We start from the raw sequence: 63832 nt of genomic DNA on the forward strand, positions 1-63832 counted from the left end.
AGTAAGCACCGAACAGATTATTTCCGCCATATTTTCTACGTAATTCCGCAGTGTCTTGAATCTTATTATAACGATCCGCATAGTATCTAATTTTTCAAGAATGTACCTATTTGTATACAAAGACAATTTAACATGCAGAAACGAGATATTGTTATAAACAAATTGCCTTTATTTTTTCATTTACTCCAGTACACGTAAGGTTAGGGTAGAGAGGTGACAGAGAACAAAGCAAAGACACAAAAAAAATAATGAAACTATATTATTGCACGTATATTGAACAGATACGTATATACATATGAAACAAAGATATGTATATATATGTATATAAAACAAAATAATATATATGTATGTATACAGGGTGTTTCGTAATGTTGGTGACGCTCAAAACGAAGGAGGATTAACAAATCGATGGATAATGAGGAAAATATAACGAAATTCCAGATACGATGATTATATATGTACTATCGAGAAAAAAAAACAAAATAAGAAATTGTATTAATATACATGTACATTGTGAGGGATATATACATTGTGTAAATTCTATGTATATGTATATGATGCGTGTGTAATTAATAAAGTGTTGATATATATGGTTGACGATACGCCGCCGCGTCTTTCCCTTCCTTTAGATCGCAATTATAAATTAAAACCTACCCTCTAGTCTCTCCTTTTTTCATCATTCTCTTTTTTGGTAAACGATCGTTCTTATACATAAATACTATTACTTAATTAAGTCTAATAAAAATGGTATTCCCTTGACATGCTACTTCAACATTCTCACCCGTTTTGTTTGGCTTGTTTTTTATTATTCTTGTTACGGTTTTCGAATGTCTTCGACACGAGACATTAGTCCGACTTCTAAAAACGATCTCTTTGGGCAACCACCGAGGACGGAATGATTCAACTTTAAGTATTAAATTGTATATTATTATTTACCTGTATGAAAAATATAGATTTCAAAATATATTCGTTTCTTCGAGCTCTTGGAAGGTTTCAGAAATGGTAATAGAGCGTTACCATTAAGGTGATTTTTATTCTGGCAGAGAAACGTCGGATTACGATATCATCGATAAATCGATATCTGATCGTACGTGACACGATAGCATGAAGTGTCTCTGAAGGAGGCTACACACAGTGATGTTTATCTAGAGGCCTGGCCTCATGAGATCGTCTTACGATCGTCTTACGATCGTCTCTCGAAGTTTCCTTGTAATCTGTAGCGGGATGGTAGGGACTTAGGGATTCTTACAAATCTGGAGTAAGATTTTGTAAAGTAATACTTCTAATAATACGAGTATTACTTTCGTATCATTAGTTATTACTTGAGTATCCCTAGTTATTACTTCAGTATCACTAGTTGTTACTTCGATATCACTAGGTCTTATTTCTGTGTCACATGTTGATACCTTAGTATCGCTAGTTGTTACCGTAGTATTACTAGTTCTTACTTTAGTATCACTAGTCTTAGTTCGGTATCAGTAGTTATCACTAGTTTTTACTTCGTTATCACTACTTATCACTTACTTTTACTTCGTTATCACTAGTCTTACTTGTTATCACTAGTTTTCACTTCGTTACCACTAGGTATCACTAGTTTTTATTTCTTATCACTGGTCTTACTTTGTTGTCACTAGTTGTTTATTAAGCCTATCACTACGACTATCTCATATTTGCCCATAAATGTCCCATAAATTCTCAAATTTTTCCGGCGCTTTTCTGAATCCAAGATGGCGGAAATTGGAACTAATTCCAGAACTTCTTCCAATACTTAAAAGTTTTAGAATTAATTATTTTGTTATTATTTATTATTTATTATTACTTTTTTGGTTAATGAATAACGCATATGTATGGTTTGACTGTATTTTTATTGAAAAATCGTAAGAAAATATACAATTTACAATGGTATTTGTATAAATTTAATAACAATTGCTTTAAATACTATTTATACGTAATACTACTTAATATAAAGGCACCATTTTCGCGTGACCGACACAAGATCAGGTTGCTTGTATCTGTTTTGAATAAAAAGAAACATAAATGATTATTAATCTATACGAGTGATACGCTAGTTTAGATTCAAATATGCGAGAAGGGCCAAGGAATCCCAATACGCAAATATATCGTTACGTTTCCTGCCTCGTGTCGCCTTCACAGGAGCCCACAGCTGCCCGCCACTTGCCCGAGCTGACTCGGTTGCCCATCACTGGTATAGAGGGTGAATCTTTCGCTGCTAGGATCGAGAGGCAAGCCAACTGTTTGGTCATTTAAGAGTCGCTAGCTACTCCTCCCGAGCAGTCTATGTGTGTGGCGGAGACAGATTGTCGGTTTTCGCTCTGTCTCTATCACACACATAGGCTGCTCAGCAGGGGTAAGCTACCGTTGACACCTTTATGGTCACGGCAGGTAAACTACAAAGCAGGTGGCTTGCCTCTCGACCCTAACAACGAGTGATTCACCCTGTATACAGTATTGCTGTCGCTCGATTTTTCGCACTCCGCACCTTTCACCCTTTCTGACTCTTAACGTCCCTTCGAGAACCTTCGCCCGTGCGTTTGCCACGGCTCCTACTATTCCGTTACAGATTACAAGGTGATTTCGAGAGACCCAGCTTCCCCAACGTTAGACGATCTCATGAGGCCAGGCCTCGAGGTAAACCTCACCGTGTATGGCCTGCTTGACGGAAATGCACAAGTTGTCAATGTCGTAAAAGACTTACGCAGACTTGATTAATCAGTACTTATCACTTTAATCGATAATCGAATCTAAAACATAATAGATTTATCGATCACCGATCGAACGATAACTAAGCTTCTGAACACAATGACGATCTCAAAGGTGATCCCTGAATAAGGTTCAACTATAAAACATCTTTCTTAATTCTTGACTTTTTCGGGGACTGCAGAACTATCCTATAAATCCATTCATTTCGTTTTCTATATCGAAATGAGAATTCCGTAACTCCTTATCGAAGCGATTATGAAAATACTTTTAGTTTGAGTATCTGTTAATTAAATTTTTCCTTTACAGTGGCTCATTCGAACAGTAAAAAGAAATGAAAAGGTTCACAAAAAAAACCATGCGTGATGAAAAAATAAACAACAATCTAAATTTTAAATTTCCAATAAAAATTATCAAACCCAGTCTCGATTCGATCAGAAGGCATTATCTGCAAATTTCGGTTACCGTTATATAAAATTTGAACGAAGCTATACGTAGATATTTCCTTCCAGCAGCCCTTCAAAGGTGTCAGACAATCCCATCAAGGGACCTCCTTTTATATGCACTCCAAAAATTTATTCGTTTCAGAATCGATCGTTAATAATTAAACGATCGATTACGTAGTGGTGGGAGGAGGTCCGAAGATGACTTTGCTCCTGGATACAGCTCCCAGGATCGGTTTCAGCAGTATGAAGAAGCCAGCGATGAAAAGGGACGCGAACACGAGGCTCCTTCCGGTTTCGCCGCCTGACCACCATCCGGTATAGGTACCAGTGATGATAGATGCAAGCAATAGTATCGTGACGGCGATACCAGCGAACGCGTGCATGATCTTCAAGAGGACTGGCCTGAACCTAGGGTACAGCCATTTTGGGTTGTTGGTGACGATCCCGAAAGCTGCCGTCAGAACGGCCATTATGATACTGATCAGGCCGAGGATCGAGTGGGGTGTGGCGAAGTGGGCTCTGTTGCCGTTGATTTTATTAGTTACGATGATAATCAGGCCGATCAGAACGAGGAGAAGACCTGCTGTGTGCAGTATCCAGTGCATTGTCACTCGGTTCGATCTGGAGATCTTCGAGCCGATGTACGCCTCCCCGGAAACGCTGAACACTGCCTCTGTTATTAGGAGGCCCACCTGCGAGGAAACGAATGGTTTCATTCTTTGATTGTGGGGTGGGCTCGTGGACTGTAATTAAAAGATCTCCTAAACTAGTGGTTTCTCGGTATAAACAGGTTAATAATTTTTTACAGGGCATAGCGAGCTGTATCGATCAATGCATTAAAACATATATGGTTCCATTTAAAAAAATACAGTTAACCTTTATATGTCCTCTATGCCTCCACCTACAGAAAAATTATTCACATCAAATTATATTCCCCTAGATACCATTCAACTTTTGTTTGAAACATATTCTGGTATCACAAGTAATTTCAGAGATATTCGAGGATATCGATTTAAATGGGACACCCTGTATAATGAATGTGTATAGACCGAAGATGTAAGTCGAGATGAGGTCTTTGTCTGTTACATTTTTCGATTGTAATGTCATGGTTGGACAGAAATTTTGTTAATACGTTAACGATCATTTGACGATATTCTATCCAAGTGGGGGATATATTTTTCAAGCAATAGAAAGTCTTCCTCGGCATTGCAACGCGAATCATTTTTTCTCCAGAAGTGGACGAACGTTTGCCAGTGCAAACACGTTTCATAACACGTGGATGCAATAGATTCTTCTTGTATGCATTCGACGAGTCGTCTGGTTACGTAAATTTTTGTTTCGATACGAAAGCCCTCTGAAATGGAAACCGAGAAACGTACATAATCGCGGAATGTATGAGAATTTCTTCAGTTTCTTAGAGAGAAACCGTACTGCGTGGGTTAATTGTTCGAGTATTTAGGCTACTTTAATGAGTAGGTAATCATGAGTTTGACGAACAATGAAGTCACCGCGTTAGACGTACTTCTGCGAATTCGATCATGAAATATTGAACACGGGATCCGTATGATTCACGAGATCATTATTAAGTATATCTTGAGCGTCTAGTTAAGTTCGACAATGAAAATGATCCTGAGGGTAATAATATTTAATTACCCTTCAATTACATTTTAACCAAGATGTGATTATCAGTGTGACATATTTTTTCTTTATCCTAAACTTATTATTAATGAAAAACCTGTTCACCATGGAAGACAACTTAATTGGTTATTTATACAGGTCCCTTACTATTAGTATACTCTACTATAATTTTTCATTTTACTACTTGTACGGTAATACTTGGATTAATATAAATAATGTTCATACTATAATACTAATTTAGTTTGCAATTGCATTCGTGACAAAAGGATTCCTACGCAAACAGACTGATCGTATAAAATAATCGAATTAATATTTTTCTAATTGATAACGCGATATTAATGGATTAATAATCTACTAGTTGTGTAAATTACTTACCCCGATACTCATGCAAATGGGATGCCATGAGAAGAAGCTGTACTTCGCGAAGGCAAGAACCAAGATGTATATTACTGGGGCTAGTAAAAGAACGTGCGTCAGGCCCGAGAATGCCATCGTGACGTGGCTTGGTGAACCCTTGCCTGATGTAGACTCGGTCATTTTCGTTTGAGCTTTAACTGGATAACTGAAAAGGGAATATTAAATTTAATACTTGTCCTGAAAACACCAAGAATGCATTTTGGTGAATGCTTTACAAAATATTATACAAAAGAAAATTATGAATCTTATGTTTGTTAATATATGTATGATTTATGTCTATATCAGTTTTAAACTTTAATAGTCTTCCCCATAGCGAAAAAGCCTTCGAGTGCAAAAGGTTAATAGATTACGAAAATTTCCATTTAATAATATACGGGAATTATTAAAATTAAAGTAAAATAATTTCGAAATAAACAATAGTTTCGACTTTACAAAGATATACCCTCGTACTCCTCATTTCTTTCATGGAACCGTATGTATATTTTAATTATTCCACACGTGAAATTTAACAAAAATTCTGGAACTACGAATGAAAATTGTAGGAGAAATCGCGCCTAATGCCACGAAGACTCCCGTTCTTCGATTCACAAGTTGGAACAGAGGGAATTCTTTTGACGCAACTGCTCCTACGATCGTTTAAGATGCGCGACGTGTGATTCATTGCTAATTGCGCGGCGGCACGATTCCACGTTTCTTTCAGCATCCACACGACCGAACCTACAGAATCGCCGTCGTCTTTTCGGATTGCACAACCTCGAACTTAATAAACGGAGCCACTGATCAAGGAGAGGCTCATTCAGATCGAACAGCCTTAGAGTTATTTCCGCCTATTTTTATGCGGGATAATTATATTTTAATTGTCCGTGTTATATTTAATTACTTAATATGCAGGGAGTAGTAATTATAGTGTTACGTGTAACTTTCAGTCGTCGACTCGTTATAGCTGTGGTAAGTGTAACAAAGACATTTATTTCAAAGATATTTTATTATTAATTGTGAATTTTTTTTACTGTACTTCATTGGACCATGAATTGACTTCTATTTAACATTTTCCACTTCACACACAGGAATGTTTACGTGTGACTGAACGCACGTTTACGAGGCACAAATACTACGTTACTTGGTAATAAAAGATTTTTTCCTCTTAATCATTAGTCATCGCTGGACTCCGGATGTTTATGCAAATTTACACTTTTATAGACTGGTTTACAGTAGCTGAGATGAAGCAGAGGTACGTCTTTTTTTATTAAGAGACTTCTTTTTTCACAAAATTTCATTGCGTTTGCATAAATTGCTGAAATAAAGTTTGAATAATTGCTGAACAAAATATTGATATCTTTCTTTCTACCTTTTTTACTTCTTACTCGCTAAATAGAAGTCATTGAACACTTGTTTATGTACTTACAATTTAAGAAAAAGCACAGTAAGTTAACACGTTACACTCTGTGGCCAATAGAATATTAAACGCCTTTACTACGAATATTATCACCTTACCCGAAACCTTGCTGTACTAAGATTAATACTTAATTGAATCGAACGACACTTATCGCGCTCCCTGAAGTATCGTAATTGACAGTGGTGATTATTAAACCAACGGTGCACTATATTATCGCCGCTTAAGTGTACAGATATAATCGACACATTTATGTTGCAACCACTGACCCACTGTTGTACGCATTATCTGGTCTAGTTAACGTTATCTCGTTCATTGGTCTATGGAGCCCCCCCCCCCCTAAAGATCTTTTCTATCCGTGTCGCGGAGTATGACGGCGTAATTGTTCCAAACAGCAGCAGGTTCAAGTGTTAACGACTGCAAATTCCAGGCGGGCAGTTTCCTTAAATTGAATGAACGGGGACGGTTGACGATGGGCGGGGAAGGTTTCGGATGACTGGCACTTGTGAGGACGTTCATTAGAAAGCAGAATGCAACTTCCTCGATTTCCCACGTTCCATTTAAATTTGAAAATGCTTCGCGATAGAAATCGGGAATATCGTTGGTCGAGAAATGTCACCTAGACGATTCGATTAGTATTTATTACGAGACACACCGAGGACACTTATTTACTGGGCTTGCGATAGATTGAAGGGGAGATGTGTGTCAAATTTCGAAATCTGAAAGTCAACATCTTGAAGAAATGAAAGATAAACTGTGGATGCTTATGGGAATGCAGGTTTTTATAGGTTTTATAGAAATTCGGATACAATTATACTTTGGTCAGTCTATTAAAATCTTTCTGCTCCTATGATCCCATTTGGAATCATTAACTTATTATCAAAACTAAGAAAAATTAATCACGGAAGAAGGATTCTATCGGTCTTCAAATGGCACAAAAATTCTTATGTAGAAATGTAGTCTAATAGAATTACATATAATTTGTAATTTAATTCTAATTTCTTTATTTCCCAGTTAAAAATGATTTATTATTTATTATTATTGCGAGTAACAAGGATCTCGTAATTCTTAATAAATAATTTTACGTCAGAATTATTTCTGAAATTATTTTCATCACCGATGTCTGCTGAATATACCAAATCATGGAACTCTGAAGCAAAGATATTAAAAAATCTATAAAATTGCGATCTTGGCAGTGGAAACACCAGTGACGTTGATGACTAATCAGGAAAACAGTTGGGGAAGTACCAGGAAGACAGAAACTTAATGTACGCCAGATAAGAAATTTAAAAACGAAAAGAAATTAATAATTCCGATTAGAGATTAATTATTGCAATTCATGCGATATCAGAATATCCAGAATGTATTTCAACCGTGAAGTCGATAGTTAAATGAAGCAGAAACGCAGTTGATAATACGTGGTTATCAGTACCAGCTAAACATACAAGAACTTTGTTTTTTATGTGCATCGGTAAGCTTTCTTTCCGATGAAAAACACAGAGATGCTTAATACTGAGAAAACAGTATTAAATACACAATATATACATGCAGTCGACAGAATTTCTATAGCGATCCTTGATGAACATTACAAGGATTCGAGGTGACATATGAAATGTAAACATGAGGTAATGTTTAAAAACATTGTTACGTTACGACCACCGCGGGCATGGCTGAATATAAAACTGAGAATAAGATTGTGGGACATACGATGGTTTCGTTGGAAGATAAACATCGAATAGAAACGAATTCGGGCGAATGACTCGCATGTGCGCAGATATGAAAAAGAAACAATACCTGTTTATCTTACCTGGTTGCAACAGGCTGTGAGAAAAACGTTGTCTTTGAGAACCACAGAATAATTTGTGGGATTTCAACAAAATCGAAATTGCTTAACCAAATACAAAACTGAAAATCATAAACCAACGATAAAAATCATTGAATTACTTTCGATTTGGACGATCATTGTTGGTCGTAATATAACAATGAGGAACAAAAAAGAATTATTTTCATATTGTCAGGGATTTAATTAGCCTTTCCCTGAATTAGCTGCGATTTTCAAAATAATCGAAACTGTTGAAATTTAATAATTGTGTCGATTCCCAACCTCTCCTCAAAAGCCTCTTGTGAAATTTGTGAAATAAAATAACCGATTTTATATTTACTCTATAATTATCCTGTCCTTTCTTACAGCATTTAATAAACAAAATTAATTCAGTATCATAGAAATTGCTAAATATTTAAGACATAAGTACATTTCAAAATCTACAGCCAATCAAGAAAGAATATGGCATATTCAGGATCAGGAGCACAAAATTACTCAAAATCACCTGTTAAATCCCTGGCAACAGATTGTTCCACTCTGTAATTTATGATTGATTTGCAGAAAAGAAACCACAACGATGGCGTTTGGCAAATTGGCGGGAAACGATCTTCGCCTTGGATCCTCGATAAATTATCCTGGCAGCGCGGGGGCCAGCGTGATGCGATTACACTTATCATAATATAATCACGCCTGCAGCGTAACGATTCGATTCCGTGACCCGACGCGCGGCATACTTTCAGATGCGATCCGCTTTCACGGTCCGAAGGGAAAACATGGCTGCTGTTAACCGCGCGAAATCTCGCTGTTCAGACGGTTTGCGTGCGCGCGATCACGGTTATGAAGAAAAAAAAAAAAATAAAACGGAGCACGTTCACGGTTTCATGGAAACGAGATAAAAGTATCGTCCTCTGAAAATCATGGTTCGATCCTCCCCTGGTTACATAAATGTCGATGTAAAAATAGTCGGGGAGTCTTGAATCCCCTTGAGAAAACAATCTCACGGGTCATCGACTTCCGTTCGCCGGTCCCATTATCTACAATCTACTGGACAATTTTCAGAAGGATTTTCTGAGTGAATTAGAAGAAAGTAAATTTTCAGGATGAAGAGTATTGGAAGAAGAAAAATGAAAATATGGAATTGTTATTGAAACAAATGGGATTTATGAGTTGTACAGATTTTTGATTTTTGTATTTAGTTTCGATTATGTGAGCCGTTCAGAGGCCAGAGTGGCTGACTCCACTTTCTTGATTTTCTCGAAATTTAGTGCTGAAACAATTGATTGGTGCTTAACTTTGTGTATTTAACATAAACTCTGATAATTTTCGTGGATTTAAACACCTTGGCAAATAAACGACTCAGGTGTAATGTATATATTTTGATGTTTCAAGCGATGTTTGGGTGGATTAGGTTGAGGAGATTAAATTCATTATAACAACTGTGCAGAGATCGACAGAGGAATAACACTCTGGAGGAATTCTTGAATTTTTTTACTACATTTCTATTATTTGCTTAGGCTGTACAATTGATCATACAGATTTATGGTAAATTTCAGTATACATAATAATTTAAAATGTATCTTCACAATGTATTGTTTCACAATAAACTGAGTAGGCTGATGACAAACAACAGCGGTTGTCATTCAAATACAATGAATATTCCAAATAACATTGTAGACGACATTACCAACAATTCTACCGAACGAAATACTGAATTATATTCAATTCACCGACAATTCAATACACCATATCCGATCAACGATATGTACTGAAAAGGCTTCGAACACTCATCGAAGATTCACCGAACATCATGATCTAATTATCCACACGAACTCGCCAAAGAACAGACAACCAAAGAAATAAAACAAATTCAAATTCCCCAGCGTTATTCCAGTAAACAATCTATAAAATCTTCACAAAAGAGTTTGATCTAAAGAAAATTCAGATTCCTCCAATGTTCTTCCAGCAAACATTCCCAACAAGAATTTCACTCGATCGATTGCTCCATCTAGAGAATCGTAGTTCTTAGGAAGAAGATCGACGAACTCACCTCGAATGGTTTGCGATCGGTCGTTCCTCCCAGAGAGATGACACAACCGTGAAGAAACGATTTTTCCTGATTTTCCGAAAGCAGACACGTCGTGCGTTTTCGTGATCACGCGCGCGCGACACAATAGAGAAAGAGCACGGAACGAGGCCTGCGGCTCGACTGATCCACACGGCGAACCGCGCTCCTCGCAATGATCTATCGTCGCTGCGTTGCCGATATGTATGTACCTACTTCTTACAAACGTCGTTGCTGGAAAATCGTCGAGTAAACGCGGCCTTGGGCTGCGCGTGGCTGATCACCGCGATTTTCTACGGTCTGTATAAAACGCTGATCTCTATACAGGGTGTTAATTTTAACTCGAGCATCGAAATTATTTCCGGTACTATTTAACATCAGAACTACCAACGATAAACGCATATTTTATTCGATCATATAAATTAATTAATTTCTTTAATGTCGTATCGTAATAAAAGTTACAAAAGATCTGAGAAAATGTATTGCTATAACATTTTAATCATCGTTGTAAGAGTGTATTGGCAAGCCATTTTGATTTGCTTGGTAGTTCTAGTGTTAAAATAAGAAAAAATGACTAACTAGGATGTAGATGGTTTTAAGGTGTGCATGTGATGGTGATAAAATGGTTTTTACTTTTTATTACGCTTATTTAATTCTGCATTCTTCAAATTGAAGCTGATTTCTTCGCCTTGAAGGTCATTTCAAGGTCACGGTCTGTAGGTCGTTGAACTTATCTTGACGCCGACTACCACATCGCGTTATAAAAAATACATGTTAATATGCAAAAGATACGATGACCTTGAAAAAACAGTTAAAATGACCCTCACAAGATTTTTTTTATCACCATCAGATGCACGTCTTAAAAACTGGGTACATCCTATTTAGTCATTTTTTCTTACTTTCAATAGTAGTTGAAATAATTTAGGGGCTCCAGTTAAAATTAACACCTTGTATATTTGTTTGTTACACAAGTGATACCACGTGGATCCTACAAACTCTACTCTCGAGTCCTTTCGAACTTATTTTCCCCCAAAGATACTTTCTTCTCTCGTTTCACCTTCGAGCATCGGTTTCGAATTTCAGTTATACACGGAAAACCGTTAACAAGACGTATGAATTATTCGTTCACGCTTTGATTAATCAAATTATCAACATTTACATTTCGAGTCGATCAATATGGTGGAACAGGTGACAATTAATAACTCATGAATTTCCAGCGAGTACCCACCTGTTATGCAAATTGTTATTATGCAATTGTAACGACAGATTTATAGTGATTCCATTGCCACGAGAGGAAGAACGTTGCCGATACAACAATATTCGATTGTTCGGTCAAGACTGGAATTTGCCGGTGTAATTTAACCCACGCCGCCATGTTTGAAGCCGACGGTCGAGTTTTCAGTAAAATCAGCTCCTATAACAAATTTCTTCCTAATTCACAGAGACAGCATTTTCATCAATGTTTATCAAAAAACTGCAGTTTCTATGCTATTTTTCGTTACTTAAAATTTTCTATTTTCCATTCCTTACATTGTGATTCTATAACTTCGAAGTAGTGAATTACTAACTTTGGAAGTAAAAACAGGAAAGAGAGACACATTGTTCGTTTAATTCTTCTTTTCTAACTCATTAATGACCGAGACAATTATTCCCGTTTCACTAAAATTGCATTTGTATGCTTAGAAATTCCAGATCAATCACCTTCCCAAGTGATCCCATCGAAAGAATCTTCAGTTCAAATGGTAAGTTTCCGTTAATTCATTAAAACATCTTAAAAATTAAAAAAAAAAACAAATTGTAAATTAACCAGAGGATTAATAGAAAAAAGCATTAAATTCACCGTCTGTTTTTTCAGTCTACCTCGAGCCCAATATTCGGGAGACTCTATGAATGGCAAGTCGGCTTGTTTCGGTGGATTTAAGCGATGCATTAATAACACGGGAGCGGTTTATGGCGGTACTGAAGCACTCGTGGCTGCTGATTACATGACCACGTGGCCGTCTGATTACGCGCGATCGTCAGCAAGAGTGTCGTGTTTTTTTTGCTCTCGTTTCTCCGCCCACGTAACGAAGGTCTTTTTTCGGTGAATCGAACGATCCCTCGACGGAGAGCCAGCACGATAAAAAGAACGGCTCTGATGTTTCGGGCGCCTCTGCATTGAGAAACGTGTCTTCCTTCGTGGAATTCGGAACGACCACTGATTTCCCATCGGATACGATGCTTTTCGCTGTTGCGTTTGTTGACGGTTCTGTGCTCGTTCGCGAAGAGGACCACGAAATCCTGTGATAGAAGCGACGACAGGGAAAAACGAAACGTATGTTTCTTCGTTTTTTCTTTTTCTGACTGTCATCGACTCGATGTATGAACATTCTTTCATAAATACCACGGGAGTTTGTTTTGCTATTCCCTTTCTTTAACCTGTTGAGGGATATTAGCACCAGACCTGGGAAAATTTTATTCGATATGGAAATAAGAAATAATTTATTCTGGAACTTTATTTTCAGTACTGTTATTTGAAAATAAAAATATTGTCGATTCATTTGAAATAATATGGAACCAAGAGGTTTTATTTTAGGATATCTTTAGAGCAATTTGGTTTAAGCAGCTCTTCAAAAAGTTCATCCGTGAGAGATTTTTGCTTGGGTCCAACTAATATCGTCGCGAATGAAAATAATCGTTCCACTGGTGTGGAAGATGGAAAAGGGGTGTTACTAATTAGAAAAATCTCAATAAACCAAACTCGGACCTAGTCATCTGATATAATTTCAAAGAACAATTTTACAATTATTTCTAAGATTTACTATTCCATCAAACATAAACTCTGGTTCTATACTTTTTTCCGCTAGAGTATCTATACATGTACTAATTTTCTAAATCTGTTACCTTGGCTATTAATACTATAACCACAGATGCCTTATTAACCCTTTACTATCCACCTTTATCTCGACTTATATTGTATCGCAAAAGGGTTAATATAGTATTCCAACACTGGTTAAAGAACAGAAAAAGATCAGCCATTAACGCTTAAAATTCCGATATCTGCAGTTCGATAAATTATACTATAATACATTCCTATTATTTCCGCATTCGAACGTTCATTCCCGACGAATTACTTCATCCATCGTGGTGCACGAAGCAAAGATAATAAGATGATAATGGTGTGTGTTTGTGTCGGTTGGTATACGTTGTCGAACACAGGCTGTAAAATTAATCGTTCTCCGCGAGAACAATGCTGTTACACGGTAAATTGCAGCTCGTCTGATAACACAATATTTCTTCATTGATCGATAGTCACGTTAGTTGTAATTCTAACGAGCGATCGTCTTCGTTGATCGCACAGGCCATTTGTTCGAGCGGAAGTGTGCATGGACAGTTCATACAGTATGCACGCGAGCGCATAAATCGGCCTCGACGTACGTCGGAATGTACTCCGATTGCTTATTCGAGGCGTGGATGCCAACTATACCCTGATTATGCAAATATTCGGCGGTAATAACATTAACAATGCCGGCAACTTCATGCATGCGTGAATCCTTATCGTGTCTCTATTTAAAAACCACGGGACAGTGTTCCGGAGACCGAGTTTAGAAGCTTAATTCGGGTGTAAAAATGGGAATTTCGGAACCAATCTTGGTAAGTATATATTTAATATTCATATTTATTAAAAACATACAAAATTAATAAGTAATGCTTTTTAATAATAATTGTTTTATAAACAAAATAACAAAATTTTTCTTTACGGAGTTATTATTGTCAATTTATAAGTTCACTTAAGAAAATTATTATTAAAATATATTACTTAATAATTTTATATTTTTTGAATAAATGTGAACATCAAATACATGCTTACCAAGTTTGGTTTTGAAATTCCCATTTTTACACCCAAATTAAATAACGTTCTGAACTCCTAAATAAGCCTTCTGTACCACTGTCCGCCGCCATTCATAAGCGCAAATGTAGCGAAAAAACCTAATCCAGTACCTTATAAGATGTGCTCCTTGATGCCACTTAAGTTCCACGCTTCAACAATTTGATACAGTGTACCGTTAAGTCATTATTCGAGATGATCAAGTTAGCTGAGACACCCTTATATATTTTCTAGCTTCGAAGATGAGAAATCGATATCAGTCGATATACACTCGATTAATTATTATCGTTCAAGTTACGTATTATCCAATTAAAAGCAAGGAGCATCTCGTAAGCTGTAAATATATCTGTGTACATCAATTGAAATATTAAACTTTCTTTTAAATAAGACAGTAAAGGGATTTATTGTCTCCGATAAATTAGTGGAAATCTCCGTATAAAGAATACGAGTGTTTACCAAGCGATGTTTCCTTTCCCTTTCTTCCAGTATTCTTCTGTAAATATATCGTCGGGTAAAGACTTCGCCGACCTTTCTCCGATCCTTTTTATCTACACGGTATCTTGTTTGCGATACCGTACGGCAAAAACCGTGTGATATATTGGGGGATTTATTTCTCCCGACGTTGCGACCATGCAACCGATTTCTGCACGACCAGAGAGGACAAATAAGCTAACAGATGTCTGTGAGTCACAAGACGTTGTCGATTCGCGAGCGAACTCTACCACAGATATTTTTGCAATGACGCAGTTTTATCCACTAGTTGGACATTCTTCAATTGGTCGTAACTACGGTGTCAACAGGAGATTGTCATCGCGTGCTCACGAGTGATACGCAATAGCCCAATTCGCGCTTTTGGATAACGATCATCTTCCATTGTTACAAAGTTGAAACAGATTTTGAATAAACTCCAGAAACGTTACAATAACAGACTTTACGAAGGTGAATTTGCATAAATTTCCACGGTATAATTATTAGGGATACCAGAAAGTAATATCGTCCTTTGTGACAAATATCCTTTTAACTTTCTAAACATTCTAACTCATTTTGTGTCTAATTGTAGGTTTTTATACAATAACATAACCTAGGCAAAGGCTTATGGAAAACAATAACTACTTGAGAGATTAATGCCTTTATATATATTTCAAAATTTGCAATAAACTTTATTAAAAAAAAAAAACGAAATTACCTTCCGATACCTCTAACATTTATTAGAAACTTTTGACCTGGAGAAACTTCTCGAAAACTCGGGTCAAAATGAACCCAGTCATCGTCGTTAACTTATCATCCGAGAGTTAAGGAAAATATTCAGGATTTTCCTGACACCAATTCTCCCTGCCATAAACATTCACATCACGATCAGTGAACCCGTTTTGTTTGTTATGTATCCATTGGAACTACCATTCTACCGGCACGTGGCCTCAGCTGACGGCCGGTTTGTGTTGACCGCGAGTCGTCATGACAACTGGAACGATCGCCACGCGACAAGGACGACAACTCACGTCGGTGTTTCGTGGGCGACACCGTGTGTAATGCACCCAGTGTATTTACGACACCAACAGACTGAATTACTCGTTCTGAGACGGAAAAAAAGAAGAAATGGTGGTGGTGGATAAGCGTGGATCACTGATCGTGTCCACGGCGGGCCACTTCTTCGGCGTACCGCTCGAGGACGAAGAGATCGTCGCTGAGGATGAATCGATGCTCGACAATTTCTTGGACCGTGCCACGTGCAGAACCTTGTGCGCACAGCCGGCTAACACCGAGAACAATGCAGGACGATTGAAATTGAGCAACGATCTACCTGTTGGGAGAAACACCTTGGTCTTCTTCAAGGTAACCGGAGGATCCAAGATGGCGGTTGATTGGGTTAGGTTGCGAATTATAATTGAACGCGATTAACAGGTTTACTGTGTACGTTCTTTGACTAATTTGGCACCCGGTAACGAGTCAATAGAAATTTCTTTTCTTTCTGCTGGGATTTATTTTTCAATTGGTTAATAACAAGATTTTTTTTTTAAAAAGCTTCGTTGTGGTTTGTGCATTTGCAGCGATGATTGAATGAGATTTACCGAGTAGTTAATTTGTTGTAGAAAATTTGTTTCATTATTAGAAGTTGCACGAGATGAACAATGAAATAAATTGTTCGTTAATCACTGTTGATGTTTTCATGCCTGGGGTAAATTTTATATTTGTTGTCGTTTGTAAATGTATAAGGTTTCTCGGTCCAGTAAATAACATACAATTTACAATTGTTTGGATTGGATAATGTTAAATATGTAGCAGACTGATCGTTGATAATAATATGCATGCAATTACACCAAAATGTAATCTAGCAGCCGGTAATCGACAATATTCATGAATAATTTCAACGAAATTTACATGCTTACAGTATACACGAGGGTACAAAATACTATAATAAGGAAAATGTTAATAACGTTCTCCATATTATTTACCGTTACTCTGAAATTAATTAAAAGTTTAATAACAATATTCATCGATACAGCTGGTCGAATCTCCAGTCACAGAGAAGAATTTTCACGATCTCGTCCACGTGACGTCCACCGGTAGCGGTGAACGATCGACGTTGATCGAGGCTCTGCGTCAAGTATGGGCGCCGACCCTACGATCCTCCGGTCTGAATACGACGTGTTTGAAAAAACTGGAGGAGAATCTGCTCGGTTCATCGACCACGACATCCGTCCTCGAGGAGGAGGATCATTGGAGGAAGAAATGGGAGGAGGCGAAACGTTCGCACGACAAAACGATCTACGGCGAGGCTGTAAAATCCTTGAAAAGCATCAGGGCCGAGCTGGAGAGCGCGGCGGTGGCCAGGTGCTGTGAAAATCGAATAAAACCCATGCATAAACTTCCGTTGCGCTCCTTTAGTTGATTCGTGAAACTTTCCGACGATACATTTCAGCTTTCCTTGAAATTATTGCACCGTTTCTTAAATGGTACTAGTCTGCTTTAACGCTCGGCAAGTTGACGATCGGATCGTTTTATTTAGACTGCTGAATAAATTCTGTCTATCGATCTTTTATTCGATGAAAAGCAACCAATTTAGTTCGTTTGGAAAACTGTTCGTGAAAACATTGTTTAATAAATTCTACCCTAAATTGAAGGGATGGTTTGGTTGGTGTGGAGGACGCTGTGGAGGCAGTTTCCGGTTACGTCGACGATCTATGGAAACTGGGTGATCTAGTGTACTCTGAGGATCGTATGAAGTCGTTTTTGGACATCATCGGTGATGAAGTAGTGTGCCTAGTCCGAAATCTCATAGACGAGGTAACGGTAACATTAATATCGTTAACCCTTTCGCTGCTAGTGGCGCTTATAGACGTCAACAGACGTTAGTGATGTCTTTTCAATCGTAAACCGTTGAAAAAAAGTTTTGTTGTTCGTAGCGTCGATCACGGTTAGACATATCTTCGCTCGAGTTCCTAACTGTTCTAAATCCACTTTTAAAAAAAATTTAGTTAATCAATCTACTTGTGTCTATAGGTCCAAAGAATAAAAATTTACCACAATTTAAAGCAAATTCAACCTAGGTAACGATAAATATTTATTTAAGTCCTGACTCCGAAACTTATTAGTTTTTTATATTGTTGTACATCGAAATTCTAAGGATAATTAAAAATTTATGTTAATGAGATAAAATTTCATTAAACATTGTAATAAATCCCTGTATGCTTATTTCACTACTTTCCAGCTTCTATAATATTAAACATCGCAAACTTGAAACTCAGTTTTCTCAGTATAGAAACTAGTGGAGATAGAACAATTAAGAATTACAGCGACGACATGCTGTCTCTTACGAACTGTTTACATTCGAATTTTCTGCAGCGCAGGGGTTACAGTATACAATACTATTTTCAGAAATGAAATTTGTACCTCTGTAAAAATAGGTTCGTTCTTCCGACGATCGAGTGAAGGTGGAAGCGATCTCGGCTGGCGCGAGTATCTGCGAAAAATGGACCAACATGGCGGAGAGGTTCACCACGCTCTTCTGGCCCCATCATTCCCTTCATCCGTGGAAGGGGTCGACTTATGTACCCCAGAGATGTTCCAGAATCGGTATACGACTCAGGTACTAGCGCTTCTTCTTCCTTTTCCTGATTTCAAACGAAAGACAAAAGCGATCTTGGTGATCTTTAGGCAGATCGCAGAGCTACGTGCCCAGTATCGGCAACTGACCAGACTGCTGACACCGAACGAGAGATCGGGACTCGGCACGGACACATTGATGCAATGCTTCGATGATCTTAGAGGTATCCTTCCTTCATCGATCGTGTTAGATAGAGTCTTTTTACCATTGATAGCGCTCGAAGATGTCGAGAACGGTTTAACCACAGTAACAGTATGGAAAACAGTTTTCTATAAATAAACCGCGGGTATTTGTGTATTCGAAGCACTTCCTATCTGTAGAACAGGCTACAATATTAAGTTTACCTAACGTTTTGCAGAGTCACTTTGTGATTTTAATTCACCGTTTTGCTAATTTTTACAATTTGTGTGTTATTACAAGAATTATGGACTATATGGTTTCGTGGTGTTTATAAGTGCAAAAGGTAGTGAAACAGAAAAGTTTAGGGAAAAAATAGTAAAGTTTATGAGGAATTTTAAGTCCATCAATCCCTTCGTTTACGAAGAATTTTATTGTAAGATCTCGATTTTTGCTAAATAATCTAGGAAGATAATTTGTTCTATTAACTTATCAAAAAATAATCTTCTATAAAATATCTATCTATATCTATCTATATTTGTCTGTATCAATCTATATCTACAAGTATATAATCAATGACACTAATAATGTTTCAAACTATCCTTAACTATTCCCATCAGTCGTCTTCGACGACGACGAGAAGAGCACCGATTGGAATCGTCTCAGAAGAAAGATCGAAGAAGGCTTGATACCAGCCGAAGAACGGGTCGCTCAAAAATTAAAGTCCCAAATCGCCGACGCCACCACGGCCAATTCCCTGCTCGCTGAATTCCGACGTTACTTCGAGTTAATGAAGAGAGACGGATTGAAAAGGGCTCTTCGCGGAGAACGCGAAACGTTGCTTTCCGCCTATAAAGACCTTATTGGTAATTCTAACACTCATCCAACTATACAATTGGACCATTCTATAAAAAATTAGTCAATAAAGTTTCCACTTAACATTTGTAGCTTGCGACTACAAGAATTATTCTATGAAGAAACGTAGTCGAAATTTACTATTTAAACATTGAAACTTCATTTTAAAAAAAAATTCTTTGATAAAAAGAGCCACATCTTAACATGAGAAGATCACGAGATGTAACGCTGACTATTTTGCGACCCTTTGCATCATGACAGAGCTTGAAATGCTGAAGTTAAGCTTCAGTATTATAAGTAATTATAACAATTCTGTAATAACTTCAGTTTTTCAAACTCTATCATTGTGCTGAATTCCACCTTCCCTTTAACTGAACCCACGTGTCGTCGATCGTGCGATCGTTCGAGTCACAAGCATTCTATAATAAATATTCAAGCATTGTTTAACGCGTGGAAACTAATTGCAGAGTCTTTAAAATTAACGTTTCACTTTCATACATCGATTCGTTGTTAATAATTCAAATTATAGACAATTGCGTGGCCGGGCCAGATACAGTGACGCTTTTGGACATTCCGAGAATACTTCAAGAGGTTCAAGCGGCCAGATCGGCGGAGATGAGGCTGGAAAGTTTAAATAAATTAGGAAAAGAGCTGCTGGCCGATCTTCCCGGTTACGAGGAAATCTCCTCGAAAGTGATCGCCGCCCTGAAAGACGTCGAGAGGAAGCGACAGAGCTTCCTCGAAGCTTGGGTAAACTTTTGATCTTCACTTACATGCTCCGGCAACTCTGACAATGGCTAGAAAGAACTCTGGTCTAACTTGGTCCATTTAAATTTCTGCGATCGCTTTTAAAGTTTGGTCGGTCTTGAACGTGTAGACATTCTTACATTCAATAGAACCTTCAAAGAAAATACGAAAGAGGGATTCTATCAAGAAAGAATTTAACAATTATTTAACGCCTATTTAACGCCTTTTTGATCCTATATTCTTTAAGAAGCACTTGCAGTAATTCTACAGTTTCAAGAATGAAAGGTTTTACATTTTCCAGTAACAATTGGCACTTGAATATCTCCGTTTGTTTTGAAGATGTAAAAAAACTTTATGAACAAAAGTTGTTCAGCACAGAGAAACCTATAATATGGGAATAATAATTTGAAGCCAGAGGAGTTTCGAAGTAGCGATATGATATCTTAAAGGTGCGTATCCATTTGTTGCGTATCATCGTATCGTATCGTATTTTCATACGCCACAATGCAACGTTTGCCCGCCCCCAATGACATACAACGGTGATACAAGGATACGTAACAAGTGGATACGCACCTTTACAATCACCTCGTACGACCATCATCGTTAAAAATTCTCGTCCACTCATTTATCAATAATACTTTCCGAATATCTATGGCTCAGACTGCGAATATTTCGCGTTCTTAACAGACAGAAGAAACGAAGAATGCTGTCGCAAAGAAGGAACTCTCTTTAGGCACCGATTCCGCTGTTGTGGAATTAACAGGCACCAGCATGATGCGTGTTACATACGATCCAAGGCTAATGACCCTGATCAGAGAAGCCAGAGCGCTTTCTGGCCAAGGTGTCGAACTGCCGCGTGAAGTAAAGGATCTAGTGGAAAGAGCTGGTAGCTTGGCAGGACGTGCCAGAGCGCTTCAGCAGGTCGCGACATTTCACAACACTATCGGCGATCGCATGGTACCATCCCAGAGGCCACTGATGCTCACCACAGCCCTAGAATTGGCTCGAGCTGTTCAAGAACAGTCCGGTGTCGTTTGGTCCGATCCTTTGGCCGTTGACGCTTATACGGCCAGATTGAAAGAATTGGTAATGAAAGGGGATGTTCGCGAAGTGATACACGTTGATTTATTTATAACTTTGCTGAATTTTTTTTGTGGGACTAATCTAAGAATTATGTTGTTCTTGGTTAGCGGTACAGCGATGTTTCGATGAGCGCAAAGTACTCGTAATTAAATATTAGTATAAATTTTACTTTACTTTAGACCTGATAGAACCTTCGATAAAGGAAACAAATCATTGGCATAATTTCAGTTCAGTAAATTAACTTATACAAATCTGAATTTCTTATTGGTTACGTCAAACTGATCGACTCCATTTTGAATAAGCTTCTCGATTCTAGTATTTTTTTGAATATACGTACTAAATTTTATGTATACTTTATTTTTTATAATATTAAACCCACATCGCGAATGATTCCACTGTGCATCGATTTTGTCTCTTGCGAATCACGCGACACAATATTACATCGAGAAATTTTACCGATTTATTTGACAATACGGGAACAGGTGAGAAAATTCGCGCAACAGAACTCGGATCTGGCCGGGAAACACTGTTCGTTGCGGGACTTGGTGTCGAATTTACTGAAAGGAGACACTCTGAATTTAATCGGGAATCAGAATGCTTGGAAGGACGCGTTGATGAGCATGAGGACGATTGTCGATAACGTGGAGGCCGAATATGGGAACACGAAGGCGTGGAAGCTTCATTGGGACAGGCAGTTGCTAAAAGCATTGGGTGTCGCTTATAGGTAAATCCAAATATGAATATGTTGTTTGGCGTTTCGGTGAAAATTAGTAGTTAACAAATTGGTCATATCGTAACGGAATAATGTAGTGTACACACACCCGGTACTTGTAACTAACTCCGAATGCTTTCCAAACTATTGTCCCTACCCCCGATTATAATGCGTAATTTTCATATGCATGAGCGATATCCATAAAACGAACCAACCAACCAAGCGGGGACAATAAAGCAGCAGCTTCCTATTTTATTCTTTTTTTTTCCAGAGGCACCCTACCGTCTCTGCTGAAGAAGCTGCCGGACATTAAAGCGGAACTGACGTTCCGCGACGGATCGTTGCAATGGCGGCCCACCCTCGAAGAAATCCGAGCGAAATTATACTCGGCGATCCGTCGATCGCTCTCGATCCCAATGAATTTCCGTGGCGTCGGTGACGCGGCTGACGCCCACTTCGGCGATTTGATTCAAAGAAGCGGCTATCTGTTCGGCGGCGTTTACAAACAGGCCGAGATCGCTCTGGCCGCTCTGGAAACGCTCAGAATGAAATGGCTGTATCTGGCGGCGCCAGCAAAAATCGACGCTGCTGAACGGTACAGATTGAACGATGTAAAAAAAAGAAATAGGGTAAACCAACCAGTGAATGATCGAATCGTTGAATTTAAAGACGTTTGAGAGTGATACTTGAATGTATTTATTTATAACAGCTGTTGCAATTACCTTTGTTTTTTTTTTTAAATTTTTATAAAAATAATTACTTATTCTTATTGTAATTTTGAAACTGTTATTTATGACGAACAAAACGTGTAAACGACCGGTAAATGACGGTTAGATTTCTGAAGCGTTTTTGTTAAGGATTGTACTTATTAATATTTGCTTATAACATTTAATAAACGCTTAATAATTTTTAAGTTTATAATTTACATTTCTTGTCTAATGGGCATTTATTGGTATGCAGTCAATTATTGGTTGGTTTACCTTAGCCTCGTTTAACGTGTCGAATCAATAGAAAAAGTGAGACGATGACACTGTTCAGCAAATTTTAACTATTTTTTATTTTACAACCTTTAATAGGCGTTTCTGATAGATATTAATGCACTGCGAGTGCTGAAAGAAATTGATGAGATCTATGCTGCAGTTCTCGATCAGTTTCTCGATTTATACTTTTCACCACCTGTCACCTTTACGTATTTTAATGACCTTTACGATTGATTATTTGTTCAAATACAAAGGTTGAAAGGACGATCGCCGCAGGAGTGGACAAGAGCATTCAAAGACGCCAAGCAATGGGCCCAAGAGGTCAGCGATACACTTTTTTACAAATTTTTTTACCAATCCCAAATTATACTAGTAAATACAGAATATTCATGCAAAACCAATCGATTCTTCCCGTTTCGATATAAAATTCCTTATTTGACAAATTTCCTTACATAATTACAAAATTCCAAACATCCTCAACCATGTCTGAAAGTCAATTTAATATTTTTAAACGAATCCCTACGCAGTCACAGCTATATAACATTGACCCAACCATATAATCAAAACAAACACGTTTTCTCAAAATAAGTTTTCTTCTTATCCCATCAAGTTTAGGGGATACCTCAATTAATCACATTCCATTAATCATCCCCTGTACATTCACTTCGCGCTACACGTTACACAAATCATACTTCGTACTAATTTCGTATATCCCTAAATTTAATATCAGGTTGGACGTTTACGAGGGAACGAGGTGAAAATCTGGTGCATCAGCGTGGACACGGCGACCACCAGGAACGATCTAGAGTCGGCATCGCGTCGTTACTGGGAACGTCTCTGCTCCGATTTAAGGGTGGAGGCATCGTCGAGGTTGGTCGCGATCGTGGAGTTCCTTTCGTCCGCCTCGAAGGAACTGGAACGTAGGCCCCGAAACGTGGAAGAAGTTGGATTGGCTAACGAGGCTCACGCGCGAATCGAGGCGCAATCGTCTGGCATGGCAGCAGAAATGGAAGCTGTCGCTGGATTGTCGAAAGTCTTAGCTGCGTGGACCAGCGAGAAACTTGAAGGTAATTCGACGAAATAGTATTTTTCTATCGAATTTACGTAATCGAATTACGAAATTGGACCAACTGATAGTGTGAATTAATTTAATCTGATCGTTGAATCTTTAAATTTCGATGAGGAGTGACTGGGTGTACTGCAACCCTGGTTTCAAAGAGTCTTGGAATGATTTCTCATCTGATGGAATCACGTAAGCTAGAAATTTTTGCGTATTTTGCTCAAAGAAAAAATCAATGTGTTTCAAAAAAGTACCTAGAGGTCCAAATGGATTTAGACACCGACAATTATGGGATCGCTACAGTCGCCTACATTTTGGGGTTCGATAGAAAATAGAAGACGTGTATTTGCAAAACAATTTCTTGTTATTCATCGGTTTTTTCTGCTCATTTGAGTAATGATGCAATATTTATACCCAAACGATCAAATAAACCCGATGGAGAACAAGAGATTGCTGCTAAACACATGTCTACTATTTTATATTGACCCAGAAAACACAGACGTTCCTAGTTACTCCATAATTGACAGTGTCTAGGATTATTTGTACCTCTACGTACTTCTTTGAAACTGATGATTGTTGAATTTGATCGGCAAAGAAATGATTCTCTTTAAAACCTGGATCGCAAATAAACCTAGGTCGTCGTGCATCGAGATTCAAGTGATCTTCAAGATCAGTTTAAACAATCGTCTTTCTCTCGACATTAAAAAATCTGTCGATCCAGGTGTCAGCGCAGCCTTTACCTCATGGCAAGACCTGGCCGAACGTCTTGAACGTCACAAGGCGGTGGTCGCTCGAGAACTAGAGGACGCGAAAGTGAATCTTCGTCACAGAGGCGTGGCGTTGCGAGATGAGATCGAGAGATGGCAAACGAAATGGTCCACCAAACCGGACATCCTGACCCTGGACTGGATCGTTTCGATGAAGGAAAGGTGGACGAATCTGAGGGAACAATTGGACGTTCTGAAGATCGACTGTCGACGGGTCGATTTGACTATCGACGAGATCTCGGAGGACAACGAGGAGAACATGAAGAAACTGGAGCTTCAGCTAGAAGTGGAAGAGTCTAATTGTCGGTTCCAAGCGGAATTTATAGAGGAACTGAAGAACCAAGAGGACGAGGAGTGGATGGTGGCGAGAAGAAGACTACCGAGGCTTCACGATTGGCTGGATTCATGGGAGAACCGGATACGGGTACAGTTGAAGGATCAAGGGAAAGATGAATCGTCGGATCAGAGGGACGGCCCGGAGATGAATACTTTTGTCGGGAAGAAAGTTCGTGAAATTCGAGCCGCCATCGAGTGGCTCCAGCTTCTACGGGGCGATGAGGTAGCTGAGGAACATTGGGCCGAACTGAGATCCCTTTTAAACTTGGTCGATGTCAGAAGCATCAGGGATATCACTCTGGGTCACCTGTTACGAACCGTGGATAAGATCGAGGAAAACTCGGAGAAGATAAAGGTAACGTTGAAATGGGTTCATAAAAATGTTTCTATAGATTACGAATTTTACAATGTGATAATGCTGATTGAAATGATACTAATAATGCTGTTCCAAAATATTGTTCGTCAACATAATATTTCTAGTTAATACTAATATTATTGGTTGAAAAACAGAAGCCGTAGGATTACTTTAACGGTCATCATTATGATTTTGCTTTTTTTCCTTTTCCCTAAGCAAAGAATCTAAAAATACTACCAATAAAGTACCAAGACACTAGAATGTCTACTTTCTACCAAGTTAATAGTAAGTTAGGTGTCATAAAAGGAAGGAGAATTAACGATCACACCGATACTACCACACTAAATGTAAACAATTCTAAAAAAAATGCCAAGTGTTCTTCCACTTCATGTGAAAAAATATAAATATTTAATTAAATATTCAATGATAAAATCTCTACTGATCGCGATACGTGGTTCACCCTGTATATGATTCAGGATATTACGAAAAGGGCGGCCGCCGAGAGTGGAATACGCCAGGGTCTGATGGAACTGGAGTCCTGGGAGGCATCGGCCAATTTTCACCTCCAGGAGTCGAAGGACAGCAGAAATTCCAATATTCTTCTCGTAGAAGATTATAGCAGTTTATTAACGCGAGCTGGTAAGTCGTGCTCACCTTTTATCGGCTGTAGAAACGAAATTTTACGGAGTGTGGAATGATTCACGGCGATGTTAATTGTTTAAATGAAAGGTGAACTGAGATTGTTGCTGGAGGGCGCGAAGGGTGCAGCGGGTTACGAAAGGTTCGCGGCGAGGGTTGCTCGATGCGAGAGCGGACTGTCCGAAGTGGAGGAGAAGATAAAGATTCTGAGCACTATTCAGAGGAAATGGGTTTACTTGGAGCCTGTATACGGGGGCGGAGCGGCGCCGAATGATACCGGCAGATGGTCGAGGGCCAACAAAGAATTCAGGTGATCGATCAAATTTCAGAAACATTGGTTTAAGATTATGTTAGGTGGTTGAGATAATTCTACTGCTGTGTTATCTCATTTGTGATTATGTTAAGTGTGGTTCTATGAAGTGGGTTTTGTTTACGTCTTTATAACAATGTTTATCATTTGTAATATTATTGAGAAACTAGAAGGTGTAGGCGGGTTTGTTTTGGTTTGATTGTGTTGTGAGTCCCCAATTGTGTGACTGTCTGGAGGGAATATTGTATTAGGTTCCAATTGTATTATTTTATCTCAGGGTATTACCATTTCTCTTTAATTGTATGAACCTACTTGTAGAAAATTTAAGGATACGACCCTTGAATAAGTGATTTTTTATAGTTCTAAGTAGTAGTGTATGTTTGTAAATTAATCATATAGGGGTCCTTTTTTAACTATACTTCGTAGATGGAGTAGAGGTGCTTGTTGCAAATGTTTGTAAATTATATTTTAAATGATTCTGATTGGGATATTCGTTCAGGTATTTGATGGGAGAAGTGTCTCGTGATCCGAGGGTGTCATCCTTGAGGAGACTTCCTCTGTCAGCCTTCACAAACTTGAAGGATCTCTTGGACAGGTGTCAGAGAAGCCTCGACGAATATTTAGAGGTTCGAAATAAAAAAAAATATACTGCACCCTTCACTTGTAAAATATTCGTACATTTATCAGACCGTGAATTTTATGCAAATATAAAAATAGCACAATGAAATACAGATGTAAAAAAATATATATAAATTAAATACCGCACTTTATTTTCATCTTAATAAATCCCTTTTCCGGTGAAACGAGTATTTCGTTACTTCTAGAAAACGAGAATCTTCATAAATATACGTAGAGTGTAATTGCTATTCACAATAATTTCCATATCACCAACGACAATTCACTAACAGTTACAGCATTGGAAATATTTCTCTCCATAGCTCCTAAATTTACGTAGTAGGCACAATATTGACTACAATACAATTCGTACCGAACTTATTTCGGCCAAGATACAGTAGGTCATCGATGAGTGTTCGAATGCTCCTCGGAACTGAGTGTTTAGGCGTGATCCCCACCACTGGTCGCTTGAGTGATTCCACCAATAATGGGGATGACCTCTGTACACTCAGTGTCGAGGAGCCTTCGAACACTCATCAAAGATTGACTGTAATAAGCTACAAATTTTTGTAACAAATATCTGCTCTAAGTTTCCTAGTCCTAATAACAAGAGAAGTAAGCAATAAATATCTCCAATCCTGTACGTTACAGTCAAAAACAAAAGTAAAGAACATTAAAACCTTCAGACTTCAATCTCTTAGTCAAAACCTAGGTGTCCACAGTCTGTTCACCGTTTCAGGAGAAACGATCGTCGTACCCTCGCCTCTATTTCCTAAGCGACGAGGATCTCCTCGAATTAGTGTCAGCGAACAGCCGGGGCTTGGAGGCTCATCTACCGAAACTCTATCAAGGCGTCGGATCGATAATAAAGAACGATAATGGTCTGACGGCCGTTGTATCGCCGGAAGGCGAGACGTTACAGTTATCGAGGCCCGTCGACCTACGGGAGCCATTACCGCGATGGCTGAACGATCTTGAGGAAGGAATGAAGGCAGCCCTTGGGCAGAGCTTAGAGAAATGCTTGGTCGACACAGCGCCAGATCCGTCCGCTTATCCGACTCAAGTAAAACGTACCAATTCTAGAGACAATCAGCTTCTGGGACTCTTCGATCAGTTTTTAACGATTACATTATTATAAAGATTTTACTGCTGGCGGAAAGGATTCGATTCACCGAACGATGCGAGACTGCAATAAAGGAGGGTCGTTCATCTTTAAAAAATCTCGTTGATTACCTGGAGACACAACGGGCTAGGTACAGGGGTCTCGAGGATTCCGGCGACAAACTGACCGCTTTGAAGGCTCGAGGGTTACTTCTCGATACCGTTCATCATCTCGAGATAGCTAGGAATCTTTTGAACGTCACCGTTCAGGGAGAAAGCACCGTTTGGACCTGGCGGAGACAGTTGAGGAGCTACAGAACTGTGAGGATTGCTTTTGAGCATAAAAATTCTTACTAGTTCGTTAAGAGAAATAATGAATTACTTATTGGTAGACTTCCTCGTAAACTATCAACGATAACAATTGAAGTACAAAGTATACGATAACCATCTATAACTATTATTTAAATAATGATTTCATTGACAGAACAAAGGACCGGTTTTCCGCTGCGCAGGCGCAGAATTTCCGTATCGGTTCGAGTATCAAGGGGCGGCGGTGGGTCTGGTACAGACGCCATTGACAGAGAGGTGCTTTCTGGCTTTCGCGCAGGCGATGAAGCTCGGCCTAGGCGGCAGCCCGACCGGGCCGGCCGGGACCGGGAAAACCGAAAGCGTCAAAGCACTCGGCGCTATTCTAGGCAGGCTCGTTTTAGTTTTCAATTGCGACGAAGGTAACGGTCCGAAATGTTTACGGACTTGAAATCGATTTCTACGACTCCGAGACCCCGCGACCGCCCACCCACCTTTTGTTTACACGCGACCGGGCGCCACCTTGCAGTTTCAATTAAACGTCGTCCCGCTGTTTGTACCGCAAATAGAAATTCGCTCTATCGTCAGTTACTCCCTGCGGCCGCAATAATAAGCGCTATTTATGTATTAGACCATCCTTTCTTCAATGTCAAAATTAGGGGGATTTGTCCTATTGGACACTTAAGATGTTCCTAAATATTTTATTTTCAGTTTACTCTGCATTAATTAGAAGTTAACAGTAATAAAAATCTAAGTGAAGGGACAAAATAACCATAATCATAATATTCAAACTAAATCAACATTCAACTTCGGTGTATGATCTTAAAGGGGACATTAAATGGCACCTAGTGTCGGACAGATGCAACAGTAGACGAAATTTTATTCAAGATCTTTTTTTGATGTAAGTCAGGTAGATTTCAAGGTCACTTGTATTTTTTTTTCTATATTCTTACACAGCGTAGAAAAAAAGAAACGAAATTCATCAACGTTAAGATAACAACACTTTTTCGACGGTTTATTCTAATTGAAAGTGACAGAAATGTTCAGGTTGTCTCGTTCACGTGATTCACCCTGCAAAATCGTTTCAATGAACACGACAGGAAGATATACTTGTTGAGACCGCGTGAATAGTGGATCATTTTTCGTTAATACAAAAAACTAGGCCATTATTGACTCAAAGACCTACCATAGGAGATAATAAACGACGACCTAATTAATAAATGAATGCAAATACCAGGAATGGACGCCGGTAGCATGAGACGAATCCTAGGTGGTCTAGCCCAAGCCGGTGCATGGGGTTGCTTCGACGAGTTCAATCGTCTGGAGGAGGAGACGCTCAGCGCGGTCGCGATGTTGGTTAGGCCACTTCAAGAGGCGGTTCGCGACGGTTCCACGACGGTCACGCTGGCCGATCAGAAAGTCAACCTCGATCCTCACTGTTGCGTGTTCATCACGATGAACCCGGCTGGGATCGAGTACGGCGGACGACGAAAGCTACCGGACTCGTTGGCCCGACTCTTCAGACCGGTCGGAATGGCTCATCCCGATCGATCGGATATCGTAAAGGCGTTGCTGGAATGCGCTGGATTTTTAGACGCTTCGACCCTCGCGAAACAACTCGTCGAAACCCTCGACATCGCGGAAATACTGCTGTCGAATCAACCCCATTACGATTGGGGCCTTAGGGCCCTTAGATCGGTCCTGGACGCGATTCCAATGAAAACTGAAATGGACGAAACTGGCAGGTTGTTTTCCTTTAATGATCTTTCTATTTATATCTACAGACAGAGATGGGCAAACTAATTATCTAGATAAAATGTTTCGAATAATTTGCACATAATTATATCATACACCGTTCACTTTTGGCATAGAATATATACTATCAATATTATCTTCTCTTAACCCATTAAGTCCGAAGCAATGAAATAAGGTGATTTTTACAATATAATTATTAATTATTTATAAAATTCTACAAGGAAGAATTTAAATGCTATCAAAAAAATTTTCGGATCAGGACTTTTGTACAATAGAATGTTGCGTTTATGCAACTTTAGGCAATTTTTTACTAAAGATTATAAATGAAGTTATATATTATTTTACAGAAATATAGAAAATGCATTATATTCTAAGTGAACAAAAAAATTCTAAGTGAAATGTTACGCTAACGCAACGTTGGGTTCTAATGGTTTTTTTCGTGAAATTCGGTTTAATAGATTAGTAGCCGCGATCAGGGCGTCGACATTACCGAAACTAACGGAAGAGGACACACTGAAGTTTCTCTCGCTATTGGAGGACGTTTTCCCTAACGTGAGCCCCTCGTCGTCCGGTTTCATCGAACGGCGTGATTTACAGGCCGTTCTGCTGCAGCTTTGCGCTGACCAAGAGCTGGCCAATGAGATTGCAAACAGATGCGTTCAATTGAACGACCAGCTGAAAAGCAGAACGGGCGTCGCGATCGTCGGACCCCCGGGTAGCGGGAAAACGACAATCAGGAAACTGCTGCGCGATGCCCTGACGAAAATTGGCGAGCCGGTCGTTGAGTTTCACGTTTATCCCGGCGCGATACCGAAGTCGAGGTTGCTGGGTCGTGTCGATCCCCAGACCAGGTACCGTATTGATAACACAGAATGAAAAGGACCATTCTGTGCGCCTGTTTGACCTTTTGCTTGGTTTTACTTCTTCTTATTTATTCAGGATTTATTTGAACTTTGGCTCGTAGACGTTTTTGTTATTTACTGCTGTTTTATTATTTTTATAAAAGTATGAAATGATAGGAACTTTCACATTTAGGTGTACTAATCCATCTAACTTTAATATCAGGTCATCCGATAAATAATGCGAATTTCCATTGACATTCGTAGAAGGTGAAAACCGTAATTAAAACTAATTAATCTTCTACCAGTATATATTTTACCACCAGTTTCCGATCATCTTGTATATGCAGTTTATTTTTTGGCCAAATGTAGTCTAATTTATGTAAATTTATCTGATACAATTATCTTTGTGATTTTATTAGATTTCTTTAGTTACGTTCGAACGAATAACTTTCAACAGGGAATGGAAAGAAGGCCTGTTATCGAGCGTCGTCGCGTCAGCCGGTGAATCAACGACCTGGATCATCCTTAATGGCGACGTTGAACCTGATTGGGCCGAAGCTCTGAACTCTGCCCTGGACGACAATAGATTACTGACTTTGCCTAACGGCGTGGGAGTGAAACTTAGCTCCGGAACGAAGTAAATTTCCAATATTTTTACTCAACTCGAGCCACTCTTCATTTTGTCCGAACACTCGCATAATTTTTCCAGTTTACGCCGATTAGGTACTTGCTAAACTTCAACGTCGCCATAATGTTCTATAAATTTGTTTCGCATACCCGAAATATGTACAATAAATGTTTTTTAATCAATTTCCCATTTACTTCGCCACTCTTTGCAAAAAGATTGCTAAAGAATAGTTTTTATTTTTGAGCATAAAAGTGGGTTAATTCGAGAAACTTTTAAAGTCAATACTAAGTCTTAAATATTTGTTTACTAAAATGGTTGTCTGTGAAACATTCATTTCTGTTTATTGTCAAACAGATTCATTTTCGAGACACACAAACTTGCCGGAGCGAGTCCAGCCACCGTTTCGCGATTAGGCGTTGTTCACTTAGGTTCAACGGTTCCCACGAGTCTGTTGGTATCCTCGAAACTAACGGAACTTCCGGAACCAGCGAAAGAGGTCGCGAGCTCACATCTTTGCCCGTGCATCGAGGAATGCTTGAAGATCAACGGGGAGGTCTCATCCGCTTCCGGTTTAATGGCGTCCGCGCTTTGCCATCTAAAGATCGCTCGAACTCACACTTCCGCTTCTTACGCTCTACTAGCTTCTCTGTGCAGTCAAATTGGAGAGGAAAGAGCCAGAGACGATTTGGCTCGCTCGATTTATCAATTCACTGACTGTTGGTAAGGCTTCTAATCATTTCGGGTGAACTTTCGAAAAGCACCCACACCCGATGACTCCGACCTTTACATATGTTATCAACAGAGTTGGGCAAAATGTAATCTAATTACAAAATCTAAATCGCAATTACAATGTAACTGCATTGTAATTACGAGACAATTACAGTTACATTATAATTTTTATTGTAAATTTGGTATAGTTAGTTACAATGTAATTGTAATTGTCTTGCAATTACTCTGCAATTACATTGTAACTGTGATTTCGGTATTGCAATTATAATTTGGGTTTTTTAATTAAGGTACAGTTTGCCTAACTCTGGTTATCAAGTAGTAACCTTCAAAAGGTTTAAACCGTCGATCATTGGTTACTAGAAAGTTATTAATAAATAACGATTGAGAAACGTATCGTAAATTTCTGAGAAATCTGAGTTTTCCAACCATTCAAAGTTCGTTAAAGACTGTTCAAGAAAAAAAGTCATTCGGAGTTGGTAGGAGACAGTTCAAGAAAAAGTCTTTCAGAGTTGGGTGGAGATACTTAGTAACTAAGGATAGGCAGCTTAAACGTTTCGAAGGTTACTCGGGAGACTGACCTTGATAATATATGTCAAGGTCAGTGTCATTGGGTGTGGTTGCTTTTCGGAATTTTATCCATCGTTTCTGTTGAAGTATTCCCACTTATTTCTTGTATTGTTCCGATAAATCCTTCGATATTCTTCATAAAACGGTGATAAATTTTCTATCAATTTTCTATTAATTGGGCATAACATTGGTCCTTGTATTTCCATTCGAAACCACACAGGTGTCCGAACCCACAGAAACCGTATTCCGTGGTGTATAATGAGCATACGGATCGATTGGAGGTAGTCGGCGATATAGATCAATCAGTGGACACAGAGGATGGTCCTGTTTCATTGTCAGGTACTGTTCAAGCTCATAATCAGCCTATGGTTATACAGGGTGTTCGACAACATGTGTCAAAGAAACTTTAAGGGGTGATTCTATATGCTCAATTAACAAGGGACATCATTTAAATGTAACACGACGATTTTTATGCCCATTAGTACAGAGGCAGTATTTTGAAAATTATTTATCATTAAAAATTATTAACGAATATCTATCGGTTCTTTCTACGTTATCTTTGGGGACACGGTCTTTTTACAGGCGCCATGAAGGGAGCTTTATCAACCGTTTTGCCATGGATCCAGAACAACCAACCGATAATGATAAGGGGTCCGGAGGGTTGCGGGAAGAGCACCCTAATATCCGTTATTCTTTCCACAATCAGAAGCAACGAGCACTCGACGCTGATAAAGGGATCGTCCCTTTACGGGGCTCAGGATTTGGTGACGAAACTGAAGAGGGGCTGCGTGCAATTGAACTCGTCCTCGCACGGTAGGACATACAAGCCGAGAAGCGGTTCGAGGGTTGTACTGATTCTCGAAGATTTACACCTTGCTTCGAAGGATTTACAGGTGATCCCACGTTACTTATTACTAGACCGTGGATTTTATGCGTTTGTAGCTTGTAGGACACTTCGAAATAAAATAGAAAAATAGACGAAAAACAGAATACACTAGAACGGATAATTATTTTGTAATGCAAGGTGTAATTTTCAAGTTTACCCAGTCACATCGTCCTTGATTCACAATCACTGCAATAATTTGTTTTTTTTTTTAATACTTACGCATATCAAAAAATATTTTTCAACACTTTCTTCTTGAATCGGCACTGAAGAAGGGATTATTTTTCACACTTCACAGTAAGTTACACAGCTCAAACAAGAATTTTAAACAACACTTTCTAGAATTTAGTTTTCTCCACCGTGCTGAATATCGTCGCTTGTATATCACTGGGTCTGTCAGAGCCCAACTTGCACTTCCGACGTTTATAACTCGGTAACGAAAAACGGACTGACACGGGTTAATAGTGAAAAACATGGCGACAGTCCTGAACTTCCCCCCCCCCCACGGTTGTACCACCTTCGTTTTACCTGGTCAGGTATAATATACATTCTACGAACGCCTGGTGTGTGTCTGACCCCGCGATGTACTTGAGGATTAAGAAAGAAAATCCTACCTTTGTCCTTGTTATGAATTAGTTTGTAACAAAAGTCATTTTGCATGAGAATCCGTGGTGTACTTATTATTAGGATGTTTAACATTAGATTTACCAACAATAAACGTATATCTATTTCTATCGGATCGATAAACATGACAAACTCTTGAAAAAATATATTCCATATAAATTTCATATTGTAATAAAAGCTTACAAAAGATCTCAGCAAATGCATTGTTATGATAATTTTACTGATCTCGTAGTTCTAGCGTTAATAAAGAACATCAGTGGTTAATAATTTTCGTTTTACTAAAATTTCGAATATAAGTAATAAACATTTTGTCGATCAATTTTGCAATAAATATCGCGTATTGTACTTTGTTTAGGAGTTGGTACGAGAGTTGTTGCAGGATGGAGGATTCCACGAAGAGGATCTGGAGTTCGCCAGAGTTCCATTGACCATCGTATGCACCGCTGATGCAACGACCAGATTGCATCCAAGATTGGAAGCAATTTTATCCACTCACTATCTACCGTCAGTATCTCTTCTTTTCAAACGTATCACGTTCACCAGAATATTATCACTTTTAAAAGAAGTAACTAGTAATTGTTTTATTCTACTTTAAAAAACATGTTTGTACTCATTTAGGGAAACGTAGTTGTCCTTCAAATGACAATTCAATTATTTTTTCTTCTAAACTAAAGAAACATTAAAAAATATATCATTTAACTTAATTAACACGATGTTAAAAATGGTGTCCATCATTTAGCAATACAGTCTCGTAAACGGTTAAGAAACGACTTCTTAGTTCTATTATGTATAAGGCAATCTAGCATAATATACCATAAAATAAATCTGTAGTAAATTAAAAGCCAACATAAATACCTTCGAAAGCATCATTAAAATTTCAGTAATAGTAAAATAATAAATCTGTAATCCGTCATTTTGATGGATTTGGTAGTTTTAGTGTTAAGCATGAAAACATTTTTTCGATGTTTTAACAATAGAACAATCTACCAAGTAAGCCGATCACGTTTCGTGATTCCACCCTGTATATTTTACCACTTTATTTATTAGATTTTGGAAATGGTATTGAAATTGAAGGTATCCAAGCGAGAAGGACATCGTCGCCGTTTTAGGATTGCATTTGAGAAGTTGCCTGAAAGGTGATCGGAACTTGATCGAATCCTGGATCGCGCAGATGGTACCCGCCATGCTGGAAGCATTCGAATTAATGGAAACTTCCCGTGGTTTGCCTGTCAAGTGGTCTCCGAAGGATTTGATCCTGTGGGCTGATAGTTTGACCTATTATCCCGTCCCGGAAAATGAAGGAAATATCACTCGTTGCTTGTTGGATGCTGGACGACGACTGTTTCATCCTAGGTATCGTTTTAAAAATCGAAATCACGGCCGGTGTAATGTTAAAATGACTTCGTCACTAGTGACAAACGAATTCCATGATATTAAAATATTGTTAATCATTAACCTTCTTAAATTTAAAATAGAAAATTTTAAACCCACGTAGATTTTTGTTTCTAACTGCTAAAACTATTCTAATATTTCATATTTTTCATTCGAAATAGGCACAATTTAAAAAATTAAAATAATTTGTTCTCTACAATTTAAGCATGGTTTCGTATATTTCAAGATCGTTTACCCTGATATTATCAATAGTTCTCTAAAAAAGAAATTCGCAAAGATCACTTGCTTTTGGAGCTGTTACATTAGAATCATCCCCGTTAATGTGGCCGTTTTCGAATTTCGATCAGATTGACGTCGAGGGATCAGTCGCGGTGGGAATCAACGATCCTGTCGAAAGCAGGGGCCGCCACCGAAACGGATGTTTGCGACGTGTATATATGGAAACACGGAAATACCGGGTTATCGGGACTGGACGAGGAACAGTGGAGGAACGAGATAATTAACGCGGCTGCGAGATGCGCCAGAGAAGGCGATCCGGTGCAGGCGTCGATATCGTCTCACCTGTTGCGCACCATGGCCGGTGAGACCGTTGAATTAAGTTAATTTCAGGATATTTCGGCAAACACAGCTTAATACGACGACCATTTGCGTCGTAGGGTAAACCAACCAGCGAATGACCAAATTGTTGAATTTATGAACGTTCGAGCTTAATACTTGAATGTATTTAGTTATAATAATAAAGCAGCTGTTGAAATTGCAATTATATTTACTTTGTTTGAAATTTTGATAAAAATGATTACATATTTTTATCGTAAGGTTTAAAAAGTTACTTATACAGATATTTTTAATAAGAATTGTACTTGTTAATGTTTGAACTGAAAATATGGGATATTGAAAGTGCAAGTACACACCATTTATAAACATTTAATAATTTTAACACTAATTTTTGTACTGGTATGCAGATAATTACTGGTTGGTTTAACCTACATCGTGCTCCTGTCACATATACGATTTCAAATATTCTAAAACTTTTAAGAAGCGTTTGTAATTCTTTTTCAAGGATTGTGCTGGGCTTTCGGGACTAGCTTAAGAGGCGTGATTTTGATCGGACGACCAGGAGCAGGAAGAAAATCAGCCGCCAGGCTAGCTGCCACCTACTCGTCCCTTCGACTAGTAGACTCAGGACCTGGTAAAGTCTCGATTATGAACATCTACAAGAAATCAAAAGAATATATTTAAAGAATACAACAACAGTCGAACAAAGAAGGAAAAGATTCCATGTAAAAGTACCACAAGCTAAAGATTAGCATACCTTGAACATATCGCTATTTGGAATTAATAATGGCACAACTTAAAAAAATATAAATTTGGAGAATCTTTTTAAAATTTGCATTTGTATAGCTAAGACCAGGTTGATAACGACATAACTGCCCTCTGACGCAGAACTGATGAAATTATAAATATGCCGTTTTATGATAAAAATAGAAATGTAATGTAGATCTTGTAATTCAGTAAAAGCAAACTTGAAACTTTTTTGAGTTGTGCCACTATCAATATCAACCAGCGATATATTCGGAGCTACCTGTTTTGAAACAATTTCAGTATTCGATCCAAAGTCCAATTACAAAAATTTACAAGAAAGAAAGAGGAATATATTGAAACGAAACAACAAATAGTCTTATAAGTAAACTGCAGACTTTATGCATTTATATCGGATCCAATGATTTTTCTGTTTTAGTCTGAACCCTAGTAACATACTTAAGAGGAAAAATAAATTTCTGCATTTCCTCCTGTCGTAATAAATTACTTTAGAAAATGTTATTTTGCATAAAAATCCGCAGTATAAGTTATTACACCTGAAATTGTGGAGTCCTTTCTTTCGAAACAGTACTATAATTGCAACGCTTCACGATAGCTAATCTCTCAGAGAAGGTGGATGTTCCGAAAGGACAATTAATCAACAAATTGAATGACGCAGGACGCGGTCGAGCATCGACGAAAGCAGCGGTCCAGGCAGCTGGAATCGACGGCGAGCCGACTCTCCTGCTGCTCGAGGAGCATCACATGAGAGAGAATGGATTGGCTGTTTTAGCGAGCGCAATAGTGTCAAGGGGAGAACTACCAGGACTATTTACTGCGGAGGAACTCGACGGGTTAATAGCGCCTTTGGCTGACGTGGCGAGGAGGGAAGATTTCTCGGGCACTCTGGAACAATTCCTTTACCACCGTAAATAGACAATCTCAGACTAGAAACGCGGAATCCTGACAATTAACTCTAGAAAAAAAAACCAGAACATCACACACGTGTCAACTTTCTTCATTTTGCTACTGTTCAGTCAAGCATCTCACATGACCCTACTTTGACCTTACTGGCCCATATTTAGACCCCTATCCTGTATTTGGACCACCTTCTCGACTATTATTAAGTACCGTTGAAATTTATTTTTAACTACCTGCTAGAAATGGTATAGAATTCTCAGTTTATTTGTAACAGAAGGAAGAGCAAAGTACATATGTTACTCTTCAGGTCATCAACTGTAAGATCTCTCTTTTTGGAAAGAATATTCTAAAGTTTCTCCAGTATTGCAGTCGTCAGGGATTGAACGACACATTGATTTTAATTGTACCATGATTTAATGTAGCCCATCCTCTACAGACAGTGTTGATTAAACACTCCGGCCTTTATGCCCCTTTCTCTGCACCATCTCCACCGTGCACAATACTTTATAGTACACTTCAGTAATACATTGTCTGTGGGAGCAGAGCTGGGGAAGCAACGGAGGCAGAAGGAGCAACGGTAACAGAATGGATGGGAAAGAGCACTAAGCTCCGTAGCTTACGTTGGACATGCCTAGTTTAGTAGCCCGCTGCTAAAGTGTATCCAGCTTGTGTTTTAAATCCCCCAGTCACCGAGCAGAAACTTTTAAACGTTAACCTGACCTGAATAGTAACACACCTCTACAATGCCAGCCCATAAAATCTGCGAAGGTCTTATGGCTGGGTAGAGTAAAATCTCTGAAAAATCGAATAAAACCGATGATCATTCGATCTGCGCTGTTACAATTTTCATTTTAAATTTTCAGGGTTAAGGAACTACCTTCGAGTCGCCATAATTCTGGACAACGGGGAGATAAAGTCCACCTGGCTGACACGTTCAGGACTCCTGAAACATTGTGGATTGATCGGTCCAGGTATTGGTAGCGAATGGTGGTCTGTGGAGGGTTCGTTGACTGAATTAGCCTATCAACAAAATGGCGTCGAAATGGAGGACTCTGGGGAACAATTGCCTGGTGTCAAGGTGATGGTGAAGGCTCATCTTCAAGCACCGAGGCAGCAACAAGCGCCAGCTCGATTTTTCGCGTTGTTGTACACCTGGAGACATCTTCACGTCACCTGGACCGAGGATGTGGAGCAGAAGCTACGGAGCCTCGAGGCGGGGATAGGAAGACTGGAGGAGGCCGGGGAACAGGTGGCTAAATTGGAGGATGAAGTTTCGAAGCAACGGCAGGAACTGGAGGTACATTATATAACGGCACCGATGCCGGTTGATCCTCGCGATACGACGGTTCGAATTACAAACTTTCGGAATTACTTCGCTGACTGTGACCTGAATAGGTTAGACGGTTTGGAATATGCAAGAGGCTTCGAAGTACGCTGGAATATTTTATAAGCAGAAATATGATAAAGGAAATATGAAATTACCGTCGAGCTGAAAATGTTTTTGTAATTCCTATTTGAATTCTGGTTCGTGGAGATTGGTTTATGAGAAGGAGAATTCGAGGTACATTGAAGTTCTGTATTAACCCACCCACTGCGACTTTTTTTGTATCTTCTACAAACATTTTTGATCTTCATAAAATCCAGAACTAATAGTCATTTTAAGACTATTTAAAACAATTCTTAAAATATATTTTTTTTAGTAATGTGTTTGCTCAGGATAAGTAATGGCACTCGTAGTCATATTAACACCGTTTTTTTAACGTTTGGGTGTCATTTAATCCTTTCAGACCTGAATATTTTTTTAAACAAAAATATTTGATTACACATTTTAACTCAATAGACTGTTTAGATATTTTGATCAGTTTTGAAAAATTAAAAAAAGGTTTGTTATTCGATTCTGAATTCACTAGACCTACTAAAAACATTTGGAATGTGAACAAATTCAAATTTATAAAAAAAATATAGATCTGCAACACATTGTACTTAAGGTGTTGTGTGAAACTGTATACATTTTTGGATTCCAGGCGGAGCAGGGACGAGCTAACGCGGCCCTCGAGCAAATCACAGCGACCATGAGAGGAGCGACGGGCCAAAGAGGAGAAATGGCCAACCTAAAGGCCGAGACTGAACGGGAAAGCGCTGAGCTAGCTCGAAGAAAGGTGGAAGCTTTTACAGAATCAGACTGGTCACTCTGTTCTTATTTAAAAAATGAACAATTACAAGCCTGGCTTACAAATAAATTATCGAATAAGAAATATAATTTTTGAACTGCATAGTTTAAACGGTTGTAATAGCTGATTCTCGAACAAAAGATTTTCAATCGAAATAAGACGCACCTGAATCGACACATTCGTCTAAACACCTTACAAGCTTTTTAATCTTATGATTAACGGTTTTAAGGTAGCTGGAAACGATGTTTATTATTCGACAAACCAACAACTAAGAGATGCAGCTCCAGATGCTACGTTAAAAGATCGAAAACGAACTAAAATTATAACCAGCTAGACAATTGATTAAAATTTTCGAGTTCCTTCTACGAGTACCAAATTTATAGTCCAACACCACCTAACGTCAAAAGACCCAAAATAATCTCAAATCAGAATCAGCTAGAAAATTCGTTCAAGAGAACCGAAGCGGTTGACCTGTGATCTTGAGAACCAGTTTTAAAGGATAGATTTAGAGGAAAACTTTCGTTTCGTAGGCTGACATCGAGGGAGAGTTGGGAAAGGTGGAGCCGTTGGTCGAACAAGCGGCACAAGCGGTGGCTGGCATTAGCGCTGACGCGTTGGCGGAAGTTCGTTCCCTGAGAGCACCTCCGGCGCCTGTTCGAGACGTTCTCGAGGGTGTCCTACGGCTGATGGGCATCAAGGACACTTCTTGGAACAGCATGAAGACTTTTCTGGCGAAGCGTGGTATCAAGGATGAGATTCGGTAGGTTGGCAATCTGTCCTGTCTCTATCAACGATGTCTCTTTGTGCACCCGAATGATAGATTGATTGGCGAACGATTGTACGATTTCTGTTTTTCTTTTTCTGAAATGATTTCGATCGATTCTAGGAACTGGGACGCGAGGAGAAGTACATCGGTGAGCCTGGAGGCGGTCGCCAAGCTGATCAAGGAGCGACCGGAAAGTTTCGAGGAGAAAACCGCGAAGAGGGCCTCGGTTGCTGCTGCCCCATTGGCCGCCTGGGTGCTGGCGAATCTTCAGTATGGTCAGATACTTCAGCAGGTCGCACCTCTTGAGAAAGAGCAACGACTGCTGGCCGAGTACGTTGATATCTGACACAATTTAATATTTTTGAGTCGGTATCTTGAATTGTTACTTCATGTCAATAGTCATTTCAATGGTATATCAATCTATGGTATGTCAATCTATAGTATATCAACCTGTGATATATCAATCTATGATATATCAGTCTATGGTATATCAATCTATAGTATATCAATGTATGATATATCAATCTATGGTACATCAATTTAAGGTATATCAATCTATGATATGTCAATCTATAGTATATCAACCTGTGATATATCAATCTATGATATATCAATCTAAGGTACATATATCAGTCTATGGTGTATCAATCTAAGGTATATCAATCTACGATATGTCAATCTATAGTATATCAATGTATGATATATCAATCTGAGGTATATCAATCTAAGGAATATCAATCTATGTTATTTCAATCTATAGTATATCAATCTATGGTATAAATCCACAGTTAAATAGTTGATTCCCCTCTGAACGAAGAAGGAACTACAGACTTTGTTAATTTGAGTCTGTGCTTTCGACACTTCAGGCGTTTGTCAGCGGCTGAGGCTCAGATAGGAAAATTAGCAGCCGGACTTAACACCGTGGAAAGTCGCGTGGCGCAGCTTCAAGAAGAACTAGCTGAGCGTTCGAGGGGCGCGGCTGCGTTGCAGTTAAGAGCCGAGGCGACAGAGGGTAGACTGTCAACCGCTAGGGCATTGTTGCAGAAACTGGACACGGAGCATCGGGATTGGCAAGCTCAGTTGGAAGAATTGACTGCTAGAAAACAGAAGCTGGATGTCGAGGCAGCCAATGTGGCGTCGTTGTTGGTGTACGAGGTGTGTGGATCGATTCTCGATGAATTATAGCTCATTTTTATAATAACTTGACTTTAGATACTATATTCAAACATTCGTAATTATTTCACTATTCTGTTTTTCCCGATGGTCGGAGTTGATAAGCGAATGAGCAGGGTATACGGTCTAACCCCTCCCAACTCAGTAACTGCTACATATTTCCCCCTTCCACCCCGTATTGTTCACCTCGACGCTCTAACATTGTATTCGCCAACGAAAGAAAATAAGTTCCACCTACAACGTCATCATTCTTCTTGCATCGATCATCCTTTTTCTTCGATCGAGGGAAAACGTCACTCCTCCAACCAATCACCGTTTTTTTCCATCGGTTCCATTGACGCACGTAAGAGAAAAAAGTCACGAGCCAATTCCCACCCACCAGACACCATCATAATAACAGAGAGGCGGTAAATTCGCGTATCAACTCTCGACTTCAGCTACTTCTTCCCCCGGAGCAATCGATGTCATTCACCGCTGCTCAACGTGTCAAAAAACCAATAAAATCGCGTGCTCGAATAAGAGTCTCGAGATGGAGGTCGTTGGAGGTAAATTGAAATTGAAACATCGATTCGCAGAATCCCGGAATGGACGACAAATGGAAGAAGTTGGCGATCGAGCTGCTCATCACCGAAAGAGAAAGATTGCTTTGGCGTGCTCAGGGTCTTCCAGCGGACACAGGAAGTCTGGTGGACGCTTCGTGCGCCCTCAGAGGTCCTCTGGTCCCGATATTCGTGGATCCATCCGGTCTTGCTGTCGCGTGGCTGAAGAACAATCTTGGCTCTCGTTTGGAGGTCACGAAGCCCGAGGACGCAAAATTCCTGACCACGCTCGAGCTATCCGTCCGTTTCGGGAAATCTTTGCTGGTCGAGGAGCTGGTCGAATTTCCATCGATCTTATTGCCCCTCTTACGTCGACGTCCCCTGAGGCTGGGCGAACGAACTTTGCCACCGTCAGAGGGCTTCAAACTTTTCCTGGCCACCAGACGGGACCGTGTGGACGGTCTCCCGAAGGAGGTCGACGCGGTCCTCTTCAAGATTGCCCTCGGGGCCGGCGCCAGAAGCTTGGCGGAGAGATTCGTCGAGAGGGTGAGGAAACGTTTTACAGGAAATTCGCGCGCCACCGTACATATTGATTCTGTTCGTGTCGTTTTATTAGCTTGTTCGAAATGTTTGCGAAGGGAGACGAAAAACGATGGAGAGGGCACTTGGACGGAGAATTTATAAAATAGCTACTTGAAAATTGAAAAGAACCTTTCCAAAAAAAAAATTAAAGTGTTTTAATATTACGTCCGTCAGTCATAAATCGCCAACAATAACGAAATATACTTCAATACCTATTCGATGACATTACTATCAAGTGGAGTACAAAATACGCCATTGTTTTTCATTAGCAAGGACAAACCTTTCTTTACTTTTCCGACACAAAATAATCATTTCTTTCTGTAGAGAATCAGTGGAGAAACTGAAAGTGACTCGGGGCTAATTCATCGAGTTTAAAGGAACGTGAATGTAGAAACGCGGCCAGCGAGATTAATCACATTGTCGGCAGGTTTTGTTAAGGGAGACGCCGGAGCTGGCGACACAAAGGAAGGAAGCACTCGAACGGGAAGAAAAATTATCCGGCGAACGGGACACCGCGAGATTGGATCTGTTGGCGCAGCTGGCCACGGCGAGAGGTCAAGACCTACTCCAGGAGTCTGAAGGATCGCCGGGCGGACTCTTGTCGTCGTTGCAGGCAACTCAGTCGAAAGCCAAAGAAATCGCGTTGGCGCTCGAGGAGAGTCGAAGAAGCTTGGAAAACGTGACCAGGTAGAGTATTACAATAAAATTCAGTCCCTGGTCATACTAATGTGAACGTTTATCTCTACATTAATCAAAATTTAACGAACACCAGCTTTCTGAAGCGTAATTATTATTCTTTGATGGAACATGTCATACGGGTATATCAATGAAAAAATGTCTGCAGAATAAAAATATTCCATTACTGTTTACAGTCAATTCAATAATTTGAAGGTAGTAATTTTTTCTCATTGAATTCTTACCGAACGATTCCAATGTAACAAGAAATTTATACCTTTGATTTGCTGTCCTCTAAAGTTTGAAAAGTGTGGCTTAATACAGTAAATCCTTGATGAGTATTTGAATGCTCCTCAGGACTGACAAGGCGAAATCCCCAAATGTAACGCTGACTTTTTAATGAGATTTAGCACAGTCGTAGAGCTTAGAATTCTGAAGTCAGAGATATTTGTATTAGCCACATGTGGCCATTAGTTGATGAAATATTTAATATTCAGTGTCGAGGAGCCGTCGAACACTCATCAAGGATTTACTGTACACTCTGGCTTTGAGGTCCACATGTATATCCACGGTAAACCTCTATTTACCATTCCTTCCATGGTAAAACGGAAATAAAGAGGCATGTGTTGTCATATTAATGTCGTTTTCGTTTCAGGAGAGCAAAGGATCACGAGAAACTGGCGAAATTCGCGGCTAATCTGTACAAAACCGTGAAAGCCCTGACAGTTTTGAGCCCTCTTTATGTTTTCTCCGCGGAAGCTTTCACGGATATTTACTTGGAGGCAGAGGATTATAGGAATTCGATACTGTCCAAAGATAAGAAGGAACAGGATAAACTAATCGAGAAACGGCGAGTGAAGATTTCTTGAAATAATACAGATTTTGAACCTTTTATATCTTCCATGTAATCTTCACAATTTTCTTTTTCTAACGATTTTCTGGATTTATTATTCACACCTAGAAATTTTTAATATTTCACGTTTATCCCTCTGGATGTGCTTCCTATGCTGCACCGCTTTTCTGAAATTATTTACTGTGTAAAATCGTAAATAGAATATTTCAGTATTGATATTCTGGGGAGATGTTTAATTTATCATGAAGAGATACGAACTCGTAGGGTTCGATCCATGAGATAATAATTCTGTCTTCAAATACTATGGTCACTATGATATAAATAAAAGTTATTTTCTTCTAGACTGCAGAAAAATCAACTCTTCTTTTAATAATTGCAGCAACTTATACTTTATTATAGATTGATAAGTCTAGCCCTGTACTACTGCTCGAAAGCCGTCTACAGGAAACATCGACTGCCACTGGCTTTGCAGCTTGCCCTGTCCTTACACTCGGTGCCAGACGTCGAGAAGAACTTCCTCTTGGGCGAAGTGGTATTGGACGACGACAATGATTCTGATTACAGAGTGCCCGAATGGGTGCCCGAGGAACGGCGTCTCGCCGTTCGAGCTCTGGTCTCATCTCTGCCTCAAGTATAATTTCAATCCTGCTCGTTTCACTTAAGCCTATCCCATTCCTTCCGATAAAATACTTCGTTTATTTAGATAGCAGCGAGTATAAAGCCAGCCTGGTTGAACGATGTGAGTAACATTTACGCGGAAACTGGCCTGACAATGTTCCAAAGGATTTTACTCGTGAAGACACTTCGTCCTGATCATCTGCATACGGCTCTGTCGAAGTTAGCTGCGGAGGTGTTAGGTAAGTCCTTCCATTTTTATTTTTACTGGTACATTCCTCGCTTCACTTTTATTCATTTTCTTCAGATTTTCATTATTCCCGCTTCACCATTTTCACTTCACATCTGTTCAACTTTTTTAAACATTCTTTTTTACCGTATTACTTTTTCTTTTACTCCGCCTCGTCTTCTTGGGATTTTCATTTTTACACTGCTTCATCTTATTCTCTACCGTGCTTTATCTTCTTCAGATTTTTATTTCTACCGTAATTTGTAAATCAATTGTGACTTCTTATTCGTAGATTTATAGTCGTATGCTATGTCTTGGTCTGATGGTTTTCTAGGCGTGAAAGATTTAGCCCCATCGCCTTGGTCTTTGAATAAAGTGGCCGAAGTAGAAACAACGTATCCGGTGCTGTTGCTTCTGTCGCCAGGAGCAGATCCCGGCTCGGAACTTCAGTCTTTGGCCAATAATCAGGTTGCGTCTGCGACGGGTTTCATGGAAGTGTCTTTGGGCCAAGGTCAGGTGGCTCAGGCTGAGCTTGCGCTAGAAACTGCTTGTCGGTAATTAAAACCTTTCTATATGTGCAATTTCATAATTAAGTTATTACTGTTTTTTCGCTGTTTATCACATTCTTGATATAGATATAATCTTAAATCAAAGCTATTTATTTATGGCGCCTATTAGATGGAAAATTTGTACAGGCTCAGAGCCCACAATATGATCTCCTGTATGTACACATCAGTCCACAAGTATTAGGACACTTCACGAATATACAGTAACTACAATAAGATATTACGAAATTGTTGAATGTCTTAAATAAATATTTTCCATCACATATTCTCCATAGAGACTAGGTGTATTGATACTTATGAGCGGCAATGTCTATTGCAAAGACCAAAAATCTGAATCTGCTTCTTAAATTATTGGAGACCTAAATCTTAGTGACCCTTATATCTTCCCTGCTTTATCAATGTTCAAAATATGTACACGTGGAACACAGTATAACACACTTGGCTCATCAATTAGATTACTGTAACACTGAATTTATCGTACAAGTGTCTCTCAACTTCGGTCACAATCGCTGCCCTCTAATTTCGATCGTAACACACTAAACACAATTCCACTACCAAGTCAGACCACCAAGTGTATCAAGCCACAAACTCCAAACATCCTAATCCACGGCAAACCTATCGGTATCTCTCCTCCACAACCAAATAAAATGTTCTCTGAACAGGAACGGCAGCTGGATCCTCCTCAGTAACCTGCATCTCGCTCTGAACTGGCAGCCCCGACTGGAGAGCCTTCTGAGATCTCCCGCGTGTACCACGAGCAAGAACCCAGCGACAAGAATCTGGCTAACCACCGAGGAATGTGCAGGCTTCTATCCGAGTCTAGCTGGTCTCTGCCTGAAGCTAGCTTACGAGCCGCCTGAGGGCTTAAAAAGGAATGTGAAGAGGTCGCTTCAGCAGCTTCAACAGAAGCAGCAGGAGAATGTGAACGTTCCTGGCACACTTCTGTTGTCTTGGCTACACGCCACGCTTCAGGAACGACGTAAGTTCGTCCCTGAGGGCTGGATAAGGGCGTACGAATGGAACGAGGCGGATCTCGAGGCGGCGCACGAGTTGGTCGTGAAGGAAATGCCCACGAAAAGGGACAAGGATCAAGATGGCACCTGGCAGACCGGCAGAGGATTGCTGGACGTCGCCATTTACGGCGGTCGAATCCAGGACGACTATGACACGCGAGCGTTGTGCTCGATCGTTCGTGATATTTGGTCCGTCGATGTGTACGAGGGACGGAAGAGGTTGGCCGGTGTGCTCAGGGTGGCCGGAAGCTCGATCGAGGATGCGGTTAGAGCCGTGGAACTGGTTCCTGATAACGACTCGCCCAGAGAATGCTTTGGACTGCCGGCCAATGCGCATAGAGCGTGGGAGAGAGGGGCTGCTGAAGCGGCGCTGGCCTATCTGAAAGGTTTGTTGGAGGGTGGAAATACTATTCGGTTTTTTTTTTTTTCATAAACACACGTACACTACCGACTGAAAGTATGGGACCAGAGTTTATGATTGAAGGTACAGTATCTCATTATTCTGTCATGATATTATAAAAGTCACGGTCGTAATGCTTAGACAAGTAGAATCATTTGGCACCGCCCAGACAAGTAAAGGCGAAATAAATACCGTTCTTAATATTTCATGTGGAAATTGGTGTATCCTTGGTAGCATAAATCAAATACAGAGCTTCTTTCGTAATAGAATTGCGATTGAGATCGCTGCAGGTTCAGAAAGTAGTATAATACCGTTCTAGATGCGACAAGTAGTATAGAACCGTATATATCAGACAAGTAGAATATGGCTATCCCTGATCAGAAAATGAGAACAAGCTAAAAAACTTCCAGACAAATAGAATACGTTTAAGAGTGTCTAGAAAAGTAGAAACGCCTACGAATTTCGAGACAAGTAGAATAGGACCGTCCCTGGTCAGCCAGTCGAGTAAACGCTACAATTTAGCAGTTAATGGACACTAATTTAAGAATTAAATTGAGAATGATAAATTTAGATCTTCTACCTGAATAATTCAATAATGCCATAAACTACAATGGCTTACATAAATATGTGTATGTTTCTTGATACCATTATTATGTACGTTCAACAATTCCGTCCCAGGCGTTCTCATCAAAGTGTCAAGCAACGACGGCAAGAACGGAAGTAAGAAAACGGAATCGAAAGTGTACAGGGACCTGAAGGAACTGATCGAACGTCACAGTTCTATCTTCGCGTTGCCAGCTATGGGAAGCGGAGGCATTAAGAATCCATTGGAGAGGTTCTTCGTCGACGAACTGAATTTAACCAAGAAGACCCTGAATCTTATTCAAGCGGACGTTGATAGTCTACGGTTTGAGGACTCGAAGGTTGGAACTTGTTTACGAAAATTATTCATGTATCGATGTTACTTAACAATGATGTAAAAAAATATATGATTATCTTTCTTGTCATAAATTTATTATAGCGCTGCTTGGCAGTGATAGTGCCACAATTCGTAAATGTAAATGATAGAGAAGGCCTTTTTTTTAAATTTAGTTTTGTATAGCAACATAAGGAAGATCCTGTATTCAACAAAAGCAAATTCAAAATTTGTTTAGTTACACCTCTATTAATTGCCAAGGAGCGATATGTAACCACTGATAGATTAACGTCAAGTAATAAATTTGAATTAGGAAAATCCATATGTAATTTGGTATTTATAAGTTATTACAAAAAAAATTGTGCATGTCGATGTATTTATTTTCTGAAAGAATTGAGGGGATTCTTTCAATTCACAGACTCCGAAACGCTGGACGAACGAATGGAAATACGGACCGAAGGAAGTCCTGCCCTTCGTAAAGGGATTGCTTTCGAGATACCAAATTCTAGAGACGATGTTGTCGATTTCCTCGTCCGTTATTGACATGTCGCGATTGGCCAGGCCACGGGCGTTCCTGACTGTACTGAAACAACACACTGCACGTGAAACACGCCAGCCATTGGAAAACCTTCGACTTCGAGTGAACTGGACGGAAAACCGGAGGAACAACGACTGGAAGATATTCTTGGTCATCGAAGGCCTTCTGATATCAGGTGACTATACATATTCTTTCATCCGAATTATTCCATTGCTGTAGAATTTATGGTGATTCAGAATCATAGTCATATAAAAGTTAATTATCAAATACACCCTTTGGTAGTATAATTAATATTACCAAGAAGCATTAAGAGTGGATTTACGTGTAACGAACATAAATCAAAGGTACAACATTTCAAAAATATCTTCCACAATTTAAAGTGGCCACGATTAATTATATTTTCACCACCAATAAAATTATTACTCTGGGTTATTGCACACGCGAACTTGCATACTTCATTTATAGAAATTCACATTATTCTATCAATTCAAATCACAGAATTCTGATTTCAAGAATTTTAAAACTGTTAAAATCTACTGCATACTTGCGGTATTTGAACTGTATCCAACTATAAATTTGAAGGGTCTACTGTCAGTAGTTTTCCATCTTACTAGAAGAGGGCCAACATCTAAGCCACACCGACTTTCCCAATACTTTAACGTAGTTTCGATATGTTGTAAATAATTGTGGATATCGCAAATACAGGAGCCCTAATAGAAGACGGCAACTTGAAGGATCTAGATGCGAATGCAGCGTCGGTCGCAGCTGCGCCGAGTTGCCAAATCGCTTTCCTGCCTGAAACATACACGGAAGAAAGTGCAGCCGCTAATGTAATGGGTGATTATGTGCGAAACAGCGAAGATGATATCCTTAGCATTCCGGTTTACGCGAATTCTCAACGGGACATGCTGATTTGTTCGCTTCCGATCCGATGTCGGAAGGAGGATCAAGACGATTGGCTACGACGAGGCGTTGCTTTTTACCTGAAACCAACTTAATTTCCACAACGAAATTTCTCAATCGAAATACATATCAACCGAGAGGATTCAGTGGTATTACACTGTTTTCAGTACGACTGACTCACGGTTAAAAGTATAATTTAATAATATAGGTTAGTACGTGCTAGTTGATTTTGTTCAGTGTTGAACACATTATTGTCACACCATTATGTGATGTTGCATCTTCTTCTGTATTGGAAATGTAAACAGTAAATTGTTATCATATCTGTACAGTATATTCTTGCGATATGTTTATTCATTATACAATTTAACCCTCTGTAACGCGAATTTGTTCGGTTCCCTTTTAAATTATATGTCAACGAAACAGAAAGATTTAAAGATTTCATTATTTTCACATGAAAGTAGTTATGCAAATGATAGTAGCAAGTTGGGGGTAATCGATGATCGTTTGCAAAATTTATTATAAATGAAAAAGTATTTCTGAAATTATTTTTATAGAGTAACGAAGACTGAAGTTCGTGGAATTAACGTAAATTCTTAATATTTTGATTCATTTACGTGAAGTATACAAAATCATAGTGTTTCAGCCATGAAGTTAAACGATTGGTCATGTATTTTCTACCAATTTAAAGTAACACGACTTTGCAGTCACTAAGCTTCGCAGAATTCAAATGTTCACGTCCAAAAATCATTTACTGTGCTTTTAAATTTTTCCCCTCGCCTGTTTCTGTTTCTCTCCGGAGAATCGTGAAAGAATTCGCAATGGAAAAAAAACTTTCGCGCACACAAAGACACAAAGTCATGCGTACAGTGTACAAAAAAAGGAACAGACAGTTGGTAATTAAGTAATGTAGTCTTGCAGCCGTAGCAACTTGTTGCTCTTAATTTGCATCATGAGCTTAATGGAGCCAATGAGTCCAAGCTTCTCCCAACAAAAGGAAGTCCTTTAGATTTAACCGTCCATTTCCCGTGTCCATTTAATTAAATTTTCTTTTTCGTCAGTCTCGTCGTGAGTTAAAAGAAAAGTGAAACGTTGAAAGCATCGAAAGGATTAACCCGTATGACTGATTCGATTCTCCAGTCGAAGAAGTTTAACCATGAATCTTCATGGAGGCCTCGTCGAACTCACACGTAAGTTCGGCAACTTTAATTCCTCGTCGACGCTGGAAAAGTATTACTTTCAAAGTTCTCAGGGAGGCAGAAGATTGAGTGGACGAACTCGTTGCCTCTTTTGTCCACTGATATCCCGAGTCCTTTTCGACCAATCGATGGTTCCGAGGAGATCCATTATTAACTACCTCGAGCTTTCGAACGGAGCATTCCTGAAAATCCCAACGGATATTTCAAAGTTTCCCCCCAAAACTTCCCTTCTAGTGTCCGATACCTCTACTTTCCCTAGAAGTTCTCCAACGTGAAAGACAACGATGTTTGACCTCCACAGTTCATGGATGCATATTGACCGTTAAGTCGCGAAATTGCAAAAGGAAAGTAGAGGCATGTATAAAATATGAGAAAAAAATGAGGCTGACAATCTCAACGATAGGAATTAGGGGTGGACTAGAAACGAATTTTTAAATTCTCGACACTCGAATCAGAAACTTTGTAGGATTTCGAAAGGTAAATTTTTTAATTTTTATGCTTCCAAGTGTGGATTGAGATTTTTATACAGGAAATGCGATAAAGTTTCAGGGAGCAATAGACTTGAACAACTAAAATGAATTATCTCGAACCGGACCAGGCCCCGAGAGTAACATCGAACACCGTTGAATTGGTAATTAAACGTCCACTCGGCTCTCGGTTTCCCTGGGTGAGAAAACACGGTCGAATCGATCTTCATTGTACGCCCATCCTCCACCTCTCGGTTGCTCTCGTTGCCGGAAATTCGCATTGTTTCGCCAGTTCGGCCGCCCTCGCGCTCGTTACCCCCACCCTGGTCCACGAAGGGCGTGAAACTTGGGGGATAATGATCCTCATCAAGCCTCCCTCCCCTCCCCCACGAACTTACAATTCCATTCATCGGGGGGTTACTTTGTTTTTAGACGAGCGTCATCACTGACGTTCTTACTTCGCGCAATTACGTCCGGGACCTTCTGCGAGCAGCGCTCGAATTGTTTCCGATGTGATTATTCGAAGCTTTTACACCTTTATTCGTCACTGAAAATTGTCCGATTTCTGTAGACATTGTCAACGGAAGCTAATCTATGTATACAGGGTGACCTACGTAAGTGTCGCCACGAAATTTTGGGAAGTTCCTTGAAGTTTAGAGAAAATTGTGTTTAACAACAGTTGAACTATAGTTAAGTGTGAACAACTTTTGTAAACCACGAGTTCATTTAGCTGCATTGATTTCGGGAATATGAATGTTGGCTTTGTCACCATTCGTTCTAATGAAAAATATCTAAAAAATGCTACAGTGTCATTTAAAAAACAAAAGGTAACATCCACTTCTCCGAAGAAAGTGCAGAATAGAGAAATACTAATTGACGATAGTTATGCATACTTAAACGTAGTTCAGCTCTTAATTAACACAATTTTTGGTAAAGCTCCTAGCAAAATTTTGATATTAATAGGATAACTTTATACAAGCATAAAATGAAAGGTAAAAGACAGATGAATAAAAGATGGGTTTACGCTACAGGGTGAACGAAAATGGGGTCCACTTGCAGAAAGAATAATCGAGCTTCGAGAATCAGAAATCGTTTTATTACTTATAAAGTAATCGCTTAATACATCCTTCTAATCAGAAGTTACTCGTACAAGTTACATAGACTCAGAAAATAGCGAGAAGTGATCGGAGAAGTCATTGCGATTACACGATTCGTTCCTGTAATAACGTTGGTTCGAGTCTCTGTCTATTACCAAATACTACTGTCCGACGGAATTAAACGATCTTAACACGCAACTGTGAATTAAAAAATTAAAAACTAACACTTATTAAGCCAGAATAAAAATCTTCAATTCCAGCGACACAATACGGATTCACGAACCCATTGGAACAAAAAATACTTCACGAACCATAGTACCTCCAATCATTTCGCTATCAATATCGACGATAATCATTCTCCCTTAAACAATCTACACGTACTAACCGTCCCATATAATCGTTCGCCGTAAAATTATTTTTTTATACTCAGGACAATATAATAATCAGTACGCAATCTAATCACTTTAGTCCTCCATCTATCCAAACCATACAACGTTACAATACAATAAATATCACTACTGAACTGTGAAATTCCTTCCACATTTATCCAGATCCAGGTGTTGCAAACTATTCAATAAAGTTTCAATAAAGTGTTTCACATCATTCGGAACCCGATAAAATCTCTAATACAAACTCAACAAATTTCCCATAACATTTACGGTAGCTCGATCGATAAAGATCTACACTCGCCCAATCATTCTCAGACTCGACCTTAAGCTAGATGAAGGTTCGGTCGCAAAACAATAACTGCCGAACCTGGGCCTCATTTCCAACAGCGTAACATCATTTATATCTCATTCCCTAAATTACACTCCGCAACGATTATCACCGGCTTGCTATAACAAAATAAATATAAAAAAAAATCTTTTTAAATACTCGAAAAACGTAGATCATTTGTTCCCTAAGTTTTCTCGAAATTGGTCAGACCGTGCCCATTGCAAAAGTACCAAACAAAATCCAAGAATCTTCAATTCCCCTACCACCGTCTTTGATCGATCCGACAGCGTTTCCGGGGCTCGGACAATATCTAATTTCCGGCGGGCGACCGTATTCGGCAAAGACAGAACGGAACGGAGCCAACTTTTCACGGCAACGAAATACCGTCGGGGTAAAATCGGAGAGAGTATTTAGGTCGACGCTCACAATACGCGATGGAAAGAGGGGGGGGGGTGTAGGAGGCGCGACAACAGTGGTCCCTTTGTCCCCTTGAGGCTCCGCCGCAGTCAAAACAGACCGCCTGCAGTCTAAATCAACGGCGAGCACTCGTTTAACCGGCCAACTGGAGAATTCGTTCGGAGGCGAATCGCACAATTAAACATTTCGCCCGGTTAACGCGGTTAAGCCTCGCTCGAACATACCAATTGACACTCCGTAACCCAGTTCGCTGCTAGTACTCGGGACGTGGCTCTAGTGTGTCAGTGAAAACCGAGTGAGTTATCGAGCCTGTACAAGTCTTGCTCGTGAAAAAATATTCTGCCGATTAATTCAGTGGAAGATCAGAACGTTTTAGTAGATTTATGTTCAGTTTTATTGGAGGAATTTAAAAAACATTTGAACCTTTAATTTTCAAAACCTATATTTACCATTTCAAGCTATAGTTTGAAAACTTAGTATAGTATATAGTAGTCCGCCTTCCAAGGGTTCACACGCTATTTTTGGGAAATCGCACCCTGACGCCACGATCGTATTTCATTCCTGTCTCAGGACGCCTCTAGCATACCAATTATATGTATTTACTAACTCCTACACGAGCTTTAATAGTAGACAGCCATCAATCTTCCATGGGTAATAAGAAGTCGATATCAATTTTTTGGAAGACGAATGAAATTTGTTATTGACCATTCAAGCTTCGAAATTTTGATTCTTGACTACAGTGCTCTGGTCCAAATTCGGTAACCTTCCCCTATAATCTAACAGAACACCCGGAACAGTACGAGAAGATAAAAAGTTCCCACAAAAGAAAATTCTAAGGATTGAAAATTCTTTTCTCGTCTTGAAAAACTCATCTTTCACCGAAAGTCCAAAAATCCAATGTTACCGACAGATCCGCCATATTGGTTGCAACGACCCGATCCAAAAGCATATTCTCCCCGCGTTCGAGGATTATTTTCCGTGCTGGTAGCCGGAGTGTCAACGGATTACACGGTCCATCGCCTCGAGGAGACGATTAAACGAGAAAATTTCAGGGGGCCACTGTCGCCACCGCGGGGACCGGAAACGACGTCGAGCGAGGGGGCGTTATCGACCGAAGTCTCGTCGTCGAAAGCAAAAGAGGAAAAGTGGGAATGAAACGTCTCGCAGACAGACGAGAGAAAAAACGGGATCGGCGACGCGGCCCCGGCCCGGAACGCCCGTGATTGTCGCCGAATTTATTGCTCTAAGAACTTAAGATGAAACTCCACGGGCCGTGGTCGCGTCCCCTCAGAAAGGCAATACTGTGTTTTTTTTCGTTTCCTTCCCTTGACGGGAAACTTAACGCGCATTATCCTTCTTAAAGCGCCACATACACTCACACTCTCTCTCTCTTTAACAGCACCACGATTCTGCTCTGGTTTTTCTTCGCTGGGTTAATTTCTCATTCACGACTTATCTACTAGAGATGACATTCATCTATTCGAGTCGTCTCGTTGGGTTAGTGGTAGCTCGTGCGAAGCTTCGCCATTTTAGTTTATCATTTTGGAGTATTCGAAGAGGTTAATCACGAATCGGTTGATAGTTTTTATGTTTGGCCATTGGGTTATCAATGGGATGTTTCTGTTTTTTTTTTTTGGTTTTAATGTAAGGCTTTTCTGATCGTGGTTAATTGTATCTGGTTGAGGAGATTGCCTTGCATTGTTAGAGAGATGTAGGAGTTCTGTAGTTTTTACATTTAACAGTTTGACTGCCAACGTCACCCGAATATGGGTGAAATGTATATTGCAGAGACTGAATTATTTAAATACCGTGACACAGTTTTTATGTAAAATTAATATTGTTTTTTTCGATTCTTCGATTTCTCAGTGATGCCTCTTCGACATGATAGAATCTCTTACAGTATATTTAGACATTTAACGTGGTCGTGTTGTGAGTAATATTATCGGTCCCTTGATCGTCGAATTGTTAAAATACACCCGTAGCACTGTTGCTGGAAGAATAATGAATCGTAACTTTCTTTATCGGCGTTCGTAGTATAAACGTTTCTTCTCTTATACACACAGTATAAATTCTTCAAGAATCAGAATTTCAAATATTTTTCACGTTGCAATAGAGAACAACCAATGATAGAGTCTCAAAGAAACTACGGACGTACTCAGATAAATTTTAATCGCAAAATGTCTTTAAAGGTCGACACAATGGTATGCAGATGACTATCCTTAAGATCTCAGATCTGGCAAAGCTTCCACGAGGGCTCAACGATGGGACTCGTTACGCTTCAACTGACGAGATCAACCTCGTAACACCAAAAAATGTTCCCCTATTTATCGTTCCACTGATTTTAAATTCGTCGTTTAATTCTCCGTAATTCCATTAGCGCAGTTCTGACCAATATTCCAATGAATAAACTGGAAACGAGCATGCTGAAAGTGCAATCGCTTACAGATCTATCCGATGGAAAAATTGATCTGGTCAGTTGAATGTTCGCTTAGCCTTCTAATTAGCGTACAGTATTCATTATCGTCGGATCCAACGTTCAGCGGAGAAACGTATTCGAACGGTTCGAGCGTAAATTCGATCCAGACCTCGTTACTCATCCCTAAACTCCGCACTAATTAGCCTAACGATTAATACTAAGACCGAGTGATAGGCACACGGTTCTAATCGACGACGAAGAGGAAATGATTTGTTTCTTGTTTTTTTTTTTGTTCTTTCGTTAACGGAAATAAAAATACGTCGGCTAATAGGCTGTGGTAGCCGATCTGGCCCGAAGGAAACTCTCGAGTTCGCGGGAATGGCTTTTATTTTTGTTCACCTTCCTCGTAATCCAATTCTCCCTTAAACTCGATATAGTATGTATAGTTGCGAACCGTTGAAGGCATTGGTTTCTGTTCTTTCTCTGTGTCTTATTTACGTACTCGAAAAATTCGATAAATATAATAATATTTATATATGTATGTACAATTAGTGTTCGTATATTACACTGTTGTTTAAGTATACAAGAAGAGGGGCTTCGTTATCGTATCAATCGAGGACATCGACCTTTCTTTCGTGCGATACAGTGTTTCGTTGAAATTTCTCGTTTGTAGATCGCGTGATTCATCGATCGATGTTCTTACAGAAGAAACATTCGAGACTTAAATATGTATATAAAACTCAAAGGCTTCTTTTAACTCTTCCCCTCAGTTTACTTTTTATTTGATGAAATTAGTGTTCTCGAAAAGATTAAGTAGTTTGTTACTATTTCAATAGATTGTATTGAAAATTCGCCCTTATTTGCAATTCCAAATCTAGATAGTTTTGTAAAACCATTATTTCTGGAACTGGTTACGTTCAAACGAGTTTGCTTTGTAGAATTAAGAAACTTGATGAAATAATAGAAGACACATAAATCTTCAAATAATTACATCAACACACATTAAAGTGTTGTTACTTTAAAAGATTTTGAGGAGGGCTGCTGCGGCCCTGATGATCCGAAGGGTTAAAAGTATTCTTAATAAAGTCGTATTTTTAATCAATTTTCACTCATTCACAAGTGTCATTAATATGAAGTAGTATTTCAGACAATATATTCGAGTATTTCAACTTCAGAGCTCGCAGAAATTCATAGAGAAACATCGTGGTCCATGAATAACGTGTTATTACTATCATTCCAATAATATTATGGATCAGTGAATTTCCACGTGTTCCTTTAACCATAAACTATTCACGTATACTCACGTCAGCCAGTTGTATCATTCACGATTATTCTCCGTACACTCACGTTCCCACGTTCGGATTATCCAAGAAACACTGTATTGCGACGTTACAATGGAACGATCGTTAACCGATCGATCGACCTAAAAAAAAAGGGAAGAAGAGTATGAAAAGGGAGAACAAGGGTCGCCGTCCATTATTGAATCCCGACGAAGGTTAAGAGCTAAGATTAACTTTAGAAAGATTCAAAAGATAGTCCCGAGTTGGTCGCGTCCTGTCGACAAAAACGAGTGGTCCAAGATGGGGCGTGGAGGAATAGAAAAAGAAAAATTAGAAAGTCTCTTATTAATAGGTGTCCATTTCTACGATTACGTTTCATTTATCTCGCGAGACGAATGTAGCTTTGCTTTCTTTTTTTTCTTTTAGTAAAAATACACTTATATACGTACGAGCAAATTGACCAGCGACGCTATCGGGGTGGGATTAAGGTGTCACGAAGATTCCTGAAGAAGTCGAACGTTCCATCGGGGTGTTTATCGATCGTGAATCGCCACGATCGGTTTACGCACCGATTAGAGGAATATATACACAGTTAATTGGAATTTCGATGCAGGTACAGGGGGATTCCTCGAGATCGTGCACAACTCGCGAATTACAGTTGTACATTCACTTGTAAAATCGCGCGCAATAAACAAGCCCACCGAGGTGTTCAATATCGACGCGTGTAGGTTTCTCGAGATAATTTAGTCGCGTTGAACCTGAGCGTCGATCGAAAATTTTGGCGAAACTTTTTCTTCAAATAACGAATGCCAGAATATAAATATAAACGTAATAAACAGAGTCCATTCATTATTTATCATACACTTGACTTATCTACTGTCAGAACCCCCGATCGACTGGCGCTCAGCTTCAAGACTTAAATTGAACTGCGAATTTCATGCAATTCTCTAAAATATAATAAAATAAGAGTCTATATAAACAATAATAAAAGTTCAATATCAGGGTTTAAAAAGTGACTATTCAGAATTTTCTGTTGCATCAACATCCGTTCCAATCGTCAGCGAGCACACATCCGCCCCTACGTTAACCGAAAACGATTTAATACGAGATATTTCTTTACTCACGGAATGTGTGTGAATCTGCGCAGTTTACCTACGGTCTATCGAACAACTAGCAATAAACGTTCCGTGGCACACTAGCGACGATACGGACGTCGATTCGGAAAGGTGGAGTGATCGTACACTTCGCAATCGAATCGGTTTGGTTAACTCATGGTCGTTAACAAACGACTGGATCGTTAATTATTATCATCTATGCTTAATTTGAAAAAGAAAAAGAACATTCAGATGGGATCACGAGGACGACCACAATCATACTCTGAATGCTAATGAAGATTTCTTGTAGTCGTGAATTTAAAAGTTTAAATAAAATTTTGCTAGGATTTTTCTAGGACGCATCGACGAAAATCAAAGATCAAGGCTTTGAACAAAGTTCAAAGGAGAGTTTCCAAGTGTTACGAATTTTTTTCGCGTCGAAAGCGTAAAACTGTAAATTCATATGTTCGAAGTCTTTAACGATCTTCTCTTTTCATCTCTCTAAGAAGATTATTGCGACGTTTATTACACGAAGCAATTTGCTCCCGACCTTATTCATCGAAAAGGAGGACGATAAATACAACAGGGGTAGAGAAGAAGGGGGATCTCGTTCGTCGAATGAACGTCGCGAATTCCTGGCATTTGCAAACGCATTGCGATTAAATACTTCATCTACATATAAAAAATAATCAGAACAACGTATCTTACATTCGAAGGCATTTCTAAATCGCTTTTTTCTTCTTTTTCGTCTTCTCCTCTACCTTCATCGTTACTTGAATACCGGTACTCTACGGATACAGGTATATTACACGTTAATAGTATGTGTGTACGCACGGTTACTCATCGCTAAAACTCACCCTAACGATCTAACGATCCTTAAAAGTATTATCAATAATTACAGAGGATAAGAGACACGGATGCTTTCGATTCACTCGACTCGATCGATCAGAATTTTTATTATTCGAATCTTTTGTATTCTCCTATACGCTACTACATTAATCATACATTTCCAATATACGTTTGAAAGGTAGGGAATTCCACTTGGCTGTCGGATGTTTACGAATGAAAAACTTCTCAAAGGTTCGTTAAAAACTGTAACTAGATTCATTGGTTTCGTTGAGAATGTTCAATGGACTACCATGTGTAATCAGAATAATGAAAATAGTATGTGTTTAGGCTGGTGGTCGAAAAAAATTAAGTAAAACAAAATAGGTTTAACAACAAATGGTTTCCGAACACCAGATTCTGTATTTCCCTTCATGATCTGTAGATAAATAAAGAGACAATATCAACGTATGTATTTATCATCGTCACGCCGCGATCACTGTCTCGTAACGATAGAATCGTTAAATTTATTCTCAGCTTTTCAGGTACCTCGGCCAATAAGTAAACATCTGTCAGAAAATAATCATCGATTTTACGAAGTCTGTTACTTATGATTTAGTAAAATATATATATATATATATGTATTTATATCGATTCTATACTTTCCCTTTGACCACCATCGGTATACTGACAATCATTTGACGACAGAAGAGTCCCCCTATTGATCACAGAAAAGAGCTTTCAACGATATATAAAATGTTCAAGAAAGGAATAGATACACCGGTATCGTCTAATATAAATGATTTCTCGGGAATATTTACACCAGTTAATCGGATCGAGTGATCGACGAGATCGAAGCCGCGTGTGTCTAGCCAACAGAAAGACTTACCTCTCGTAGTCGTCTACAGGTATACATTACATACGTACACCGTCGTGACCCGGTGACGTTTCAGAGTGTAGTTCTCTCTCGTGCCGCCTGCAGGACGAACGTTCAGAAGGAGTACTATACATATGCATATACACGTTACACGATATACAATAACTCGAGGAGTAAAATTAGAGTAATTCTAGCATAACAGTACAATAATAGCGACGATAGACCGTCATTTTAAGAGCTAATTGGTGTTCGTACGTTGATCCCCATTTTCATTTTGGTACCGAGTAAGATTATTCTCTTTCTCCGTTTTTGTTATGTTTTCTCTGTTTTCCTCCTAATTTTTCTATTCTGTCTCTCCCTCCTTCGCTCTACTTTCCTGCGCTGATTTCGTTTTATCCCGTCCTCATCAATTTTAAACGATTAACGCCCTAAACGAGTCGCCTGTAGCTACGAGATGAACACGGGCCGCTTGGTGTCTTGAATCTGTCGCCTCGGAAGATAAATACGTAGCCGATGGATCAGCGCGGAGCGAATACGGTCGGACAATTGAATTCTGGATCGGATTGGTTTGGACATAAACGATTTTCTTACAAAATATACACAGTCTCCTTACTTTGTTCGTTTATCATCGTTGGATGGTGTTTCGAAGAAGCAAATTTGTAATGGAAGAAGAATCGTTAGAGCCGAATTTCAGTTTCACAGGCTTGCAGCTCAACAAACTAATATAAATATATACGAGGTGCACTGACGAAACGTTATCAACTTAGATTATTCTACTGTCATAAATAGGATTACTTCTGTAATGTAACTAGTTATAAGATTATTGTAAATCATAAATAGAACTAAGCAGTCGTTTCTTAACCGTTGATGGATACTATTTCCAACATTGTTATAATTAAGGTAAATCATATTTTCTGAATCTTCATCCGACTCTTGTGTCAATTTCACACATTTTACTCCTAAGAAATGATGTTATTGTGGCATGTGTAGGTAAATTCAGCCGAGGCTACAGAATTCGTCTCAGTATCCGTCTCGGTAATAAATTGTTTCTCCAGAAGTGAATCGTCAAGACCTTGCGGATCGCCGCTTTGGCAACCGAAAATTTCCACGTCGTTCGTTTGGCCGATTGGCACAATTCCGTGTTGAGCTGAGGCTATCTTTCGCGAACGTCACGTCGATTGTTCCTCCCGGCGTTATTTATAACGACGGGGGTTGGAGAAAACGTGTCGATTAAATCTAAAACGATCGCGAAGATAAGGCGTGATCGATCGAACCGCGCTGATCCTCGTAAATCTTCGGGCTGATCGTGTCCGATGATTACGCTGACGCCCGAAGATTCTCGTCGCTTTTGGGATCTGTTTCCATTATTTAGCGATTTGTCGTTAGTTTTTTTCTTTTCGTTTGTGTACGGGGTGTCCCGAATGAATTTGTACAACCGAGAAACGTTAAAGATAGATCACTGCGCGAAAAGAAACTCGGAAAATATAGAATATACATGTAAGTTTTATTTAAAGAGATTCGTTTCCTTTTCAAAAAGTTTATTTTGATATTATTACGGCTAACGAGAACGTTGCAAATAGAATTTATTTAAAGAGAACGATATATGTCTTCGAAGACGAAAATTCTTTGTACAATAGGTAAAATGAGTTTTTAACACTTGAACGATTTCCTTTTTCAAAAACTTTAAATTTTTATATGTATATTATAATAGAGAAATGTTTATTCAGAGCCAGAGTGAATTTCTTAATATAGACTCTAGATTTCTCTCCACTTCTATGCGAAATGTTGCTCTGATACCCAGGAAAGTAGTATTTCCATATAGAAATTATTAGTTTCATATTGTTCATTTAAAAAGCGACGAACATCTATAATAGTGAAATTCATCAAGTAATTGTCCGATGTTGACATTTTTTTAAGAATTGGAATTCACAATAAGAAATTTGTATTTTGCCCCTATTCTACATTATAATAAAATCAGCAGATTGAAAGTTGTACCATTATTCGCGGGACACCCTGTATACATAACGTACGTGTACAATGTCGAAGCAGTGTCGATGAAGTATCGACGAATTCTCGCGGACAAGAAAAACAGTATCGTGAAGAAAACTTCTGCACCTTACAGACAATAAATATATCAGTATTAACGTACGTAGATGCAATGCGCGACACTTATAGAAAAAGATATGTATCCGACGCGACGAGATATATTCTAGAACAAGCGGGTTAAATTCAAGGTGGGTACGGAGAAAAAGTAGAAATGTACTTGGATACCAGCAGAGTCGGATAGAAGTTCAACGAATAATTATTTATAGTAATACGATCAATCGCCTTGTACGTGAACGATGAAAATTTTCGTTTCGAACAGCTCTTGGAGCCACCACGATTATTATTCGAACGAAAATTCTGGAATAGGACAACGTTACTAATTAGTGGAACGACCTTTCCCCGGTTTAGTGTCATGGTAATATTCTTCTCTCTCTCTCTCTCATTCGTTTCATTCTCTGTCCACAAGACAAATATCACGGCAATCGATTTCCCCCGGTTTAGTGCTCCTCAGCGTTCCCCCACAGGTCCAATTTCGTTGCACTAACCCTAACCTCCTCGAAACGCATTAATCTCCTCCACAAGAACGAACAATACGCGAAAAAACGATGCTCGACCAATAACCCCTAATAATTACAGACGATTCAATAATAATAATAACTGGAATAAAAGGTAAAATTCTGTCCAACTCTCTGAACACTACCAACGAATTTCCATAAAACCGTGCGGTAAGTTAACGCGTATCACCGTAGCACACGAGCGGAGGCAAATGTAAAAAATCGCTACTAAATGTAATCGATAAAAGCCACACACACTCTCTTCCTCTCTCACACTCTCTCACTGTCGCTAGTCACCTAGAAATGGAACGTAGAAAAATATAAAATAAAAATTATACAAACGAACAACACGTGAATCCGTTAAGTTCATCAACGATTCAAAACTGATTCATCTCCCACTCTAATCCTAATTTCTCACTAAATTCAAGGTTAGGTTTCGCCTCCGTACCCCAACACGCAGCGCGCGCGAAGATACAATAGTGTAGTACGAGCAAGATCGCGAATGAGCAAAAATCTCTCTTACCTGTAACATCTTCTCTCCTTTTTTTTTTCAATATCTATCCGAATATCGTTTCACCGTATGCTACGTTTTTTTTTTTCGTTTTTGTTTTTCTTTCAAAGAACGAAACGAGCCCGCCGCGTTTTGTCCTTCGTGAGACGAGGGCTCCGCCGCCGTCGCCGCCGCGGCCGCAACAGGAAACGTTGTTTTAACCTCTCTTTCTCTCTCTGTCGTGTACACACGATGGGCTCATGTACCCTTACGAGCAAACTCAGCTTCCGCTAGGTGAAAAAATAGGCGAAGGGCCTCCTACCAT

At 39.3% G+C, this 63832-nt stretch overlaps 2 protein-coding genes across 2 annotated transcripts; one reads left to right on the forward strand and one right to left on the reverse strand.

Annotated features, from left to right (window-relative positions):
• Positions 1–2970: 2970 nt before the first annotated feature.
• LOC107188266 (cytochrome b561 domain-containing protein 2-like) lies at positions 2971–10628 on the reverse strand. Its single transcript, XM_015576534.1, has 3 exons — positions 10482–10628; positions 5178–5364; positions 2971–3856 (listed from the first exon to the last, which is right to left on the reverse strand). The coding sequence occupies exons 2-3, from the start codon at positions 5337–5339 to the stop codon at positions 3335–3337; spliced, it is 684 nt and encodes a 227-aa protein (XP_015432020.1). The 5' UTR covers positions 5340–5364; positions 10482–10628; the 3' UTR covers positions 2971–3334.
• A 5332-nt stretch (positions 10629–15960) lies between these two features.
• On the forward strand, positions 15961–50126 carry LOC107188216 (cytoplasmic dynein 2 heavy chain 1). The gene is made up of 45 exons (XM_015576472.1): positions 15961–16197; positions 16868–17196; positions 17487–17649; positions 18270–18451; positions 18520–18632; positions 19207–19452; positions 19971–20191; positions 20876–21274; positions 21754–21995; positions 22255–22578; positions 23218–23284; positions 23694–24030; positions 24745–25481; positions 25958–26120; positions 26211–26430; positions 26930–27056; positions 27785–28108; positions 28186–28467; positions 28631–28874; positions 29690–30197; positions 30666–31058; positions 31507–31686; positions 32032–32397; positions 33194–33312; positions 33556–33866; positions 34836–34984; positions 35555–35833; positions 36220–36452; positions 36933–37061; positions 37851–38099; positions 38956–39389; positions 40117–40251; positions 40794–41023; positions 41150–41359; positions 41896–42184; positions 42778–43287; positions 43751–44010; positions 44654–44848; positions 45251–45482; positions 45555–45708; positions 46030–46249; positions 46924–47660; positions 48353–48597; positions 49009–49303; positions 49834–50126. The coding sequence occupies exons 1-45, from the start codon at positions 15961–15963 to the stop codon at positions 50124–50126; spliced, it is 12312 nt and encodes a 4103-aa protein (XP_015431958.1).
• The last annotated feature ends 13706 nt before the right edge of the window (positions 50127–63832 follow it).

The sequence above is a fragment of the Dufourea novaeangliae genome, unplaced genomic scaffold (genome assembly GCF_001272555.1).
Source record: "Dufourea novaeangliae isolate 0120121106 unplaced genomic scaffold, ASM127255v1 scaffold118, whole genome shotgun sequence".
NCBI lineage: Eukaryota > Metazoa > Arthropoda > Insecta > Hymenoptera > Halictidae > Dufourea > Dufourea novaeangliae.

What these genes read in the sequence shown, in the direction of transcription:
- LOC107188266 (XM_015576534.1), bottom strand. Translation starts at nt 5,339, where the DNA reads ATGACCGAGTCTACATCAGGCAAGGGTTCACCAAGCCACGTCACGATG. An exon ending in CCATTTGCATGAGTATCGGG is followed by an intron (nt 3,857 to 5,177) that starts GTAAGTAATTTA and finishes GTTTCCTCGCAG; the next exon opens with GTGGGCCTCCTAATAACAGA.
- LOC107188216 (XM_015576472.1), top strand. Translation starts at nt 15,961, where the DNA reads ATGGTGGTGGTGGATAAGCGTGGATCACTGATCGTGTCCACGGCGGGC. An exon ending in GCATTGGGTGTCGCTTATAG is followed by an intron (nt 21,996 to 22,254) that starts GTAAATCCAAAT and finishes TTTTTTTTCCAG; the next exon opens with AGGCACCCTACCGTCTCTGC. An exon ending in CGTCGTTGTTGGTGTACGAG is followed by an intron (nt 42,185 to 42,777) that starts GTGTGTGGATCG and finishes ATCGATTCGCAG; the next exon opens with AATCCCGGAATGGACGACAA.